Source organism: Castor canadensis, chromosome 6, assembly GCF_047511655.1.
Source record: "Castor canadensis chromosome 6, mCasCan1.hap1v2, whole genome shotgun sequence".
NCBI lineage: Eukaryota > Metazoa > Chordata > Mammalia > Rodentia > Castoridae > Castor > Castor canadensis.
The window spans coordinates 172352745-172415152 of NC_133391.1; the positions used below are offsets into that span (position 1 = coordinate 172352745).

A 62408-nucleotide genomic window follows, 5' to 3' on the forward strand; every position below is an offset into this window, starting at 1 on the left:
TGCTGTGGCACTGAACAGTGAGGACCCAGCTGCAAACAACAGACACTATGTCCTCACAGGGGCCTTTCAGTCCCCTTCTGCCTGCTCTGTGCCCCCAGCTCCCCCAACAGCCTTCAGAGCCCAGGCTGGGCTCTCCGCTGGGGAGACTGTGTGCGCCACACTCGGCTCATTGTGGCTAGATGCATTTTGTTACTGACATTCATGCCTGTGGTGCTATTTCCACTCTGGGAAGGAGCATGTTTTCCTTTCTAAGTAATTATTAGATCTGGTTAAATAGTTAGAGCAATGGAAACTTGCCCATGAGGACAGTGAAGGTTGTGGAAGGGACAAACCAGTGGCTGCAGGTTGGGATGCTGTCTCAAGCATCCCAGAGACACTAGGGACTTAAGGGGGTTGGGGGAACTGGTTGCATTTTCAAAAGACCACTCCTGGTGCTCTGTGGAGAAAGGGCTGGAGAACAGAGTACAAGCTGGGGGCAGGAGGGGTCCCCCAAGGGGCAGGAGGAAGATACAGAAGGAGGGTGGTGGGCCGAGAGCAGTGGCGTGCAGAGGGGTTGAAGATGTGCCATCTGCCCTCAGAGGAAAAGGTCGATGCCCAGCCTGACAGAGGCTCTCCCAAGAGGCAGGTGACTGCAGGGTGAAGGGAGGGACAGGTTTGCTTGGGGGCCCACTGAGCTGGAAGTCTGGAGACACCTGCATACAGACATCTAGTGGGTGGGCTTGAAAGACAGACCAGGCCGGATATGCTCATGGAGGATGCCACAGCTAGGAGCGCAGAGGAGAAAACACAAAGAGAAACATGCAAAAGAGGCCAAAAGAGGTGAGGGTTTGCAGTGGCTGAGCCTGCTGGGCACCAGAGACAGCAAAGCCTGTGCTGGACTTGGCAGGGGAGCAGTGAGAAGGTGGGAATAGGTGGAAGGTGGGCAAAGGTTGGAGAGGGAAGGAGAGAGGAAGGAGGCTTCCAGAGGGAAGAGACCTTTTGGAAGGGGATGAGATGGGAAACACTTGGTGGGTTCCAGGGCTGGTGGGGCAGAGGAAAAGGATGAATCCAACCCTAGCAAAGGTGTTCCCTGGACAGAAAACAGCCTTCTATGTTGTCTAATTTTGCTGGTGAGGGAGGAAGGTGGTCACGCTGGGGGAGGAGGTCACCTGCCACAGGGGAAGCAGGACATCACATGGCAGGGTAGTAGGGACATGGAGGCAAGAGCTGGACCAAGCAGAGGGCTCAAGCAGTCACTGGGAAGGGGGCAGGGCTGCCTGAGAGCATGAAAGGCCCAGGGGAGAAGGGTCCCCCTCCCTTCTGTTCCTTACCAGCGGGGCCATGGGCCCTCCATGCTCAGTCACTCATCTGCAGCACCCTGGCAGAACCCCGCAGCTCTCCCAGTCCTGGCACAGGGCTGAGGGGCTTGGCTCAGGGAACTCATGCTGGGTTTTGCTAGGAGTTTGGTGAGTAGGGGAGTCTACCACGCAGGCCCTCACGTCCACGAAGCAGGGCACAGCCACGTGAGAAAGGAGACGGTGTGGGAGGAAGTTAGGCCAGGACTGACCCAAGGCCTTGGAGGCATGGGGAAGAGAAGTGAGGAGTGAGCTACAAGCCCTGGGGTGTCATTGAACCATGATGTAACACATGAAAGCAAATGATCCCAGAAACTGTTCTTTTTCCCAGACAGGAGCGTCTTGCAAGTATAAACACTGGCATCATAACCAAGCCCAGCGGGAAACTGTCAGCATTTTTTGAGCCTGAGTAGTTTCTTCATAACCTTTTCAATGCTTCAACCCAGGCTACAGCTGGACTCACTTTTCACTGATAAGAAATCCATCACCAGGAAGCTGCACGGACAGCAAAGCCCGACATGGACCACGTTCTTAGAACCTGGCCAGCCTGACCCTAAAGTAAAGCAAAGCAATTTCTCTAGCTGCCGTGAAAGAAGGGGCCTTGGGCAGGGTCTGCTGAGCAGCAACATGGCTCTGATCTGCCCTTGAGAGGCTGCTTCAAGGTGCCAGGCCTCAGTTCCTCACCTAGAGCACTGAGCTGCTCTAGATGATCCCTAGGACTCTAGCTGCCCTGAGGACACTCTTGAGTTATGGGTGGGGATTTGTGTTGACTGAGGAGGCTTGGGATTGGCCACTGCCATATGTACCTATTGCCATGGAGCCCATTCTCGACTTGATGACATGTGAGCAGGAACAAGAGCAATCTACTTCTCACCCAAAATGTAAATGCCTCACACCTGCACCTTGTTATGGTCCTGTGCAATGGCACAGCTTAAAACATTCAATTCAGGGATCCAGATGAATGTGGTGGGTCTCCGCACTCGTGGTAAAAACAAACCCTGGAGGGCCTCTTGGTGAACTTGCCCACAGCCAGGGGCCCACTGAAGAGAGAACTCAGCCTCCTACTGACACCAGAGCACCTGCCCCTTCCCAGGGTTTCTTGATTTTGCTAGGAATTCACTGAGGCTTCTGATGTCATGAACTGGTCTTTAAGACTGAGTCATGCTGAGGGAGTCAAGATGTGTGATGTCACTCAGAGGTTATCATCTGGGCCCTTCAGATTCTGGGCCAGTGGGGACCAGTCCCTCCCCACAGGCCCCGGAAACCCAGGAAATGAACCATACCTTTAGCTGTTCTTAAGCAGTGAGTTCATCTGCCCACAGTGGATGGATAGTGGCAGCTGCTACCCATTTGAAATTGGCTTCCTTTGGTCATCAAAGGAAGATGGGCACTTCAGGCCAGGCTCTCTCGGTTACGCTATCCCAGATGGTCTGCGTCTCCATAAGGGCAGGGGTGTCTGGATCAAATGTCACCACACCCCATATGAGTCTTGGTGCCCAGAAGGCTGCAGGGAAGGCACCTCAGCCCACATGTACTTCCAGGTATTTCACGTGGGGATGAGGCTGGTGGTCCCATGGCAAGGCAAAGAGAAACCCTGGAACCTGGATAGAAAATGAGTTTACTTGCAACTGTAGGGCTGAAAACTAATGGGTCCCAAAATGGCGTGGCGATCCTGTCAGTTCCAAATGAAGGCTGGGCCACATGGCGAGGCCTGTCAGCTGGCGGGAACAAGAGCTTCCAGTGTGCGTAATACCTGTTCAATGTGCACAGGGTCCTGCTTGGACAGGACAGACTCCTCCGTCCCTTGGAAGCCCCTTACATGTGCTGGCCAATGTGCTGGCCAGGGCAATGACACCCACATTCTTTTCATCCCATTACACCTTGGTAACTGCAATGCCTGCCTCCCACAGGCAACCTGCCCCTCCTAGCTGCCCTGTGGTGGCCTCCTGTGGGTTTGCGCATGTGAAGAGATGGCACTGCTACTTGATAAAACCCAGCGGTCACCAACCCTCGTCTCTCACCCACCCAGTGCCATAGGTGGTCTCGAACCCCCATGTGGGCCCTAAGCGTGTAGCCTGGTCTTGTAGAAACACTACCAGGCTGTGAGCCCTCCCATCCCTGCCATATCCTCCACAGCATCAGCCTTTGCTATTTCACCCCAACTGGCCCCCGCAGATTGCTGCTGATATCTGATGGATTCACAGAGGATTCTGTGCCTCAGCTGCCAGGTCCCTTCTGGAGGCTTCGTTGCCTGAGAGGCCTTCCTGGACGGGCACCAGGCCGACTACCTGTCGTAGTTTGCTACCACCAGGAGGTATTTCTATTGCTTCCACACCTTATTGGAGCTAAGTGCCACAAGGATAGGTCTGTTCTCTGGGGAGCACCTGCTCAGAGTGCTTGCAAGAACTCTGTAGAAGGAGGGATGAGAGTCTTGCCCATGAAGCCACTGTGGCAACACACAAGGCACTATGGCAATGGTTCTAGAGCACACAACAAAGGGGGCTGTGTAGTCTGGAACACAAGAGTTCTGTCACTTACTGGCTGGTAAGACTTCTTACCAAACTTCCTTACACATTGGAGCTACATTTCAAGGTGCACTGGATTGTCTGATAGTTGGAAATATAATGGAAAGTTGACCTAGACAAAGGTTTCATAGCAACGTCTGAAGTCACAGCAACCTATGCAGGCTTGTCAGAAACTGCACAGAAGCATTGTCGCGGACCTTAAGAATCCCTGCCAGCATCAGCGTACAGGACAGAGGGCTTCCGCCACAGGCCCTGCAGTCTGGAGCTCTATGAAGGAAAAACCCACCACCACACCAGCCAACCATGCTCTAGACTGGCACCTGCCCTTTCGCAAATCCTACGCAAACCCAGCAACTGGCTAACTGACATAGAAGCCACCTTACCAGGGAAAGGGAAAGAACAGACTCAAACACAAAACTGGTTTCCAAAGTTTATTAAAAATCAAATAGAAAAACGTTACATAAAAATATGTCAATTTTAGCTTCCACATTGTTGTCCACACACAAAAAAATCGAAACATGATATCTTCTTGTTAAACCTGTAGTGCACGACCACGTTGGTAGCCAGGCCAATTCATTTGGTTCACCACAACAGGAATGGACATGGTACCGGTGTCTGTCTATGGATCGAGCTTTAAAATGCGCACCTAAGGGACGTGGTCCCCCCAGTGGTTTCCTTATGTAGGTTTACAGTCAATATTGCTAACGCGTAGATTAGTACAGGCCTACGGATCAGTGTTTATAAATATGCTTTATCAATAGGTTCACAATTTAAATATTTTTAAATATTTTGGGTGATTCCAATTGTCAAGAACTGCAGACCCTGTGTGCTGTTCTGCTCTGGAATGCCTCCTGGATGCCCACGGTCATAGTTGACAGCCCAGCAAAAGGGTGTGAAGACATGGGCCAGTCCTGCTTCAAGAGGCAGACCCAGACACGCAGAGCCCGTCCTGGCTGGGTGTCCATCCGATTCAGTCGTCGATCTAGAATTCCCACTGCTGCTCATCAGTCAGATGACACTGCAACTAGTTTGTCTCAACATTCTGCACTAGTGGCCTTCAAAGACCGACCTACCTGTAGTGTTTAGTGGGGCCAGAACACCCCATTTTAAAAACGGGAAGTCAGAGGGCCTACAAGATGCAACCAACTCCCAGAACTGTGGTGCTCTGAAAACTCAGGGTTAGGCAGGATGGATATATTCTTGTTCAAAAAAAGGTTACAAAGACAGTGGTTGTTGTGGCAGAATACACTTGCATAGTACACCTGTATGCTTCTGACGCCGGGCACCAGCTGCTTCTGGGCCCATGCTGGGCTGTGCTCTCCTGCAATACATTAAAATACCCCCCACATGCCCTGAGCAGCGGAGGTACTTCTCGGTATTTGCTCTTAACAGAACGAATGCATACTGCTATGCAGATTCCTCAATGGAATCAACGTAATTCCTTTCTCCACATTCCTAAAACTGGGTGCCATTGTCTGTAATGATACTCACCAGGCCCATCATTACAGGCCATGTCACGAAAGCGGACTGAAGCATTTCCACATTCACATTTGCTTAAAGATATTATAATGTGACAACCTTTTCTCCCCTTAGAAAGTTATACTTCTGGCACTTTAAATGCTGGATTTGTTGTCTAGTTTAAAAGAACCCAAACCAAAACGTTAGAACTCCTGGTCAGAACAGGACAGCCTGAGGCCCCACGGCAGGGCTTCCAGGGCACTCATCAGAGGCCCCAGAGCTGAACCCTACAAAAGCCATCAAGGCCACTCAGCTCCTTCACTTGCATCTGACCAAAAGAAAAGACAAAAATAAAACCCCAAACCCCTCATGTCATGGTGTTTGTAATGATGCTCATCAGACAACCAGCCAACACGATGAACCCAACTTAGAAAATGCAACTTGGGAAAGGCTCTAAGCTTTTTTAAAAAAAATTCCCTCCTCCTTTAAATATAACTTATGTGAAAATATGAAATTAAATAAAAAATATCTGAGTTATTGCACAAATCATAAGTTTTCAATATTTACATAGAAAAACAGTTCCAAGGTTTCAAACAAGACGTGAGGGCAGTAAAATGATGGCCTCCAACCCTCCCCACTAGGAAAGACGTGAGAACAGGGCCTGACTCCTCTGCTGCTGTGACAGACACAAAACAGAAGCTCTGAACCACCAAGGAGCAGGCATGGCTGCTGTAAAGCCACAAGAGCACATTCCCGTCCCTGTGCTCCCCAGCCCGCCCTGCTGGGGCGGATGGAGACTCTGGGCAGGTAGACACACGTCCATGTTTAGTAAGGCTTCACAGATGAGCACAAGGAGCTGTTCTGGAAGATGGACGCGACCACCACACAAAGGAACATGCAGAGTGATCAGCGGTGGGCGGGGCAGGCACTCCGGCCTGCAGCTGAGGTGCTGGATGCTGGTCTTGGTTCCCCTGAAGTGCCCAAGGCCACCGGGCAGTTGGGGGTGGGCGCAGCCAGGAGCCATTATCTGCTGAGACTCACAGGCAGGCTGTCCCTCGTGTGTGCGTGCTTTTTCCTCCTCCAGCCAGTACGGTTGTACTGATGGTGTCCCCGATTGCCCACGGGGGGGCGCACGCTTCCACTGCCCACAGAGTTGTAGCCCCCACCCTGGGCATGGCTGTGGGAGCCTTTCATGGATAGTTTCATGCCATTGTGCTGCTGGAGAGACAAAGAGGAAGAGCACTGTTAGAGCACAGCATACAGACCATGTGCCGGCACGATGCCTATGGAAGAATGGCCCTGCCAAGACTGCAGATACAAGGTCTTCAGGCAGCAAGCTCAAGTGGTTAAGAGCTGTATCCACCTCCACTGGTAAGAGGATGGGAACTACAGAAGAGAGAATGTGCAAACGACTAACGTGCAGCTATGTCCACACTGCCACGTCAGGCACATGTCTACATAATACTCTAGAGGCAAGAACAAGAGACACTTGAACTCTGACACTTCATGGACACAGAGCATCCTACCTGTTCAACGATCCACTTGGTAAGCACAGTGGGCCAGTGTCACATTACACAAGTTCACTAGACTCTCCCTTCTAACTTGCTATGTTTGCCCTTAGGAACAAGATGTTCCTTTGCCATTCCTTTCCCCCATCTGTGACCGGGAGCCACCCACGTGGGTCATGCATGCCCTATCTCTTGGGCCTGTGCGTCACTATATGCAGCAGCTGGGTTTGGGGTGCTTCCAAATCATGGACCTTGCACTGCAAAGCAGGCAAGAGAAAACACAATTTGGCTTCCAGAAGATTCAGAGCAAAACAAACAGCAGGAAGAGGTGAGAAGAAAGGAAAGCAGATCAGAAGCAACAAAGGCTGCTCTCTCCTGCAAAATTGTAACTTCATCCTGTTTCTGACAGGGTGGCACAGCAATGCAACAAAGGCACTACTGCTACAGGATTGTTAAACCTAAGGAGTGTTCTATTATGTAACTCTTAATAAAATAATCAGAAATTAATGATAAGGGGTTGAACCAACCCTCAGTAACAAAAAAGAATTTACAGACAAAATAGGATTAGGTAAGACAAAGAGGAACTGTCTGAAGCAAGAGTTGTGAACACTAACATAAGCACCCAGGTCTCATTGGATCCCAGGGAAAAATATCAGACCCTGTACAGGATTCCTGCTGGAAGACTTGAGTCACAATTCTCCAAGCAGTCGGGCATGTCAAGAGCAAAGGCACTTCGTGAGGACCTGTCTGATCAGTACAGATTTCTAATGCACTAGTTCTAGGTGGAGAGACGCCATGGGGCATGGTTCAAGCACTCCCAGGGTCCCACTGAGCGCTGAGAGCACACCAAACCAGGGCCTGGCCATGCACCCCTTCCCTTCACCCGGGCATAGCAGAAAGCTACTTGGTAAATACAGTACCATACACAGGTGTGGCAAGAGTGTAGCAAGATTTCTTGGTTTTATCCATTGCTTCCTGAACACTAAAGTATTTATAAAATGAACTTAAGTAAATGAGAAAACAAAGTAGTCTGTGTTTAGAACCCCACTTATTTCAAATTTCAGTTTTATGGTAATCAATTCAACAAAGAATTGAGTGATACTGCGTGGCAACAAAAATATATTACATTGTAAAGTAGTTTAAAGTTTTCTTTAGAAAGGAAAGAAAATGAACTTGAATGACCCCAAAATATCTTCCCTTTTAAAACAATTTCTGGGATTCTTCCCCTGGGGAAGAAAACATGACATGCTAGCCCACCTGGAGAAGTTGCAATGGTTACACATGGCAGGGTGGCACACACCTTGTGATACAGATGAGGACTGGACAGTGGGTTGGGGGATGCCGAGGGAATGGCTGGGGAAGACACATGACGGACAGCCTTCAAGGACGCACTTCCTTCCACACCAGCCTGTCTGCAAGGAACAGGGGCAACGCCAAGGGTCGGCGGAGGGATAGCAAACCTGGTCTAGGAGTAAAACAGAAACATTCATAGCTTCCTACAAAGTGACAGCACCAAGTCCAAGCCTATTCCAAAGAGTGGGGCTCTTTGTGAACACCCCATTTGTACATAGGCTCAATAAAACAGTTTGTATTTTACCATGATCTAATAATATATCCTTTCATTGGAAATCAAACAAATTATTACTAACAATTACAAAATGAAGTATGCCCAGTAAACCAATTCATAAAGTTCTAAAACTCACTGAAGACCAAATTCACTAAAAACCTACAGCCATAAGAACTACTGCTCCTCGAATCTATGGAAAGAGCCTCAGGGTAAACTCCCCACTCCAACCTGAGCTGAACACAGGGACCACAGAGAAAGGACAATGAGGACAGGTGGCAGCTCCTTCTTGCCTCCACTCTATTCCTGGGCTGTTCTATTTCTGCATCGCCCATTTCCAGAGGGATACTGGTGAAAGTCACTCCTTAGATTTGAGGTGATGCCCCAATCTCATCTAAGCATCATGTGTGTTTACCCCAAAGACCTCTTAGAGGGAGACTGCAGCTTCTGAGGGGAGTGGACGGAGAAGATGATACTCACAGGCAGGTCTTCAGGGGATGGAGAAAAGCAGCTGCAGGGACAGCAGAGCACAACCTCAATGCTTTGTTACACTTTACTAAAATCGTATAGTAGGGATCCCAGTCAAGGAGTCCAAGTTTCTGGTATCACCACAAAACCACACCTGGTCCTCTGCTCTGCAGGGCTTTGCTCCCCAGGGAACTGGGTTCCCAGGAAAGCAAGCTTAATTCCTCAGGGTCTCTTAACAATCTCCAATGTCATCCCTGTCAGACTTGGAAATCCTATCTTGAATGGGTGGCCACCATTTTGTCAGCAGCACAGGGATGCAGGTCATGTTTTAAGATGGCATTTTACTTAATTATTCCATTAGAAGTAAAATGAAAAAGTGGGCTCAGCCTTGTGCGACCATTCTACTGATGTGAATACTTTACCCTGGCTCATAGATAGCAGAGAACAGATTTTTAAATTTAAGTGACAAACTGGGCCACAACACCACTTTTCTTAGACACCATAAGGGCTCACATTCTTAAGACTATATGAGGACTGAGGTGTGGTACTGCATTTGGCTCTCAGAGGCATGGAGTTAAAGAAACACCTCTGTGATAGTCACATGGTCATATGTCAGGCCAGTGGCATGACCACTGGACACAAACAAGCTTATCTGAGCAAAATTTAATAGTTTAAACAATTGCCTCAGAATTTTACTTGTATGCAGTAGATAATGGTTTGTAACCTGGGCTGCACTTTTTTGGGCAAGGTGTGTCAAGTGCTCGCTAATGTTGTAACCATGAAGCTGTCTGCAGTGAGTATCTCAAGGCCTCAGGGTATCTCCATGAGAACAGCTCCCCAGCAGAGCCAAAGCACTCCAAGAGACCCATATGCTTGTTCCTAACTGCTTTAAACTCAACTCACAGTTCAAAGTTAAGTTTCACTTTCAAGTAAATTTATGTGTTGGGTTTATACAATATTCAACCAATGTATAATTGAGATACACATACAAAATTCAGTGTTGATAAAATTCTCTTTTAGACTTCTAATTTTAAAACAGAGGACATTTTCTAACACAAAAAGTCCCTAAATAGTACGTAATTAATAATACAAGAAAAGTCCAAGTTCATAGTGAAATGCTGAAAGCCTAAACATTGAGATTGTAAGAGGAGTGAGTGACTAGCATCAGAGTCCCTCTCCTCCGAGATGACCCAGGACAGGGGTCTCCTGCTGGACACTGAGGTAACGTACAGAAAGACAGTCAATTTGGTCCCTGTCAAAAAGCATTTCAATACTGAAGGACTAGTCTCCTCATTGCTAGCTTAAGACATTACAGCCTCCCTATCAATAGGGACAGAGACTATCTTTTGCACAACAAGAACTGCATTGTACCAACCAAAAAATGAGAAAGCTCCCATAGCGATAGAAAGGTTTTAGCCTATCAAAGACACAAAACTGCCATCATTCTCCTGTGATGCATTTCACAGCTCAAACGCTGTATCCGGGACCCATCCCCAGGAAGGGAACACTGTACCTGATTGTTGGTTGTCATAATCAGCGTTCTTGAAGTAGTGGGCTGAGGTTTGCCAGCGGGTATTGGCAAGGCAGCAGGTAAGCTGGCCATCAGAGCAGTTGGTGCTTGTAGGCTGAATTGGTAAACACTGGGTGTGGTGCACGGTGGTGTGTCCGAGTCCTGGAGTTCAACACAAACAACAAGGAGAGCTGTACACCACGGCGGTGCCTCTAAAGGATACAACAGAGTGCCTGCATGGAGGTTCGCCCTGAAAGGCCATTACAACCAGTCTAGCTTCTGAGCAATAGGCAGCCCAAGTCTATTCACAATGCCTTCAAGTCATTTCAAGACTAAAAGAGTCTATGTTAAATACAGGTGAGATGCTGGAGCTTAACTTTTCTTTTTAATCTCCAACTAGGTTTTTAAAAAACTATTCAAAAAGTCTGTGTTTCAACTGTGAGTGCCACTACTGCTCCTGACCAATGGGTCACATGAGCAACGAAGACCAAAGACCAGGGTTTTCATCTTGTGGCGGGGGGGGCAACCCAATACAGACTATGGGGTGTACCCACAGACAAACAGACACATACACATGGAAAGAAAGGGTGACTGAAATGGAGGGACAGGTTTTAAAACTATGCGACGATGAATACCAGGGATACAAAACACCCGACAGAAGCCCCAGAGGGCAAGGGCACACTCACAATGTCACTTCCAGAAAGTGAGGACACGGATGAAGCAGAAGAGCCTGAAGAGAGGAGTTGGGGGCTGGACAGGGACAAAGTAAGGCGCTGGCTGTAGGGCGAGCCAGGCTCTCGGTTCTGTGTCTGCTCCCCATTGCACGTGGTGACTCGCTCTTTGATCTTAATCCTGTTGTCTGGGATGAGAAGCAAGACCAGGTCACTGCACAGTCCAGATGCACTTCATGCCCTACGGCCACCATCAGGCACAGGCACTGTTGAGTCCTGCCATGCTGCCAGTGTGGCCGGCAAACTGAACTTGTAATTTTAATCTGTTTTATAAACTATTCGGTTAGATCCTGGAAAACATTAAACTGTGTTTGTAACAATATGGGTATGTGATTCATCTTCACCTGTAGCTTTTATGAAATCTAAATGCAAATCAGATATTTCTAATGAAAATTTAGCATCCTAAAAAGGATGTGTATTTCAAAGTACAGAAAAGAGATGTAACATGTCTCAGTAATTTCTTATGCTGATTACATGTTAAAATATTCGTGTCTTGAGTGGGAGTTATGCAGGATTAAAATTAATTTTCACATTTCTAATGCAGCTTTAGAAACTCTGTAACTCCATGGGTGGTGCACATTACTGTTCTATGGGACAGTGCTGGTCTAGAGCTTTCAGTTTCTAATTGAACTGCGTATCAGAAAACCCAGCTATTTTGTTAGTTTGAACAATCTACAAGGGAAGGACAAAGAGGTACTTCTCCATTAATTCAACAGATGGTTGAGATTCACATGGCTGAATCAGCTGCTCACCGAGGTCTGGCGACGGGTGGATTCTGCTGCCCCACTTCTCTTTGATCCACCTCCGATAGTCGATCACTTCCTGAGTTACTTTGATGATTCTTCCTAAAGTACTGTAAAGGGACAAAATTGGACCCCTCTAGAGTAGCCACTTGGTACAAGATTATGCCATCTTGTTAAAAAGCAGAAGTGAGCTATCTTTACAAAACACTTGTGAGTTCTGATGTTTAGCTCACACTCACTCTGAGACCACAGTGCAGGAAGTGGGTGCACTCACACAGAAGTCCTCACACCTATGTCCGTCTACACAAGACACCTGCTTCAATCCAGTTCGTGGCTAGGGGAACCCAGCCTTTCCACTCCCAATGACCACAACATTCTGATACTTTCATTTCCCAGTGCAAAGGTGAGAATGGAGAGACCCTGCCAAGAGACACTAAACGCCCATCACCAGGCCCAGGACTGACCCTGAAACACAGTATACAAGTATCGAATGTCACCCTGTAGCCTCTACCACCACCACTGTGGTTAGAGGTTGTCAAGACAGGCCTCCAAGTCTCTTTACTCCATGGTGCACCCCAGAACAGAAGTAAAGGCACTCCCAACTACCATCTCCACAATCCTGGTCTTCCTCTCCACTCCCATTTTCTCTCCCTTCCTCCCCACTACACCGCAGTAGCAGAATCTGGGGTCAGAAATAAATATTTCTAGCTCTCAAGAAAGTGGGTACTACAAAAAGGCTTTGAATATAGAATGAAGGACAATCGTACATGACGGAGAAGGGGCAGAGCTAAGACCTCAGATATGCTTTCATTCAGAAGCTGTCTGCACATCTGAAGGCTGTCTGGAGGAACAGCATCATTGAAAAGCTTGAACATCTCCCAATAGGAAATACCCTAAAGAAAATGTCACCTCTCCAAATAAATGCTCAACTCTCAACCACAGATGAACCAAATACAGCCATCCTGAATCCCTAAAAGGTCTTCCTTTATCAACATGTGCAAGTTCTACTAAAATATGACAGGGCAATTTCACAGAAGCAAGTGACACAGGAAAGGTTTAACTGCCATCCCACAGAAGAGGTGAGCCCAGAACACAGATGTAGGACCTCAGTTACCTTTCAGAATCCCTGTTGGGATAGGACCTGGCAAGCGGTGACACAGCGTGACTGAGTACAATGTAGGCATAGTCAAACACCTGCTTCACCTGCATGGCCCCATAGGAGCTCCGGCCAACGTCATTTCCTGCAACAGAAAGGCAGATGTCAGTCTTGGCCTCAGACCTGAAGCCTTTTTCTAAATGTTTTCATCTTTTTCATACAAGTTATTGTGAGTCAAGCCCTTACCACCAAATTGCTTCCAGACTGTAACAGCAAATCCAAGTCAGGCTAACACAATAGGAGTGCATGGAAATCAGCACCTGTGAATGCACTGCTAATCACTGTGCATGGCTCATGGCATGCACATGCATAGAGACTCAGTGTGCAGCAGACTGTGTGGCCACAGTCTACTATCAGCAATAGTGAAGCATCAGTCACTGGTGGAATGACTCCCCACATGGCAAAACACACAAGGAAACCAAAGCCCAATGCTGACCAGCAATGCCCAGTTGCCATGACTGATGACCCCAGAATTATAAGTCCTTCAAATGACCTCATAGCATCAAATACAGCTGTAGTTCACTGAGCACACTGCTATTCATGGAGCCTGCAGGACGCAGACCCTTTAGGATAGAATGTCCTAGATATGAACTCTCGGCTATTAAAACTGGATAGACAGTAATTGAAGTTACCAAATAAACAGTCAAAAGGAGCTTCATTTTTATAAGAAAGAGCAGTTTCAATTACTAATTTATATATAGCTCGTTCTTCGTAAGTCAGGTTGCGTACAGAATTTTTAAGGAGGTATTCTAAGAACTAAAATGTTATCTTTTCTAGGTTGAACTGTAACCCAGTGATAACACAGGCTTTTGTTTTTCAAGTGTAGTTAAGCAGACACTGATGATGACGATGGAAGTCTCCAGCGTGATAACACGGACACACGGATGGGGAGACACTGCCATTTGCTACCACGAAAAGCACTTTTCCAACACTACAGAATAAACTGTGTCGCTTAAAAACCACAACAAAACAGGACAGTACATTTTCTTTCAAAAGATTTTTAGGAAACAAATCTCACCCTAGAAGCCATAACACAAAATAAAACTAATTGCTGAATCTGATATTAAAACAAAAAATGTACAGAAGCAGAACAATAAAAATTACCAGCTCCACCAAACCAGAGGGGCAGGGAGTATGGTATGTGTAACAAGAATGATTCCCCAACATAAACAACCAGTAAGAGGACAGTTCAGCAGACAAATGGATGAAGTACACAAAGCTGCATCAGACAGAAATACAAAGGGGTGATGCACCTGGAACTGGCCTTCTCCACAACCTGTTCTGTCATCTGTCTGTCAGTGACTCTTACCACCAACAGTAAGAACGGTGTCTCACCTAATAGATACTCAATAAACATTTGTGGACTAGGTAAGTAGCAATGTGTCTAACGCCACTATCATTTTAAAAATGTAAGTTAGAATTTATATCACACAGTTTCTTCAGGTTGGCAAAGACTGTCGCCAAGAGTATGGAGACATAAGCCCTCTTAAATACCAGTGAGAATGAAGCTGGAACACAGAGCCCAGCCTTGGTATCTTGAACATGTCGACCCTCTCCTAGAAGGCATTCTATATACATGAGAAGGGAGGGAGGGTCAAGGATATATTGTTAAGTCAAAAAGCAAAGTGCAAATTTGTGCTGTGAGAAGACATTTCATCAGTAAGATGGCAATAGTAAGTATTAACATGCACATAGGAAGAATATGAAGAAATGCTCATCCAAGCAGGAGAATATGACATGACTTGCTTTCTCTAGTACATAACACTTCTCTCTGGGAAGTGACTGGCTCACGGTAACACTTTTGCAGCCTGAGAAAACTGAACTTTTTTTTCTTAATTCTGACTGGTTACACGAATGTGAACACTTTAAAAGACAACAAGCTAATTAGAAGAAGTAAATAGGAATTGTGAAAGTGTCATAAGGAAGGCTGTTGGCACAGGAGGAACTAGCACCTGGAGAGATGAACTGCCCTGGGGGGACCTGGGGCGGGGGGCAGAATCCCACTGGGTCCCTGAAGCCTCCTGGTCCCCAGCCATGGGAGTGAGGTGCCTTACCAGGCAGCAGGGGGTCCTCAATGCACAGCATCGACGGTCTGTACCCACTGGTCATGGCTTTCATGATCTCTTCTTTGGCGATATAGGCACCTCCTTCTTTTATTCTAATACCAGTTTTCAAGTAATTAAAATTTCTTCCATAGAGTTCAAAAAACTCTACAAGAAGCATTCCAAGGTTTTCATCAGCTCTCCGGGCATCAATTCTTGGATGCAACTGTAAAAGCAATGCAGCCACAGTCTGTATGGACTCAAGACTGAACCAACAATGACAACATACACGTCTAGCAGCCTCTGCAGGGAACCACCAGGAAGTCACACTCGCTTGTCAGCATGGGACAATGTATGAGTAGCAGCAAGGCCTCTGTCAATGAAGGGGACTCAAAAGAAAGAAGAGATCCAGATCTGAATGTTTTATTATACTTGAGGTCCTGAAACTGATAACCCATACAGTGCCTTCCTACAACCACAGACATCTGATTAGCTGCATGTTGCCAAACACTGATAAACTGACCATATTCTGCTCAATCTATTCATCTGGACACTGGATGTAATTTTATACATTCTATTCATCTTATTATTATTGCAAAATGTAACCAATAGGTGGCAGTATTAGATTAAATGTTACCACACATTACCACTTAAAAGCAGTGAAATGATTAATTTTAACTGTACATAGGTAATTAGTATTGTATCACAATATTTATAGCAAACTCATATCCTGTTTGTCATACAGATCAGCATGAGGCATGATTCAGTGCCACACTTTCTTCAAGCAAGCAATGGCCTTGTTCTGACCCTGAGCCACCATCCCCTAGCAACTCTGAATGTACCGACTGAACAGACTGCAGCTGTGGAACTATCACTATTTAAATGAAATCAAAGAACAGCTTGTCAGTCTCACTAGCCACACTTCCAGGAACTCAGTAGCTGCATGTGGCTTGTGGCCTTCCTGTTGGGCTCTGCAGATATAGAACTCTGTCCTCTGCACAGAAAGTCTACTGGACAGTGCCAACCTTGACAGCAATGGTCAAACATATCAGAAAGTCCTGACCAAGCAAAATGATTGAAAATGTGAAACACAGAGCACCAAGAGGAGACAAGTATTTTTAGGACTCAGAAGAATTTTAGCTTCTGAGGATTTGCTTATTTTCACCATACAAGCAGAGCCTTTTCATTTTTGCCTCAACTTTATTCCCTTCGCTATTCCTTGCCTTTAAATCAAATCAAATATACAAGAGTCAGCCCAGAGCAGGCTCTGGCCTTCTTCCCTGGATCAGCCAGGAAATCAACATGGGCACAACAGGCAAAGCACAGGGATCGGCAGATTATACTTCCTCTCCCCTCAGTGTGGCCCCGATGAGGTCCTACCCTGATGCAAGTACCCCACAAAGGAATACAACAGGAAGGAGGCTCTGGGCAGGTCCACATGTGGTACATGCAGGTTGTAAGTTAAGTCATAGTTGCCATTACTATGGTGCTACTTGAATGAGACCAAATCAGGAATCGATGAAGAACTAAGTGAAGAACAGAGGGTGTGTTTGATGCAAAGTAATATCCAAGCACTATGGAAAGTCTGTGAGGCCACATTACTGAGGGGAAGTGGAAGGCAGGCAAGATGATCCAATCAGGAAGGTGACAAACAACCTGGAGTATGCTGTGCTTTCACTAGTGGAAAACCCTGCAAACCCCAACAGGAACCTCAAGCTCACTTACAAGTTCTGTTTAAGAGATTACCAATGTATCAGGAAAATACCAAGTTCTAAACATAAAATCCTCACTAAGCGTGAAAACAAATACTGATCTAATGATAAAACACAGAGGAGTATTTTAAAAAGCACAAGCATCGCTAATGGATACCTTGCAGTGTTCAACACCTACACAGGTCTGCTACTGACAGATTTTCCACTATGTTACTCAACAAAATAAGGACCATAGATAATTTAAGACAAAATACTGATGATTCATGAATCTTAAAAGGCTTTCTTAAATTGTTCCCCATATCTAGCACCCAAGTTTATTGTGAAATTTTTTTCAGCATAAATCACAGGCAAGTGCGAGCAAACAGTTTTTTACTATCTATGAAGGAATGAAGACTTTCTCCATATCAAAAAAAAGGACTTCCCTGAGCTTAAACAGACATCACCTGACTCCTGGCACCAGCTGAGCACCTGCATGCACACAGGAAAGCCACTACCAATCCAAGCCAAGGAAGCAGCAGGAAAGCACATGGCCAGGACAACTCCATGACACAGGCAAAGAAACGAAGGCTCTGCCAAGCCAGGGCAGAACCAGAGAGGGGAGAGACAGTAAGGCCTGCTGTCGCCCAGGAAGCAACCACCCAGAGCATCAGGAGACTCCCACTTTCCACACCCCAGCTCAGACATTCCCGGGAGAGAACACATACATACCTGCAGGAAACTGATGGCCATTAAAATGAGGCTGTATGAGCTAATTCCACCTGTAAAAACTTCATTCAGGTCCCTCTGCAGAAGGAACTGTTTCAATACTAAAATCAAGTAAGGCAGCAATGAATATTTCTGCAAAATCCAAAAGAAAGATTTACCAGTTAGATAATATACTTTCTCTCGCCCACCTCGAGGCTCTGGGTCAGTCAGTGTCAGATTTTAGGGGCCTAAAGACACAGCTCTCTAAAATAAGACCCTGCTTTAGGAAATGGCTACTCAAGAAAATCAAACGAGAAAAACATCTATGGATTTTCAAATTATCCCTAGAAACCATATTGCTAGGATATCATTAGCGTGTACAGTCCACATTGTTAATGATGGCTACATTCAGCTAAAGCGCTCTAACATTTGTAAAAGAAATGGCACCCTACGTAAGGCCTCGATTCCTTGACTGTGTTGTGCAAACTTGCCAACAGTACCTTCATGTAATTCTTGATGAACTCTGCTGCCCGGACACCAGTCTCCATGTTAAAGCTGATGTCAACTTTAACTTCAGTCTCCTGATCAGTGAGTTTTATTATCGGTACCTATAAAGATTGAATTTAAAAAGTTGTGCTTTAATTTGCCACATCCTTCACAGCCAGGCATCAAATTATCTCCAAAGTTGTATAGGGGTTTTCATTTTCTTTCTTATTCAGGAAAGGGATTAAAACCCAGATTTTAAAAAGCAGGGGACATTGTGAGGAGTTAACCTCAGTGGTGCTTAGAAACCAAGATGATGGCCAGTGCTGTCCTCACAGCAGTGATCAGCCTCTGCCCACTCGTGTTGGCAGACTGCTGGAAAGCAAGGAGTAGACAGCCAAAGGGGACCAGTGCAGAGGGGCAGCAGGGAACGGGTGGGAAGGCCAATGAGAAGCCATATCACTTGTATCTACAGATGGTCCCCCACTTGTGCTTGGTACATTTTTTGAAAACCACACAGACACCCAAATTCTGGAAATGAATACTAACACTGCAGTATTTATTTGGGGGTGGTTGTTCCACACAGATCCCTCACTCTGGGCCCCTGAGCCCAAGATGGTATTATGGGAGGATGGGCAGCAGAGAAGAGAGTGCTACCCCTCAGCAGCTGACATGGCCCTCAGAGAAAAGGAAAAGCTACTCAGTGCCCAAGGTGCTATGCAAGCTGGGAGACTAAGCAGAGACTGCAGCACTACTCAAGTTATTGTCTGTCCTCCAGAATGTTCTGGAACTCAGGAAAATCAGGCCCCTCTTTACCTCCTCTACATCTAACTAATGAAACCTGGCAGAAATTCCCACCTGACTCACTGCTGTCCAGATGGCCCCATTTTCATAAACTGCACAAACATGAATGGACAAAAAAAGGAGAGAGCCAGAGGGACAGAGAGAGTGGATCCCTCCCTGAATGAGGATGAAAGAGGGAAAGGGACAAGGATATATGGCTTAGAGTCAACGGGCCACAGCAGAGGCCCTGAAACATGAATGCACTGCCTCTGGCTGGCTGTTCAACCCACCTTTGGCTAACTGCCTTGTTCTGCAAGGGCAATGACATGCCACCTTGGGCTAATTACATGCCTCAGTGTCCTTACCTATAAAATGTGAAGGACAACAGTCTGTCAGTGAGAGAGGCTGGTAGCACTAACTGCAATTCGGTCTTAACCATCTTACAAAGTGGCCAAAGCTCAGCTCCAAGCAGAGCTCAGGGGAGAACATGGTCTCACCTGGAAATGGGCCTGGAGGGAGGGAGCGCCTGGGTGCTAGCCTGCTCTGTGCATTCAGTCACAGGGGCAGTGATTCAGTGCATGCACTTTGTGAAGACGCAGAAAAATGTTCACCTCATTTTCAGAGTGCAGGTTTACAACTGAAACTCTCTCCCATCCCAGTTAAAAGCACCTGACTGAGAACAGGCACTGAAGAGTCTGTGGAGCAACTGTTCATTGGATCATGATGAGCAGATGAAACCCCCACCTTCACCTCTGACCATCTATCTGTTCAGACACTGCCGGATGTCATCACACATCAGACAAGCTGACACGCCAACTCAACACTGAGTCGATACTAGCCAACAGCCCAGCTAAGCTGGTAACTGCCACCTAGCAGGCAAGGGACTTATAAGTCTGTCTATCTCTATCTCTATCTATCTGAGGTACTGGAGTGTAAACTCAGGGCCTTACCACTTGAGCCAGCCTTCTTCAGTTATTTTTCAGATAGTGTCTCATGTATTTGTATAGGGAAGGTCTCAGACCTCAATCCTCCTACCTCTGTCTCCTGTGTAGCTGGGATTACAAATGTGCATGACTTGCCCAATTTATCTTTTGAGATAGAGTCTAACTCCCCCCTTTCACCAGGCCTCAAACCTCAATCCTCCTGTCTTCACCTCCCAAATACCCTGGAATTATAGCTCAGAGCCATAATGCCGAGCCCTAATTTTGAACTGTTATAAACATTAAGTTCACATCAGGCAATCTCTTACAGCTTCTCCACAAGATAAGAGCTTTTTCATATGCAGACACAGTTTTTGAGCAGCAAAGGGGGCAGGTAAGTTTTCATTGCTTGAAGATAACTTAGCAAAAGGTCATCTTTTTCCATATCATAACTGAAAATGCCATGCTCTGATCGCTTAGATACACACTCCAGAATGGGCAGTGCTAAATGCTGGCTTCTCCCCTCTTTAGATATTCCACTCCTTTCTTTAGTCCTCCTACACAAATGGACATATATATTTTAGAGCCAAGAGTAGTCTGAAGATCTCACAAATCTCAACATTTCAGATTGTCACTGAACACGTTCTCAGCCGGTTCTGATGAAAAGTAATAAGCATATTTACACCAAAAATGTAGCCAGTAACTGCCATCAGGCAGCATGAGCCAGTCATGCCAGCAGATCACAGGCTGCCTGTGAGGCACAGAGGCCTCCTGCATGGGTAGACGGGCACAGGCCCACACTCACTGTAGCTTTGTCAAGGACTTTGATGGAACACGGCTCAGCCACATTGTGCTTCCGCAGAGCTTGCTCCAACAACTGCAAAGGAGGACGCTCCCACTTCCCAAAGACCACCAGGTCTATGTCACTGAACAGAAAAGAAAGACACATCAGCGGGGGAAGGGGGGAGAAATGACCCAAACGTTGTATGCACATATGAATAAAATAAAATGAAATAAAAAGAAAGAAATGCACATCAGCACCATCAAGCGGCCAGTGTGGGAGGGCCAGCACTACAGAATGCTGCCTCCATCTCCCTCAGGTCCATGACACAACCCATCAAGCACTTCACCCTCGGGGATGGAACGCAATTTGTTTAAGGGCACCCCCACTGCAGCAGGCAACCCAGGAGTTAAGATGGAAATGCTGCTCTCAAAACCAAGCGGCAGCTCACAGCTCCAGGCGCCCACTCCTGTACTGTAAGCAGGGCTCATGCTTGCTGGCCAGGGATCCCTGAGTACCTTGAGTCTGTTCAATGACTAGTGTCCCTGCCAGTGCCAATCCCCAAATTCTAACGTCATAGCCATGTCAGCCTCCGAATGCTGACTAGCAGCAGGTTAACAGAGAATTTTGATGAAATGATACACAGGAAATTTATTTGGATAATATAAAGAATTCTTAGTAAGAAAACATTTTACAACGTGAATTTTGCATTTTTCTACTATATATAAATCTTCACAAAATAGTTTAAATAGAATTGTGCTTCAATCTCCATTAGAACTTTATAAAATCAATTTTTCCAAAACATTAGAACATTCTCTACTGCACTTCCTTCCCCCACTCTTGCTCTGATTGGAATATCTTCTCCAAACCTCACAGTGAAACGTGGCTGCTAACACAACAGCGCCGAGACAAGACACCTTTAAGAGGTTGTGGGGATTCCGCCTTCATGAAGGAATTAAAGCTGAGATGCAGGAGTAGGCTAGTCACAGGGGACTGTTTGCCATCCCCACCCCCAACTATTTGATGCCTTCCACCAGGTTACAATGCAGCAAGAAGGCCTCACCAGATAGTTCCCTCAATCTTAGACTTTAAAGCCTCCAGAACTGGGAGGCAAATAAGCTTCTATTGCTCCACAGTTCACCCAGTGTGTGGAATTCTGTTACAGTAGCAGAAAACAGACTAAGTTTCTCATCTGCCTTCCTGTTTCTAGTGCCCAGCATTACTGTACTCCAATAAATTAAGTACCAGAAGAAAAACACCAATCAGTTCATCATCATAATACTAAATTAAATTTTAAATTCCCTCTGTGCTCCCCAATCGTTTCCTGTAGCTGGCATTTCTAGCCTCAGACTTGATTACAAAAAACATTCATTTAGCCCTTAATGAGCACACAGGCACGGTCCACCCCAATAAGCATAGACACTTGCCCACACAGTGTGATCTGGTACTCACCTTGTTGGAAGATAGAGCCCTGTACTAAAGCTGCCAAATATCTGCACCTGAAAGCAAGCATGAGCATCTTAACACACAGCCCACAATTCAAGAAGGCATGCTTCCTTGCTTCTTCCTAATCCTTGGGTAACAAGTAAAAATTTTGGAAGTTAGAGAAAATGGGTAAAAATCCTGCAACCAATAATTAGAGAATGCCCTTCATCTCTTATTAAATACCAGCCTCACAAAGAAAAATTTCAAAAAACTCACAACTGAGATGACTCAAGGCTGAGCAATTTTCAGCCAGTTGCAAACCTTTCAGTAATTTCTCAAACACACAGGTAAGGTACTGGGGCAGGGCTTCCTCCTAAGCACTCAAGTTTAAAGCCAAACATGTACTTCATTTTCAAAGCAGAGGGGACACTGATAACACAAGGCCCTTCAGCACCAGGGACCAAAAGCTCCACATCACCCCTCAGGACCCAGTGGTCATGCGAGAGAAGAGTGGCATGGCGAGAACAGGAGCATCGGGCCAGCAACCTGGTCAGAGGGCCTGGGTCACACTGTCCACACCAAGCACCCCCAAATGCCCTGTACCCCACCTCAATGGATACTCACTCATTCATGTGAAAATGAGATGTAAGAAATACGTCCAAGTCTCACAAAATAACTGTTGTATGCCATCAGACGAGGTGATGGGAAGGGATAGGGATAAAATGTCTAACTTTAAGGTGAACTTAAAACAAGAACAATCACACCATAGGCCTGTGGTACTGGACATGAGTACATGCCAATGTGTTAACTACATGGCTGGGACACACCAGGGTTTGTGGTCCAGCAGGTACAAGGCAGGGAGATGAATTTCTAACAAGCTCCCTGGTGGCAATGCCTGTCCCAAGACCACACATGAAGAGCCACTGTCTCAGGCCAGGGAGGATGTGGGTTTGTGAGGACACAAGTAGCATGTGACAATCACAGGCATGTAAAGTGACTTGCATTGTGCTTTGTGGCACAGGAGATACCTACATCAGCTGTGGGCCAGAGGTCTTTAACCACAGTTTCAATCCGTTTCACCACCTCTCTTCTCATGGCTGCTTCTTCAGGACAAGGGGACATGAAGTTATAAAAGTCAATTATTTCCTCATGCAGTCTAGTGGATAAAAGAGATAAACAAGAGAGTTGCAATTAAACAGAACCCTACTTTCCATTGTGTTAGCAGATAAATATGACGTGAAAATATATTTCTAGTGACTTAAAATCCAGTTTCTTTTCTCCTCAAAAATGTATGAAGTGAAAACTCTGTAGTGGATCATATTAACACAATATGGTTTAGCACCAGAGATGAACACAAGTGAACTTTACCAATACCAAATATAAATAAATATACAATTGGCCTTTAAAGATGTATTCAAAACAATCATTTCAGCAACTTTACATTAGCAAAATCAGAGAAAAACCTCATCTGTGAGAGACCAAAAGATGTTTTCCAATGAATGCATAGAAGTACAGCAGATAGTCAAAGGTATTACCCTCAGACCTGATGCATTCTGAACCCCACTGGCACCTGCCTGGGTTCCTCCTGATAAGGAGCACTGAGAACCTGAGTCAAGACCAGTACATGCCCTCATGAGCCCAAAAGCTCACATCTCAGCCCCACAGTCTGCTGAAGGTCCTGCTGACAACCACTAAGTCCAGCATTCAATACACAAGTTTGTGACTGAAAAAACAGGGTCCCTGGAAGCGGGAAATTCCATCTAGCTCCACCCTCAAGCAAGCTACGTGCTCTGAGCACTCCACCAGGGAGGTGGATAATGGGGCAGGCATTAGTGCAGCCTCTCCCTCCCAGCAAAGCTCCCCGTTGGCAAGGATAGGTGAGAAAATGGAGACTGGGGGATTCATCAAGCCTCCACAGTGCTGCACTCCTGTCACACTACACACTTCACAAAGCTAGCCCTTGACCAGGATACCAGCCTGTAGAGTTAGGTCAAGACAGGGATCTGCACTGCAGATGGCAGGAAGACAGTACTGTCAACCCCTTTTACTTTCAGGGATTAAAGACAGACAGGCAAGTAATTAAATCCTAGGAATTATAACAAATCAAATCCACCTGCTTCCAATCTGAGTGTGAATAATAAAGCAAATAGTAAAAGATAAAAATAAAATATGGTCATCTCAATACCGGAACAACAGTTCATGTTATGGAAGGAATACTTTTTATCAGAACCTAACAAAGTTAAAAAGGTAAGTCATATTATTTCACAGTTTGGCTTTTGTTTCGGGTAAACTTCAACCGCCCCTCACATGAAGTATCACCCCTGCCCCTCAGGGAAAGTCATTTGGAGTGAGCACTCCAGTCTTTCCACGGAGGGCCTAAGGCTGGCCAAGCCCCTCCCAGCACACACAGGACTCGAGCAGTAGGAACTAAGTACTGAACACCCATGCTCACTGCATGCCCACAACCTGTAACAAGTTGCAAGCTGTAACTGGGACCTAATTCTATAAAACAACACTTAAGAATTAAAAATAAAACCTCACCCAAGATTATTCCTGGTCCAGACAGCCATGAGTTATTTTTCATAGATCCAAAAAGGTAGTAACTCATGCAACACTGCAGTGAAGCAGTTTTTCCAAAATACGTAACTGCAAGCCTTCAGGAGTAGCGCTTGCATCTTCTCAACAATTACCAAGCACCAACCACATACCACCGTTTGTCATCTCCATCATCCCTGCTGTCATGGTGAAGCTTGAGGTGTCATTAACTCCTACATTTAGCAATGCAGGCAGGGATGCTACACTGAGTTAGCAGGCCAATGTCCATACCATGGAGAGGTCACAGACAGCCCTTCTCATTAGCAAGTGTGATGGGTTGCTCTTAACTTTCAGTCACTGTCAATGTGGAGCCCAACTGGGAAGCAGAGATGGTCTCCCCCTGAGAACAGCATGTGCGAAGAAGCCTCAGCTCTGTGCTGAGGACAAGAGTAGAAGACTTTAGAGACATGCTAGTAAAGATGTAGGTTTAAACAAATAACTGGTCCCAGGTTCTGGAAGAGCACTAAAGCTGGTCCCCTACAATTTTATCCACATCACACAGATTTAACCCATTCAAACATCCTGTAAGGGTACTCCAATGGCCAAAATGTTACCACAGGTCTGCCTGCAGAGCAAAATGTCCTATAAAGCTCCTTTTAAGTTTTATCTGAAATAGTTCCATGTAAATAGTCCCCTGCCAGGCATTGTCCTGCAGGTGAAGCCCCTACCACAAGGACCTTTCCTGGCACTCCCAAGAGGAAAGCCATGAGGTGAACATACGCTGTCATCCACAGTAAATGCCCCACAACCAGTGTAATCAATGCCTGTCTGATCCGACATCTGCTTGCTTCCCTGCATAGGGCCAAGAGCTGGCAGCCTAGCATCCCTCCAGTACTAACAGGGCTGCAGCATGTCCAAGTGCCCAGAGCAAGAAGTGGCGCCAAGCAGAAGAGATTCCTGATTTCAACATTGTTCTAGCAGTAAGATAGGGTATCATTATACCTAGCTGACCTCTTAATAATGAGACTTAAGTGTTAGCAACTACTGTAACAACTAAGAATCAGATATTTGTACTTTGTGTTTTCAGAACAGAAAAGAACACTATTGAAAGAGAGTGCTACAGTCTCTTCTGGATGAGGGAGCAGGGAAAGAAGGCTCTGTCCACTCAACCATTATTCCTTCCTGAAGGCAAGCAGGGCTACCACGACACCACCCAACACACAACCAGCAAGGACCAGTGGGTATGACGACTGATGACAGCTATTGATGGAGGAGGGCACAGGAAAGTCTAACTATGTCTGGGCAGACCCAAAGAGCCTTGTTGCTGATTCTTGCTCCAGCTCTATGTAGAACGCTTGAAGGGTAAGGTGGAGGCCAACCAGTGGCCAGAGAAAAGCCATGGAAGAGGAGCAACCCAACAAAACATACAAGAGGCACAAGCTTCCATGTCATGCTCCCAGCACCCTTCTCAAGCTCCACCTCCTGACTGTGCATGTGACAGACTGGAGTCCACCTGTGCAGGGGAAGGAGCCCTCCAGTACGGTCACGCTCATGGCTCACTGTGCCATACACCACCGAAAGTGCTTGCTCACAGTGCATAGTCAGTCATGCACTTGGGATGAACCAACCACACGTTGCCCAACCCTGTCCTTGCTCATCTACATGCCCTATAACATGATGTCATGAATGAGCATTCTGAAAACTGTAAAATACACCTGCACTGAAAACAATCGAAATGGCCAAGTATCCTTTAATGAAAATGCAAACAGCACTAACTTAGGCATGCGATATTAGCCTTAGCAGTGGTTTTAACCACCTTAGGAAACTGCATGAAAACAGACATTTGTTCCTCAGGATCTGTGGACTGGGTCCAGCACTCCGTGCTTGCTCTAGTCCTTCATGTAAAATGGTGCAGTATATTCCCACATAACCTCCCCATCCTCACACATGCTTCACACCACCTCTAGATGACCATACTAGGCAAATAGCTGCCACAGTGTGTCAGATGGGGAATGCAAAGTCTGTAAGTGCTCAGTATAGGCATGTTTTTTTCCTGAATATGTTAGATCAACAAGTAGTTGAACCAAGGACCAACTGCTTTCACAGTTATGTGCTATCAGCCACATGCCTGTGACCAGTGCCAGGGTCAGCAGCAGCCCTTTCACTGGCCCATGACTCCAAGCACTGAATGTACCACACATTCAATTCTCTAATGGTTTTGCACAGAAATCAATGAGAAGTTTTAATCATTTCTACTCAGTAACAAAAAAGAGGAAATCAATGTGCTCTTCTCATGTTATCAAAACCTCCAGGGAATTTCACAGCTGGAAAGATGCCTGCGTGAAAAACACACTAAAGTCTCATCTGTAGACAAGTCAGTCAAGATCTCTTAGAGTGCAATTTCAGTTCAGTTCACTAATGTTAAGTCTTCAAATCAAGGACATTTCTATGCTTGAACCATCAAAGAAATAAATTCCACTGTGATGGGCCACAGAGGTAGCATCTTGGGGGCAGCAGAAAACAACAATGATCCTAGAGGAGGCCCAGGACACTGCTGCCCATCAGGTCTGCAGTCTCACTGTCCTAGTGAGAGAAGTCCAGAATGTATGGCAGCACTGCCAGCTAATGGACCATGCTGGACAGCTTCAGGTCACCAGTCTGTGGGAGCTGAGAGGATTTCTTCAGAAGGTGTCTTACAGAAGCAGAGCCTTGAACAGATGACTGGGGCTCCAGCATTGGGGACACCCAGGTAACCCAGAGAAAGGCAATCAGATGCACAGACAGGAAGGTGGACAAGAAGGTGAGCTAGACGGAACCCTGTATTCAGACCTCTGTTGTTACTGGCAGTGGAACCTCGTCTTGTTTGTTTGGTGGCACTGGGGTGTGAACTCAGGACTTCGTGCTTGCAAAGCAGGTAAGGTACCATTTAAGCCACACCTCTAGTCCTGGAACCTCCTCTTGGCACCCTGTGGCCTGTCATGCACAGGCCTGAGTGGTGTGGACGCTTGTGGACTACATGTGCCTCTGCCCTACGGTGCCCCAGTCACAGATGCTGTAGGGTCACAGACACAGCCCAGCAGCCCCAGGAGCAGAGCTCTCTACCACTTCACAGCACTGGCTTCCTGCCACATTTTCAGTTTTGCCCTCAACTTGGGTTTGCAGTTGGAGCTGCAAACCATAGGACCTAAGAAGCAGCAAGCCTCCGATGGCTTGCCTCTGAGAAGCAAAATCCCAGCACAAGGGACGGTGCCTGCCCACAGAACAGGTACAGGTCAGGACTCTCGTACAGATATACTAAGTGCAGCAAGTCTGAATGATTCACTGTCTGCTTATTCTAAGAAGGATGGAAATGGTGAGGCCAGTATTTTCACGAAAATACTGAAGAACAGACTACAAAAGCACTATGTTCTAGTGTACTTTTCTGCTAAAAATTAAAGTTCATTGAAAAGGTAGCTCTCATTTGTAATCACTGCCTTGAAAGTTCAAACGCATTCAAAAGGTAATGACTGATGGCCCACACTTTCGGTAAATTTCATAAATTTCTACCTTTAGTACACCAAATCAATACTGTCAATGTTTTAGTGAGGAACCCAAATCACCAAGCTATTTTAAGAATAAAAGACCAGAGTTACAGAACCAAACTAAACTAATTCATAGCTAAGGCAACTGCTGACAAATCCAGATGCCCCATCCCAGGAAGATGATTTTCAGCTTTAGAAGCTGAGAGTGGGATTAAGTGGTTCCCAAATGCCTAAATTTGAACCAAAGCCAGGGAGGACTGGCTAATTCTGAAGGTAGTGGGGTGGGGTGAGGCAGCCCTACTCTGTTCTGTGGTCTCTCTGACTACCTCTCCCCACTAGCAAATGGGCCCCTTTACCTCCCCTGGCCCCCATCCCTGCCAAGCACAATTGTGAGGTTCTTCAAAGTGACTTCAACCCAGGAAGGACAGGCAGCTGAGCTGCAGCAGGGTAAGAGACTACGAAGAAACACAAGGCACAGAGGCAAAGCCCAGAGCCCTGAAGCAAGGACACCTCAAAATAGCTGCAGAATGAACAGGGCACAAGAAATACCTCTAGCGGTAGATGATGTCAGTGTTCATGTGGGGAACACAAAGGCTTTGTGTGCCAGGCGGTTTCCCTAGATTTCAGATCCAGTGGTTTCTTCTAAACAAGTAAATGATCAAAAGTCAGATTTCATCCAGCATCTTCTTAAAGTAAAAGAAAGGCCAGAAAAGAGGAACACACCCTCCTTGAATTTGGCACAAGGTGTCTTGACATCTAAATTCCCTCATCAAGAGTGGCTGCAATCTGAAGGGCTGGCTTTGCCAATTTTCCCAATCTCAAAACTTCAGGACTCTCAGCACTTGGGTTCACAGTTCTGCCAACACTGCTAACCACCCACCTTGATTAACCTTTAAAACTCCCCGGATTAATCTTGTGAATTCCAAATGCCAGTGCAAAAGTGATTTTATGAACTATCTGCACCTTTGGTTCCCAGTCCTTCCCATTACAAGGTAAAACGCAATAGCAAATACTGGAAGCCATTCCCAACTGTTAATTCATTCTCTCCCTGTATCCCCATCTTTTTCTTCAAAAGCCTTAACACCAATGGTTTCTATGAAACCAGAGATCCCTCACTTCAACTCCACAACATTCACTATCTGCATTTTTTTCTAGAAAGCAATGCCTTAGTAAAAAATACCTGGAGTTAACTATCACAACATACTTTGATGCAATTACAATAAAAGAACTGATTCAGATTCCTATAGGTTGCAAAGCCAGGGTCTGCATGAGCATTTACCGCTTATGCTAAGTAGGCAGGGCTACTAAGCAAATGATAAGTAACCGCATCAGGAGACACTGACTGAATTGCTCCTATTCTGAGGGGCAGGCCACCCTCTTCAAAGCACCCCTCCATTGATCACCTTATCCATTTTTAATTATGTTACAAGGCAACTAGCAAAAAATGACTAGAAAACCTTGAATCAGGCCTCCAAACGTGACGGTTTTTAAACAAGTGGAAAGATGTGGCTAAACCGTAAAGGAGGATGGTTTCTGGAGCTCCCGAGAAGTGCTACTAGCATCTGCCTCAGCTCGTCTTTATGGGGCAGGGACCTCTCTGGCAGGTCTTTCCACACAGGGCTCTGAATGAAGTCAGAGGCACAGACACTTGGTTTTCAAATGTGAATGGAAAGTGGGTGAGGCCCTGGGAGTCAGCTATAGGGGGAGGGTTGATAACTCAGCTGCAGAGAAGAGTACAGCCCTGGGAGGAGCAGCAGGAACAGGGTGGAGAGGTGCAGACTGCTCCCTGGGGTAGCCAAGGGCAGCTCAAGTTAGAAAAGTGAAGACCAACTAGTGTACATGAAAAAACTAGGACAGAAGGACTCGGCAGATTTGAAACCAACAGGGGAACTCTGGTCCAAGCAAATTCACCCCCCAATAAAAGTGAGCCTTTTCTCCTCTTCCCTCCCAGATTCCTCCTGATCTAGTCACATGGACCCTGGAGCAAGTGGGTGTTCAACAGCCTTTCAGAACCTAACCTGAAGGTCAGCAGAGGTGCCTTTATACATGATGGGGACTCCACACTCTACCACCCTAGCCAAGCAAACTCAAGCACACTGCAGAAGCTAGAAAAAGGGGTTGGGGGGAGCCACTCAGAGGCTTCTTTCCCACAGAAAAGTGAGCACTTAAGCACCAAAAGCTTACAGCAGTTAACACATGCAAAAGTACTCAACATGGGAGTCTACAGTTCTGCTAACCAATACCTGTGGATATGGTCTCTACAAAGTGAACTCTGGTGAGACACTGGACCAGGATGAAGCCAGCATCTGCACGTCAGGAATTAATATGCCATCACTGGGGTCACCCTTCTCAGAACCATCACTAAGCTACATTACAAGCCGAGGTGCCATTCCATGTCACAAATGCCAATTGGGACAAACCCAAGGCCAGGCACCCCCCTTGCTTAGCATATCCTTAACCATATAGAAAAATACCTCAGGTATTTTAGGGGCTCAGTCTCCTAACACTGGCATCTGAAAGAACCCACAATGCAGTTGGGAAACTGAAGGCACTTTATAAGAGTTGCCAGCCAGGAAATAGACTGGCACTCCACAAGAGGCCGACAAGGCTCTTCACTGAGCCATACCTACTGACTCCCTGGCTGGCTGAGAGCCACCTGCCATCCAGCCTTGCAGTGCAGCCTCAGCACCATTACTGACTACTGCAGGCCACTTCTGGGGTTGAGGGAACAGCACTGCTGTGGAACCACAGAGCTACATCTGAAAGTCAGAGTCCCCAAGCCTTGCTAGCTCAAGTAGTCAGATAATTTTCTAAATTAAAATGGCCATATTTTCTGTTACCCCTCCACATGTCCTCACACTAGCTGGAAGATATGCCAGGGCCACTGTTGGGGTAACGAGAGGAAAGAGTCAGAGCATCTGGACTCCATGATACTACACAGAATTTAACAAGCCAGCATGTTCATTAGATATTCCCAAATAGTGTGTGAAACAAATGCCATTTTCCGCTTTTTTCACACGAGAACATTAAATGAGCATTCGCTAGACAGATGGTAACTAGCCTAAGACCACAAGGCCAGGTCTCAAGTCCTTTGTTGAGAGGTTCTTCAACCTGAGCTCTTATCGGGGCCACACTCAGGACACAGCACTAAGCAGTCAATGTAGTCCTTTCACAGAGAAGGAAAAGTTGCAGAGAACTGTAATTCTCCAATTTTTTGGAAAACTGTACAATTATACAATATTTAAAAACTGTTTAAAAGCGCTTTTCAATGGCAGGAGCAAAGGCTTGTCCAGAATTACATCAAAACAAATACAAAGTCATACATTTGCTACATAATTAAACCAGCATTAGAAATAATGGAAATGAATTATGCTCAAATGTTAACCAACAGTTGTAAAATAATATGTAGTTTCTTTTCTGCATTTTCCAAATTTTCTTCAGTGAGTACAATATTACTTTTATAATCATGACCCCCCCCCAAACTGCTATCATTTGAACTTTACCAATGCACACTAACCTTACCCCAAAGAGCAAGGAGCAGACAGCACTGTGCCTATCTCGAGTCTTCAAGAACCCCCCCACAGCCTCTATGTAAAGCCATGCAAGCATGGCAACCTTCCAACTCAACCACTGGTTCCACAGAACCTGACCATCAAGTGTCCTATTTTTGGACTCTGCACTCCACAACTGGTCAAGCAACATGAAAGCCCCTCAAGCTAAAGTTCTGGTGCCACACTGAGTCACCGGTGTAAGAAGTCACCCCAGATATAGCACATTCCCCCTCTCCCCGCCCACTGCCAAGACAGGGCCCCTAAAAGCTATCCCACAATCCCCAAAGCCTGTGCTGATGCTGAAGACAACAGCAGAGGAGACTTGAGGGAGCAAGGAGCACCGGCCACACCAAATCCTACAAGGCCCAGGGTCACAAGGCTGTACAGAGAAGAGCCAAGGCTGCATCCACTCATGCAAAAGAAGTCACCAGTGATGACTGGTGCCCAGTCACTATTCTGATCAGCTATTATCACCTGCTTGCTCTGTCCAGACACTCATTCATGACATGTGTCACTGAGCCCTACCATCATCTGTTCTGCACCCAGCTCAGAGGTTCAATAGCCATGCCAGCCATGCATTTGATGAGAGAGCAGGTGAAGTAGCAGCAGCCCTGCTCTCTTGGTACTCAAGTGCCTGAGGCCCACCAAGATGACAGAAGGAAATTCTAAGAAAAGACGCAACAAAACAGGCTGGAAAACTACAAGAAAGAAAAGGAAGAAGAACAGAGGGAATTGAGGATTCGGGTTTTGGTCACTACCCAAGCACAAAAAGCAGGTGTAATTCACTCCTCACATTACTCACCCTGGGCATACTGTCCTCACTGGTAATAGAGCAGTGGGCAAAATAAGACAACCTCTTATTAAGGAAGCTGCCCATAGCAAGGGGGAGATAAGTAAACAACAAAAGAAACCAAAAAAGTACTATGTAAAAATTCAAACTGTGGGAGGATACTCTAGGATGGGTGGTCAGGAAAGCCTCCTGAGGAGTTGGTGTTGAGGCTGAGGAGAGAAGAAGAAGCAATGGTCAAACAGGAAGAGCCCCTAGATGAGGATGAGGCTGAGGATGAGGATGAGGATTAGGATGAGGCTGAGGAAACAGCACTGCCTTCAGAGTAGCAGAGGCCTGAATGCTGGAGCCCAGGAATGCTCCATACCTGCATCCCCAGGAATCAACTACAAGAAGAGACACCACAAGACACTGGAGGAAACCCAGTGGCATACCAAGAGAACCAAGCCCTCAAAAGCCAAAATAATTCAGGGCACGTTCCAGGCCCCAACAAAGGTGGCTCAGTAACTCAGTCCACACCTTGGCTCCCCACCATCAAATGCCAGCAGACTCCAGAAAAAAGACAGCCAAACACAGTCAGACTTTCAGACCTACAGCCTGGGCCAAGAGAAAGTTCTGGGGTAAAGTTGAGGGGCTTCGGTTTCTACTCATGATATGTCCATATAAAGATGGCAACCAAGGTAAGTGCCTTAAGTGGGAGGGAGAAAGAGAAGTAGGGGAACCCAGTAAAAGAGGAAAACAATGAACCCAGCAGAGAAAAGCCTGAAAGTGAAGGATGGGGGGGAGGGGATCATTACAGTACCTGGTTCTACAGAAAGACTTGGGAGAATTTATTGTTAAAGCAGGGGGTTAAATACAAGTGCAGAATGAGAGGTGACAAGGAAGCCATGGCACTCCAGGCACTGTCAGAGAGCTAATGCAAACAGAGCCAGGGCAATGATGACAGCCATCCATCCAGGCACTCCCATCCTCAGGAAGATAAAACCACAAAGACAGTAGCAAAGACTCTGGGAGGACCTCTCCCTACACCAAAGGCTGACCTCGTCTCAGTGCTTGGGGTCCAGGAGGGTCAGAGCCACACACTGCAGAGGACCCCACGTGAACAGAGGGGTACTTTGGGCAGACGGGCAAACAGAATGGACTGCCTATCCAGATGGGACTCAGTGCTGCCTCAGACACTTCACCATAACACTGTAAGTGAGAAACTGAAGACTGCTCTATCTGAAACAGACAGAGGCCAGTGAACATCCACTCAGGCACACAGTGGGTTTCAGGGAGCACAGCTCTCTTCTTAGAAAACTTGGCCATTCAACACACGATACTTAGAGAGGCTCCTGGGCCAACAGGATGAAGAAGCGCAAGGTGACTGTCAGCCAAAGAAAGCAGACAAGGTCATGGCAGAGTAATGGGTGTCACAGCCAGAGAACACTAGGAAGCTTCATGGGGAAACACACAGTGGACCTGCAAAGCCGAGTAAGAGCACACAAAGGTGCAAGACCGCCCTCAGTCATCTCGTGTCCCCCTGCCCCACCACAGACTTGAACCTCCTCAGGACCTGGAAGCCTCAAGCAGCCCTAGGCAAGCCCTGGCAGACACAGACAAAGGTGTCAACTGCAGTCTGTTTCCTCAGCAGAGTGTCTTAGTCTCCTCATGAGTAAACCAGGACATCCCATTAGGAGGACTTAGCAAATCCACATAGATCAGTGACAGAAAAGAGGGCCTGGTACCCAGTGAGGGCTCAGTAAATGTTAGTTATTATAACTACAGAACAAAACACATAATGCGAAAATGCATGGCAGTGCCAAAATGACACAATGCAAACCAGGAGGTGGGAAGACACACAAAAGGACTGACTACTCCAACCTAAAGAGCAGCAAACAAATCAATGTTTCAACATTAGTTTCTGCACTCAGCCACTCAAGTTTTACATCATGTTCTGTGTTCTCAGTCCCAGCAGCATCTCTTAGAAATTAATACTTCCTTCTAAAATTACACATCTCTCCCTTGAAAACAAAGTAATCAACTAACAATTGTCAATAAAGATAGCATGATTTTCATGAATTTGTTTCTGATAATGGATCTGTGCATCCTACATGATTTAAACAGCAATAACTACCACTGCAGTAACCTAAATAGTCACACTTCAGTTATTTCTGGGTAGTGGGACTGAGTGACTTTAAAACTTGCACTTAAAAAAATATCAATTAGTTTCATAAAAACAATGTCATTATTTTAAAATAAGCATAAAGTAGTCTTAGAAATAATCTCTACCTTGAAAGCAATTAGCAATAAAAGAGGTAGTGTAAACAGTGTTGTGAAGAAGCCACACTCAGTCAGGTGTGGTGGTGCATACCTGTAATTCCTACATTCAGAAAGTAGAGACAGAAGAATCTCAAGTTTGAGACCAGCCTGGACTACACAGGGAGTTCCAAGCAGCCTGGGCTACAAAGTAAGACCCTGTCTTGAAAAACAAACAAAACGGCAGCCTGCTGTCTCTAGCCAGCAGGATACAGCACCAGGTCCTCCTGTTGGGTTTGTGAGAAGCTGTTCAGATCCTTTGGGGAAAACAGGGTACAGGTCCTCTACCATGGATGGACCTCACTCCTTCAGAAAGCAGGTAGGGCTTCAAGATAACATCTGCAATCTCTCATGAGGAGCCTGATGTCATTTCTCTGGACAGAGAGACTAGAATTCAGTGTCACTGCTTCCTTCCCATCATCGTCTCTCTTTGCACAGTTCCCTCTCCGCTCTCAGTGGTTAAAACGCTGGGCTGTGGAATCAGTTAGCCTAGGCTCCACAACCAGCTCTGCACCTTCCAGCTCTGGGACCCTAAGATAGCCAAGCCACTTCACTCAGTGCTAAGCCTCACTTGCGTTTTTCAAAGTGAGCACAAAGCCCCTCATCGGAGGGTCCTGGCAGGCTGGCAGAGGCACTGCATAAAAGGCCGGAGCAGGGCTTGGTCAGGTGTGGGTCAATAGGGCTAGTACTGATTACTGTAGCTAGTACTGGAAGTCCCTGCCAGGTGGGAACAAAGGAAAAGAGGTGGCTCCTGCCTGTAAAGGGAGGCTCTATGAACAGTGAGTCACCTTCCCAACCACAGGCCTTTCTATGGTCTTACTCTGAAACTAATCCTAAAAAGCCCTCTTTACTCTTTAACAATTCTACAACATGGGTTCATTCCGAGTCTTTACTTCCCCAGACAGAACTCAATTTCCCATTGTTTAGAGCAGGGTGGCCTCAGTTCTATGATCTTTCTATCCCTCCTGCTTGTACTTCAGTATATACATCAATCTCTCATGAGTCAGTCTGACAGAACCATGACCTCTAGATAGATCATTTGCTTTCTTCCATAGACTTGATAAATACTTCGGAATTCCTTTGCATTTCACTGGCCACACAAAGTACATATCTTTGGACATTTCATAGTTGTCATCCAATTTTCAAAAATCTATGTTGTTAAAGTTAGAGATGCCTATTCCCAGAATACTCTTTTACTGTGCCGGACCATGACTCCCAGCTCTGTCAGTTCACCAAGCTCTTGTTTCTGGCTCCTGACGCACATGCACCAGCTCCCACTCTAGAAGGCACTTGTGAAGTGCCAGTCAAGGCCTGGTGTTTGGGCCCCAGTTCTGTTATTTTCGAAGTGTCCTTGGGCATCTCCTGAGGACTAATTTTTCTCTCTTTAAATGAGCTACTCTCGAGAAAGACTTGGAGAGTTCAGGACAGCATTCAGCCGACAATGCCTGACTCCCAACAGCAGCACTGAGGTCACACCTTGCTCTTTCAATGGTGGTCAGATAAAACTCAACAAATGCTCTACTTTTCTCACCATGAAACTTCTATGAAAACTCCAGATGGTAGGAGTGCCCCCTGACACACACACACAACAGGCAGCCTCCCTCCAGACCAGCTTTGGAAAGCTCCAGCCCAGGGGCACTGCAGCAGAGCACCCTGCCTGCCTCCCTCCCCACCTGGGGTGAAACATGAGGAACCACACCAAGGCCTTTGAACCTGATCTCTCTCTTCAGGAAAAGAGTAGTGTCTCCCTCACTGCAGAGTCTGGAGTACCCAGGCACAAGTGCAGTACCCTTTGCCAGATCACGTCTGTGTAGGCTGGTTTTCCTCATTGCACGGCTATGCTCTGGGAACTCAAGGAGGAGAGTCCTCCAGATCACAGAGTGCCAAAGAGCCTTCACACGTGAGCCCTTAAGTGCTGGTGACAGAGGAAGCTGTGCAGACAGGGAAGAGACTGCCTGGATTACTACTGTCAGTAACTTGTGTGAGACATTCCATGCCTTAAAGGTTGTTCCATGCAACCTATGAACCTATTTTATATTTTATGTGTTATTAAAATAGCACCCTTTTGAAAAAAGATTTGCATTGGAAACAATTTTCCAGTGGTAACAGTTTTTACTGCTGTTTGAGTTTTAAATTATTTCAGCAACTGCTACTGAATCAAACACTTTCAAGTAGAACCTAAAGTTACACCAATTCAGCATTGTCCAAATGTATTTAAATTTTAATAAAAATTAAATAAAGGCTAGAAACTGTGCTCCTCAGTAGTACCTGTCTAGCATGCACACGGCCCTGGGCTCATTCCCCAACCCTGCCAAAGAAAATTAATGAATGAATTAAATTATAATTCAGTCCTTTCATTACACTAGTCACCCTGCAAGTGCTGGCTAGCACAGACACAGACTCCCCCTCTTCAGAGGATACTCTACAGGACAATGCTGTTCTAGCTATCCATTTATTGTTCCCCAGCTCTCCATTGTGTCTACTTGGGACACCACTAAACACTGCTTCATCTAAGCAACGCTTAATCTCCTCCACTCACTCCTTCTGCTATGAGCACAGAATGAACAATCATAACCACCTTAATTTATATACAGCAGCACATCTGATAAAGTACCTGAAGCTGGGAGATAAGATTATTTAAAAGCAGAAGAACATATATTACTAAGGCATTTTTAAAAATTTTTTAAAATACAAGAACATGTCTCACTGCAATGGGAGGAAGAATTTCTAAAATTCCCTCAGCATACACATTGGTCTCCAGCTGCTGTCCATGACACCTCCCTCCCACCAGGATTTGGAACTTTCCTTTCTCCAAGAGCAAAGTTTTGGCCCAAGAGAGAAAGCCACATTTTCAAAAACCAAGAGAAAGGCTTTTCCTGTTGGCAACAAGAACCTAACTTTTGGTTTCCATTTCCTTAGAGAGAGAAGGGAAGGAGCAGCCTTTTCAGCCCCTCACGTGACACCTCACAAAGTGCTTCCAAGTCCTCTTTGTTTGAGCTGCTGTGAGGTGGATATCACAGGCTCTGCTTCTCATGTGGGGAAACTGAGGTTCAGAAGTTTGAAACAAGCAGAAACCAGGGCTAACAGAGAGCTCTCAAGGCTAAGCACGTGCTTCCCAATGTAGGAAATGGGTTTAAAGCAAAGACACAGAAACAACTTACTTTTCATTTCCTTTAAACTACCATTCCCTCAGATGCCTAGGATTGCAGAAAAGTTACAATAGTCAGAAGCCTTTGACACATGGAAACCTTCACACACAGGCTCTCACTAAGGAAATCAAGGCCAATCTTAAAACCACACAGAGCTAAGTGCTGTGCAAAACAGACTGGGGAAAGAAAAAGAGCACAAGCCCACAACAGAGGGTGCTGCTAACAATCATGGGCACTCCCTGCCAAAGGGACGCTCAGGGTGCTGCCACCCAGTCCTATCAGCTGAGGACAGGCGAACCTCTGCACAGAGATCCACACACTGTGCCCAGGTGCAGCCCAGTCTGCTGGCTGCCAACGAATGGGTACTCACCACCAAAGCCAGGACGCTCACCAGGTGGCCCAATGAGTCGTCATACTTTCCAGGTTTTCACATTTTTCTTCTGGCATTTATAACAAGAAAAAAGTTACATGCCTTTCTAATACAGTATAGAACTTTTCCAAATGTTTCTGCTTTTGCACTCTATATTGCAAAGTAGAAAACTGGTTTAACCACACCAAAGAAGGCATGCAGATAATTGCAATAGACTATTCTGTATTTAAATCACTTGAAAATTAACAATCAAATCCTTAAACATCCAATACAAATAACAAAAGTTTCCTGTACTTCTCAGTACCACCCCCTCACCTGCTTGCCTGAGCTGACAGGTCATTTGTCTTTCATTGACACCAATGCAGTGGCTAGCATGCACCTGGCACTGGGAATGCAGGCTAAGAGGTAGTCCCTCCTTCCTTGGGAGGACTCAGAACAGTAATCTGTTTGCTAAGAGAGGTTCCCAGCACCACAACAGCCAAACGCTTGGATGGGGGCCAAGGAAGGGCAAGGAAAAGAACTGTGAGGAGTCTTCATGCTCCTCCTGAGGGAGGCACAGTGCCCTAAAGCTGAGGTCCTGAGCTAGCCGCCATTCCCATGAGCCTGGGCTTGCAGGGCAAAGAGGGACTGCTGCTGTGTGCTCAGAACTGGATTTCCAAGGCAACTTGAGGGAGTTGCCAACCCCTACCTGCACAGAAAGACAGCTTTCCTAAACTGACCAATGCAGGACAGCTCACGAATGGGACTTTTCAATCATTGTATTTTCATGCAGTCACACAGCTTTCCTGTAAACTTTTCTTAAGTAACATATTTTAAAGACCAGTCCAACTGTGAGAAAAAGGAAAAGTTCTCATTGCTCTCATGGTCTGTCAGGTAGCCCAATTTCAGTGGTGACAATCAAAAGTCAGGACAAGACATGGCAACAGGCTGAGGTCAAGTCAGAGGAGACAAGTGTTGGACAAGACACCCACCACCTCCTCACCACTTGTTCCACAGCAGGGGCATCTCTCCATGGAATCCCTACATCTATGGCAGAAACCACTCTCGTGCCAAAACCTGTGGCTGTGATGAGACCGCTACACCAGGTCATGTGGCATTACTACGTGACCTTCAGTAGACAGGCTGGGTAGGCCTGAACCAATCCAGTGACACCTTAGAAGCAGAGGGCTTCCTCCAACTAGCAGGGGACATCACAGAGATTCAAAGCACCTGCTGGCTTGAAGATGGAGGGGACCATGAGCCAAGGAAAACAGGAGTTCCTGAAAAAGCTGAGTGAGGCTTGCACATGGCAGTCAACAAGGAAGTGCGGTCTTAGTCCCACAACTGCAAGGAAACAAATTGTGCCAATAGCAGAAATATGACTGTGAGTGGACCCTGGAACAGATGAGAACACAACCAGCTGACACCCTCACTCAGTCTTTCAGGACTCTGGACCATCTCTGATGTGACCCAAGGAAAGTGCCAGATGGAGTGTTATTCTAAGCCCCAATGTTAAGTTGCTACACGGCGACAGAAAACTAGCATAGCACAAAACCCTCAAGAATAAGATGCTGAGTTAGTCAATGTGCATCCCAAACGCTTGGGGAGAAAGCACAGGTCCCTGTTCACTGACCACTGCCCGTCTCTGCTCAGGGACCTCGCACCCAGCAGTCTCTGAGAGGGTACAGCTTCCCACCCAACTCTGCTGATCAGCATGAGCCTGATGAGCTGGTCACAGTCTCAGGACCGGGCCGCCCCAGAGTAAGCCAGCCCATGGCAAATTCCACTGACACCGTGGATATCCTGAGAAGCAGGAAGGTTGGTTCTATAACCCCACCCTTTAGCCTGAATTTTGGCTGCACCATCAAAATTAAGTTTCCATACTTGAATATGTTAGGTTATTTTTTAAGCTACAACCCTTTTTTATTCCACAACTAGAAATCCCACAGAAAGTCCTTATTGTCCAAGATTAACTATAATCCCTCCTCTCACAGACCACTTACATTAATCCATTTAAGATGGGGACCAAAATATTGTGTTGGTGACCAAAAACAGATTTGGGACTTTACCTTGAAGCAGAAATCTTAAACAATGTTTTTTTTTTTTCTTTAAAATGTTTACTTAAAAACTGCTTTTAGGGCTGAGTGTGGTGGTGCATACCTATAATTTCAGCTACTTGCGAGGTGGAGATGTAGAGGATAGTGGTTCAAGGCCAGCATGAGCAAGTTTAGCAAGCACCCATCTCAACAAACAAGCCAGGTATGGTGGTGCGTGCCTACAATTCCAACCTATGCTGGAGGAAGGCATAGATAGGAAGATCAAGGTCTAAAGCTAGTCCCAAGCAAAATGTGAAATCCTATCTAAAAATAAGTAAAGCAGTGGGTGGCGTGGCTCAAGCGGTAGAGTACCTACTTAGCAAGCACAAGACCCTGAGTACTGCCAAAAAAATTTTAAGTGGCTTTTAAAAAATTGTCACAACTGCCTGTTAGCTCTGAGATGAAATCAGCATTGCTTTTCCATCAAAGGCTCACAGATGCAAGATGGATGAAATCTGCTCCAATTTCCACAGCATGAGCACTCAGCCATTTCATTGGAAAAACTTAGATCTCTCATTTCTCCTAAGGACCATGCCAGCCTGTCTGATATTCTATGCCTTCTTTTCCATGTCTTCCCAGGCATGTCCTTGTCCAGCATCAGCTGTCCTAACTGTGCAGGTCCTGGTGATCAGCGACTGGACACAAGCCTCAAGCAGGTCTCCAGGACTTTCCTTGCTCTTCACCACAGCCAGCATTTTGCACTAGGCTTTCCAATTCACTGTGTGGTACCACGGCAGGAAAGAGCGATGCTGTTCTTTAATGGGAGGAGTGCTTGGGTTGGAGCTAAACCACTAAGTGGTCAGTGCAGCAGAAAATACTTGTGTAGTGTAATTGTTCTGTCTTCCCCCTCCAGTGTTCTACAGCTAGGGTCTTAGAGAATGAAACCCAGGAAGCAAGATCCACCTGTGCCACCATCACCATTGAGGCAGGTCTCACAAACCACCACCTCTCCCACTTGGAAGGACAGAAAGGTACCTGGAGTGATCACACCTGGGCTCTGCAGCACATCCTGCCCTGTGGGCCTTTACCTGGGCCCTCTCACTTGGGCCTGCCAAGACCATTCTCCGGGAAGGCCCTGGCTCTACTACAGTTCTGTTAGGTCAGGCTGGAGCTATGGAGGCAAAGGAGAGTCTGCTTGCTCAGTAAAGCTCTGACTCCCTCACAAGAAGGGAGTGAAGACATCATGCATCGAGTTGGGAACAACTCATACGAGGGTCGCCACTGACCAAGTCCTACAAATGCTGACCTCTCAACAGACTTCAGATTGGAACCAGAAGCTCCACTGGGGACAAAGAAGACAACAAAAGGTTAACTATTGCCAAGGGACCTGCAGAGGAAGCTGCCCACTGCTGCACACCACAGGCACACCTGAGCTGGTACGACCTTCACAATGCCAAATTCCAAACTGGAGCTGGTCAGGGCACTGTACTGCAGATGTCTGCCAGAGCTGGGGGGGACTCCCCATGTCCAACTGCATGCTTCCTGGGGCTTTGCAACAACCAGTAAGGATGAGGCCAATCTGTGATGGCCACCCTCCCACTCTCTCTTATACAGGCTTTTCCTTACCTTTAACCTGAAGAGGTTTTCCTAATTCTACTAGGACTGATATGGACAAGTGAACTGCACTGCTGGGTCAGTGGCTCAGAAAGGGAAAGATGTACAGAGCCAGGAAGCCTGTCCAAACACCTGCACATATCTCTAGTCAGAAGCCCATACAGAGAGCATGTCTCACACTCTGCACACCATTTCCAAAGCAAAGGTTCTTGAGACTTCAAATAAAATGGAGTAGTAATCAATGACAGTTCCCAAACAAGGATTTCACTTTCTCCACTCTAAAAGTTCTTGCTTGAATCCCTCTCCTTTGACCTGCTTTTTCTTCATCCTACTCCAGGTTGAAAGCAACCTGAAAGTCTCACAAACTCAGGCCCCCCAAGCCAAATTTCCAAGGACAGAAAACTCCCCAGCAGAATGGCACAGCTTGCTATTCAGGCAGCTAGACTAAGACCACTGGGTTCGGCAGGAGCTCCTCAGACTCCCACACCAGGTGATGGCTCACCTTTCTTGAGGACAACAGACACTGTCTTCAGAACTGCACATCCTGGGACCATCAGGAACTATCAGCAGGTTCTTCACTCACCTCACCTCAGTGAAGGCGCACAGAAGGTTTGGCCCAGCACTCTGGGCGAGCTGGGAGATGAGACAACTTTTACACAGACCTCTCTCCTGACACCAAAAGGTTACTTCCCATAAGACCAACAGGCCGCACGAGAACAATTGTTAGGGCCGCCACCTGTTCTCCAATCACAGGCGCTGCTCCACCACTGCTGGCTTACTACTTCCTCCCTGTCCCCTCTGAAAGGGTAGGGAGCCAGGAAGAGGTCACCCCAACCTCTGCCCCGCCCCCCCCCCAGGCACCTGGCAGGCAATGGTGTTGGCTCCTTCTCTAGGCAGTGATAGCAGGAAGCAGATTCACTTCAGACACCCCTAACAGGGCTGTGGCACATGCCACCTGAGACAGACAGGAAGGGTCACCAGGCAAAGGAAAGAGACAGGTTCAAAGAGCAGGAGAGCATCATCTCCCTCTTAGGTAAGAAGCAAACCAGACTTCCTAGCTGGCTTCAGAGTTCATTTTTAAACCTTCCACCATATACTGCCTCTAAGCTGGGTTTCAAGAGGGGAATAGAAGCAGGGTCCAGCAAGCAAAGCCGCAGAGCCCTGGAACATCACTGAGTTTCAGACACTGGTCTTTAACCTGGTGGGGGAGTAGAGGGGTGTCATCAGAGGGGGCTGGAAGGAGACAGAACCTGATCAAACCCACTGGAGGCCCTAGGAAAGCGCTGAGCTGGGTCAGAATGCACAGACGACATCAGCAGAGGTGACTATAGCTGCCTTGAGAATAAGAATGAGGTGTGAAGAAACACAGACCAAATGGACATCTCACTGATGACGGACTTAGAGGACTGACAGGAGCACTGGACAGCCAGTGAACTAATGAATAAAAGCCACAGAGCCACACACTGGAGCTGCCTAGAAGCCTATGGGTTAGGTGAGGAAACCTCAAAACCTGAGGGACACACACAAGGAAATACGGCTGCCACAGCTTAGGTGGGACAGAAGTACAACTCTGGACTGTCAGAGCACAGACCACATCTTCTGATTTTTTCCTACTGCAAAGACAGCATCCATTCCAGTTATGTAACAGGCTGGCAACCTGAAGGTCCTCCCAAGGGATCCCTTAGGTTCACGGCCACGCATCTAGAAGAAGCTCCCTACCACCGGCCTCAGAAAGTTCTACAAGTAAGAACTGGAGGGAGAGAGGGCCAAGGAGACTGATGCTCAGGCTTCAGGAAGACTGAGAAAGTAGCTTCTAACTCAAACCAGGTGAAACAAGTTGCAGGGTGTGCTGCTACCATGTAGCAAACACACTTTAAAGTAGTATCAACTTTAAGTGTTTCCAACACACTTCAAATAAGACGTAACAAGAGCTTTTTTGTAAGAACAAAAAATTACCTTTATGAGGGAATCCAAAGACCTAGCAATCGGGGTTTGTAGAACTAAACTGCAACAACCCTAATTCCCTGGGAAATCCTTCACTGCATTTTAAATCACCGAGAAACTATGCAAAGCTCTCACATGCTGACATACATCCAAAACAGTTTGTCTGCAGAAGCAAAAATCAGCAAAGGGACCAGGTAAATGGCACCACACCAGAGCAGCCTCACCTGGGATAATCCCAGACCACACCCCTCGCTGTTGTGTTTCCTTTCAGTCCTTGCTGACGTTGGGTGCGTTCAACTTGCAATGAACTTCTAAGGCCCTCTAGGCTATGTGGAAATACTTAAAATGAACATGACACTTCCAAAGAATTAGTATGTAATTAATAAATGGGATTTTTTTTTAGTGCTATCAGGAAATTTGTAAAAGCCCCAAATGATGCTCTTTAAACTACCGTCTGCCTTGCTCGAATTAAAACATAATGGGCAACCCCACACAAATCACTTCTAAATTCACTAAACGGCATCACTTCCCCAACACCCTACTCCTCTCTTACAGGGACTTTCTCAAAAGGAAGAAGGAAAAGTCAATCGCTACCTTCAACCTGAGTCGTGCTCCTGACAATGCTAAAACAGTACCCAGCTTGGCAGGAATCGCTACACGTGTTTGCACCCCTTTCACCAGGAGTCCCCCCTTTCCTGGTGCGGAAGGAGGAATGAGAACAGTCAGCTTCCCTTTGCGGCGCCCGGAGCGGGATTCAGGGCCCCGCACTGTCAGTTCCGGGACCTGGGCAGCACGCCTGCGAGAGCGTGGAGCAGGGCCTGGGCCTTCCACGTCCATCGGGGCCCGCGGCGGCGCGCACTCACCCCTGGATGCCCGGGCTGTAGGCGCGGCTCTTCCACGGCGTGCCGGGCCGCGGCTCCTGGGCCCCGGGGCCGCCCGCGCCGCTCAGCGTGGCCGCGCGGCTGCCGGACAGCAGGTAGTTGAGGCCGTAGGTGCTGGCCTTGTTCTCGCGTTTCCGCCGGCCCGGGTGGAACTGGTGCTGCGGCGGGGAGCCGGCGGGCGCGGGGCCGCGAGGCCCGGGGTGCCCGTTGGCCGCGCCCGGGCCGCTGGGCGCGCCGTCGGCGAAGCTGAAGAAGGCGCCGCCCGGCCGGCCGAGCGAGGCGCTGCTGGAGGACGATGACGAGCAGCCGGGGCTCTCGGTGCCCGACTCGGCGTTGGACGAGGACGACGACGAGGACGACAGCGACGGTGACTTGTGCAGGCGCCGGGCGCCCTCGGCCGCCGGCCCGAGCGCCGTCAGCAGCGCGGGGGGCAGCGCGGCGGGGCCCGGCGCGGGTGGCGGGGGTGACGCGGCGGGCAGCGCGGAGCCCAGGCCGCCGCCCCGCCCGGCCACCCCCGCCGCGACCGCTGTGTCCAGCGCCGGCGAGTTGAGGCAGAAGTAGGACGCGAAGCCGGAGCCGCCGCGGCCCACGCCCTGCGAGGTCTCCCAGATCTGCATCCACAGGGCATTGGCCGGCCCCTTCTGCTCCGGCTGGATCCAGGCCACGCGCGGATCCATCCACGCGCCGCCCCCGCGGGGCCCGCGCCTCCCGCCGCGGCCCCGCCCCCGCCGCGCCCCGGGTCGGCCGCGCGCACGGGCGGACGGACGGACGGACGGACGGGCCTGGGCCGTGCGGCGCCCGGCTCGGCTGGCGCTCCCGTCGGTGCGGGCGGCTGGCCGGGACAGGCCGCGGCGCGGCTCGGCGCTCGGCACGGCCCGCGGGCGGCTCCGACTCCGGTACGGCTCACGCGGCGCGGGGCGGGCGCGGGGGCCGCGGCGGCGGCGGCGGCGGCGGCGTTGCACTCGGGCCGCGGGGAGAGGCCATCGGAGGGGCGGCGACGGGGCCGAGGGGGCGGGCCCAGGGACCCGCGGAGGCGCCGCCGCCCGAGTGCCGGGTCCTCAGTCACGCTCGCACCGCGCGCTCCGTGCTCCTGCAGCGGCGGCGGCGGCGAAAAGACACCCTCGGCGGCGACAGGGCGCGGGGGAAGGAGGGGGCCGCCGCCTCCGCTCCAATGAGGGGCGGGGAGGCAGCGGGCGGGGGCGGGGAGGAGGAGGCGCGGCCTCCCGCGCGGCCCGCGACGCAGTGCGCACGCGCGGCGATTTCAAATCCTCTATAGACAGCGCCGCCTTGGTTACCGCGCTTGCGCACTGAGCGCCCTCGGCCTCGGCGGGGAGGGCGGTGTCGGAAGGCTACGCGACTGGGAGGGGCTGAGGGGAAGCGGCGGCGGGGACCCTTCCAGACCAGACAGGGCTGGGCCTGGGGGTTGGAAGTGGGGGGTGGGGGTGGAGTGTCGTCGGGCGTGCGGACATGCGCGTTGTGGGGCGGGGTGGGGGGGTAGAGGGGGTGGGCCCTGACCTCGGCCCGGGCCGCGCCGCGCGTGCGCAGGACCGCCTGGCCGCCGGGTGGAAGTTTCCGCGCATCCCGGGGCGGGTGTTGGATGCTGATGAGCTTGGGAAGGGGCCGGTCTCCTAGGAAAACCTTTCCGACCTGTCCGGTCTTTCATTATTGGGCTGCGCGGCGGGTCCGATCCTGCTGCGGTCACTCGCGTCCGCACGCCTGCCCGCCCACGTGCTGCCCGCAGCCAGACAGGTCGCCGGCTGCGGGAGGCGCCGCGGCGGAGCCCCGGGAGCCCACTCTCCGGGGGGTGGCGTGCCAGGATCCTCCTTGCTGGCCCGTGTGCCCCACACGTTTTGTTGCCTTTTACACGTGATTCTCCGTGCAGAGTTGACTCCCCAGGGCGACTCCCCCAGACGAAACAGGCAGTGCTCAGCACCGGACCAGCAGCCTTGTGCGGGGTGGCTGCCCCCGACTGACCGCCGCAGGGGGCGCGGGGAGGAGCGGGGAAGGACAGCAGGACTCTCCCGGAATTGTTCCTGTCCGCGGTCTGCAGTGCCAGTCTCCAGAGTGCGACGGAAGCGGGTTGACCGTAGCGTGGCTCGGAATGCAGCGCCAACCTGAGGTCTGCGCAGCTCATGCTGAGCTGCCAGGTGCGTTTGCTGTGCCGCGTGAGCCCCGCGGCTGCCACAGCGCCCTCCTCAGAGGGAGCCCCGCAAATACACGCGCGGGCCCCGACCCTCAGCTCCTGAATGGAGTCCAGCTCCTGGGCTCCATTGTTTTTAAGCCTCGTGGGACAAGGCCTTTTCAATAGCGTGTTTTTTAAGCTCTCCTGGCCTGCATCCCTGAGCAGCCTCCCTTACTCGGTGCTTGACACTTCAGGTATTGCCCGGACAGAAAAGGTCCTCGTATTGCATTCCAAGGCCTTCGGACAAGTGGTGTTATTAACAAATATGAATGCTTCACTTCAGAAGTTTTTTATTGTACATGTGGAAATTATGACCAAGGATTAGAACATGTGAGTTAAATAAACTACAGAAACTCATAAACAAGTCGAACAGTCTATTTTGGAATTCCTTGCTTTCAGTGGCTCAAGCCAAAATCCTTGAAATCATACCTGGCTCCTTTCTCTCTGTCTGTCTCTGTCTCTCTGCCCTCATGGTCATCTTGGCTCTACTGACAGAAGCATCAAAACCAAACTGCTACCCCTTTCCCTCCCCTTTCCAACTACCACTATTTCTGACCTGATTTATAACCTTGCCTCCCAGAGGGTTTCCTACAAACCATTCTTAACCCCTTCCACATTTTCCCCACACAGGACCTTGGGTGAGCCTTTAAAAAAATTTTAAGATGTTATATTTTAAAAATCAGGTAATCCAGGTGTTCTGCTCAAAGCCCTCCAGTAGCTTTCTTACTCAGCAAAATATAACAACCTTGCTATGACCTGCAAACCCTACCTCATTGTCTTTCTTCCTCAACCTCCCCCCTTCTCTCACAGCTCTTCCCCTACCTGACCCAGCCTGTATCACCCACAGGTTGGCACAGTGCAGTCCCTGGGCCTTTGCATTGGTTGTTCTAGTTGCCTGGCATGCTTTTCTTCCATGCATCCACATGGTGTCCTTCCTACCCTCTCTCACACCTTAGTGGCTTCCAAGTAGCCCTACTTGAGCTGCAGACTTCATCCTCAACATCCCCTATCGCCCTTCCCATTAGTTTTCTATGCCTACATAAGTCACCAATTGGGTGACTTAAAAGAACTCACATTTCTGGAGTCCAAAAGTCTAAAATCAAGGCCTAAGCAAGGCCATACTTGCTCACTCGCTCCCTCTGAAGGTTCTCAGGGAGACTGGTTCATGCATTCCTCTAAGTTCCTGGTGTTCTTGGCATTCCTTGTTTGGTAGATTCATCTGCCTCCGTCATCACGTGGCACTTTCCTGTATCTGTGTCTCTGCTTGTAAGACGCCAGTTGTCTTGGATTAGGGCAAACCCGATGACTTCATCTTAACCTGATAACAGTGGCAAAGACAGCTACATCCATGGTAAAGACCTGGACATTATCTGGGGAGACACACTTATTTCCACCATCTAATACATATCTTATTTATCTGACTCATCTGCATTTGTCTACCCCACTCAGATATAAGGTCCACAAGGAGAACCATGTGTGTCCTTTGCTGTGCACCAGCTCCAGGACTCAGTGACATGTGGTCAGGTCCTCAGCTGAATGACCAGTAGGCGTGAACATGGCGGTGCCCGTGCCAACTTTCAGGACCTACCCAGGTCATCCTCGTTTGTTTCTCCAGCACTTGAGTTTTTTCCTGATTGCCTCAAGCTCTGTCTTTGTAGTTGGCCTTTAGCTAATCCCTCTTCATTTGATTCATCAGCCATCAAACAACTTTTTAAAATTAGAACAAGGGCTTGGATATTTATATATTTTATCATAAATCTTCTACATAAATTAAAAGCAATATATCTCTTAATGCAAACCAAGAACCAATACTTAGTATAAAATGCAGTGAGACCCTGAGCAAGGGAGGTCTTGCTCTTTGCTTATCAGTTTCCACAGAGAAGCCCAGCACTTTCCCTTTGGGGTTCAAACATACTCCTCTCTCTCTCCTGATACTGGGGAAGGAGCAATGGTAGACATTATACTATGGTTTTAGTGATTTGTTCCCATGAAAAAAGTTTATCCCATGAACTGCCAGGCCAGAATCAGCAATGCTGGTCAAAATGCACACATGGAATTTATGTAAGGCCCATCCTGCTTCTTTAGGAGTATGCCCAGGAATCTCTATTTTAAACAAACTCCCTGAATTTTTTTTTTCTGGACAGGGGAGTTGAACTCAGAGCCTCACACTTGCTAGACAGGTGCTCTACCACTTGAGCCACTCTTCCAGCCCTTTTTGTGTTGGTTATTTTTGAGATAGAATCTCACTTTATACCTGGGCTGGCCTGGACTGCAGTCCTGTTTGTGGTCCCCTGCATAGCTGAGATGACAGGTGCGCCACTGCACCTGGCCATCAGTTAAGGAAGGGTCTTCCTAACTTTTTGCCCATGTTGGCCTTGAACTGTGATCATCCCAATTTTTGCCTCTCAAGTAACTAGGATTATAGGCTGGAACCGCTCAGTTTGCTCTCTGAGTAATTGTTAAGTGCTGTGAAATTTTAAAACCTCCGCCAAGACTGGATTTCCCAAACCCAATTGCTCACAAGTGCTGAATAGGTAATATAAGTAACTAAAAAAAAAAAAAAATCAAGGCATCGGTATATTAGTCAGTTACTGCTGAATAACAAACTACTCTCAAACAAATATACCCCAGTGCCGCCTCCCCGACAAAATTAAAATAAGTGTTGAATATTTCTCAAAGTCTCTTAGCTCAGTGGTTCTCCTGCTCAGTACTGAGGCTTGAACTCAGGGCCTCACACTTGCTAAGCAGGTGCTGTGCCAGTTGAGACACTCTTCCAGCCCAATTTTTGTGTTGGGTTTTTTTGAGATAGGGTCTTGCAAACTATTTGCCCAAGCTGGCTTCAAACTGTGCTCCTCCTGATCTCAGTGTCCCAAATAGCTAGGATTACAGGTGTGAGCCACCGGTGCCTAGCTCATCTCCTCTTTTTATAAGGATACCAGTCATTGAATTTAAGGCCCATCCTAAATCAAGGACAATTTCATATAAGAGCCTTAGCTAATTACTTCTGGAAAGACTCTCTAAATAAGGTCCTAGCTTGAGGTGCTCTGTGGATGTGAACTGGGAGAGGACACTGTGCAAGCTACTTGAGAAGCTCAAACAAAAAAGGAGGGTTATTCGGCTCACATTGCAAGGGATCCAGAGACAGACAGCCATTGGCATGATAGGCCAGTGCCCAAGAATGTCAAAGCTCACCTGTGTGTAATTCCTCTGGCCTTAGCCGACCCCAGCCCTCATGTCATGCTTAAGGCAGGAAGGAGAAAGGAGCGAGCATGTGACCCTTTTACCAGAAAAGCACAAATTCTCAAAGAAGCCCCCCACACTCCATTCTCTTGTTGATTAGAGCTGGCCGCAAGGCCACCCTATCACAGAAGTGGGAAATTGAGCACAAACCAGTCATGAGCCATAGCTTGGGCTGAATTCATGCCTATGGCCCTGTCCACAAAAGTAGATCTGTTAGCAAAGATCCAAGATTACTACCCCAATCTTCTGAATTTGGTCCATTCGAGTCTTTCTGAGAGCCTGTTCTGACAAAACCCGGATTTCAGGTCAACCTTGAACAAGGTGATCCCATGGGATATGGCCACCCTCTGATTTTTTGTCAGGGTGGCCAGATAGACTCCTCCCCCACCTCGCTGCATAGCACAGTTGTCAGCTCAGGTTAATTTTGTCTCCATGGGGGCAGGTGGCAATGTCTGGAGGCATTTTGATCATCAACCAGGGAATGGATTAGTCATACACAGATGACCAACAGTCTCTGTGTGAGGGCCCAATGAGGCTTTCAGTGGAAAAAACACAGAGATGTGCCTGGGTGCATACATGGACTCATGACAGGGGACACAGGAAGGGAATCAGGAGGTGTCACCATACTGAACCAAGAAGATGCAGAAAACTCACCTAACATAGGAAGAACATTCCAGGTGGAGGCATGGCAAGAGAAAGGAGGACAGAAATGCCCCTGATTCTCAGTGACTGGGGCCCAGATGAGGTAGCAGAAAACTAATGAGGTGGGCAGTGGCCAGGCATGGGAAGACCCGGGGGTCACTGTGAAGCCCTTTGGCTGCATTTGGGGACCCCATTTAAAGATTTATACCAGGGTTGGTATGCTCTGGCTGTTTTAGGAATCCCAGTGTTTCTTAACAGCTGGGATTGGGAGAGATGGGGATGAGGGAGAAGGCACGTCCTTTTGGCAGAAGTAGAAAATCAGCAGTAGGCACAATGTTAGGTGTGGAGAGGATTCAGGAGAAGATAAACTCAAGCCAGTACCTGCAGTTGCTGTGGGAAACAACCATATTGTAATGGTGACACAGCTTGATTGTTATTCCCACCCTAGTCACTGCAGATCAGAGATGGGGCCAGGAGTTGTGGGGAGGAGGGCTCCACCCAGTCATTCAATTTTTGTGCCATTCCCCAGGGCCTGGGAGTTCTCTTCAAGCTCTCTGCAAAGAGCCAAGAGGGAAGGAAAGAAATACGATGAGGGATCCTGCAGGAAACCTAAGGACCAGACCTGGGGTGACAGCACATCCTTTGCACATAGAACTCAGGCATTTGTCCCACCCAGGGTGAGGAAGGTCTGGAAAATGAAGTCCAGCTAAGAGTCCAGAGCAAAAGGAACTGGGTCTGGCACACATACAGCACTGACTCTGCCATGAAATGTTTAGGAGATAAAGTCATCCATCAGGATTCTATAATTGATTCAACATGGAGATGAGAGAGAGGGAGGCCTGAGAGCTCATGTTCCCACCCAGGGCACTGGGGCAGGATGGCTCATGTACCAGTACAGGAGCAAGACCACACGTGGTCGGTCACAAAGCACCATGGAGCATGTGACATTGACTGCCAGTTTTATCGTGTGACCAGCACTTCATTTATAACAGAAATAAATTTAAGGAAGAGAAATGCTTCTTATATTTATTTGTTAAAAGTGTGTATAATCTACAATGTAAAAGGACAAATAACTTGAGAGTAAAACAGGATCTTCATTTTTCAGTACTTTTTCCTCTTCTCCTAAAGACCCTTCCTTCTTTGTCTCTCCTGGTTCTCTGGCTTTGGTCTGAGGTGACAGCTGACAACCAGAAGCAATGTCTGAATGCTGATGTTATATGCCAGCTCTGTAGGCATACCAATCCCAGACACTTCCTGCAGCTAAGTCACCCATGTCTCAGTGACAATCTAGTGCCCACCTCCCTGCACAGGCTCCAGGAGTGAGTGAACTGTGGCTGACCTCACAGATAGGCAGACCTAGGTGAGTAAACCCAGCTTGTCCAGCTTCAGGAAATTTGCAGAACCCTTCCTCTGTTTTCAGAGTCCATAAATAGGGCATACAGCCCATTCCCAACCTCAGATCTCTTTCTATTAAGAGCAAGAGCTGTGTAGCCAGTTGACCTGCCTGAAATCCCAGTGCCACTTCGCGGCTGTGTGGCCTTGGGCAACCTCTCTGGCCCACTTTCCTCATCTGCAGGACAGGGATGACTCTTGTAACTCATCCTGGATTGTGTGAAGATTAAAAGAATTCCATCATGGAGTGCTTACAAGAGGGACTTCTCATAGTACCTGACCTCTTGGTGTTTTAGAGACAGTTATTTCTCTACAGTTCTTTAGGAAGCTGGAATTCCCTTCCAGCCTTCTATACTTCTCGTCTCTTCCTCTATGTGCGTCAGAAAGGCAGTCAATGGATCTGTTCCCTGCTTTCTGCTTGGTTGAGTCTCCTGCTTCTCCATTAATGGAAGAGAATAGCTCTCTGCTCCCAACTGTAAGGAATGAATTAATTTTTCTATCTCTCCAACTGTTCTGTATTCCCTGCCCAACCCTTTGGGTGCCTGTTCTATTGTTCAAGCCAGGACTTTGGGGGATACACTTTAAGCACCTTAATTTCTAGTCATTGCTAAACTGGCACTTGAGTTATTAACTTCTATACATGGAATTTAACAACCAGATGCAAGAGCAGCCTCACAAGACTCCAGAGCAGAGGAGAGCTGCCCTTGAGTGTCTGCATCACAGCCCAGGCCTTCTCAACTGCACAGTAAGAGGCAAAGACCTGGAGGGTTTTAGGCCCGGCAGTTGAGATCCAATTTGTGTTTTCTAGAGGGTCTGCATGCTATGTGGAAAGGAATGGGGGGTGGGGGGTGACAGTACTCAGAAGCATCATAGCATTTGAAGGAGAGCCATCAGGACTCATGGATGGGAGAATGAGGCAGGAAGAAGAGCCAAAGTTCTACCCATGCCTGTGGCCTGAGCAATGGATAGAACACTTATTTCCTAATTTAGGGGACACAGGGTGAAGCAGGAGGCATCTCCTTAGGAAATGTTAGGTATGAGGTATCCTTTGGGCATCCCTGGGGAGATAGCCAGGAGGCAGCTGACACACAAAGCTGCATTTAGGAGAGCACTGGGCCTGGACAGGCCCCACAGGGAGCACACACTTCCCCGGGTGAGTTAACAGGCAGAGCTTGGTGAACTGAGCACAGGGAAGGTGTGGATCAGAGCAGCAGAAGAGCCCGTGGGACCAGGCTGAGAGTCCGAGAGGGCAGAGGGAGTTTTTTGTTTTTTTTTTTTTTTTTTTGGGGGGGTGCTAATCATTGGTCTTTGTGTCTCAGCTGCATGATATTTTCAACCTGCTTAAATTTCTAAGTAAGTTTGAGACATATGTTATAATTACTCAATAAAATATATGGGTATTACTGCACTCGGGAACTGGCTCAAGTCCACTGAGGCCTAAAAATAGCAAGTTTACAGACCTGCAGATTCTTTCCTTATGACAGCAAGGACTTGTACACCCGCCGGCAGCCCAGAGGCCAAGGCCCCACTTCAAGACACAGACAGAAGAAGGCTGGGCTTGGAGCCTGGCTGGCCCAGACATTTCCAGGGAATCATGGGCTGCCAGAGGCAGGCAATGACCAGTGCTCTCAACATCCACCAATAGCCCATTCTTGTGAGCAGGGCTCCTTCCTTCTGGACTGTTCCTTCTGAATTTCACTTTTTTTCTGAGTTTTAGTCATTTCACAGATGGTGACCAGAGCCACACATCATAAAGGGTGGCATCAATGACAAGTGGAGAACACAGGATGACCACGCTAAACATGATGGCACCTGGAAAATGAGTGAGTAATGGAAGAATTCCATTTCTGAGGACTTGAGTCTTATTGAGGAGCCTCGGGGTCTCCCTTACAGACCACTCGCTGCAATAATGGCACTTGAGCACCAGCAGAAAAATGCCAGGAGGATGTTAGGAAAGCACCATATGAGAGGACAGTGTTGGTCACTGGTGTCCTCTCATACTTCCTTGAGTTGGAGGAGTGTTTGATTTTGCCTGTGATGGGCCTCCATGTGGCTCCAGAGCCTGGAGATTCTGTGGGAGAAGTTTGAGGGCCCTGACTCTGGATCTGGACTGTAATCTGCAATTGTACCCCACTATCTTGGAATTCTAGAGAGGGAGCCAAGAAGACAGAGTCTCCTCACATGGGACCTAAAGGAGGTCCGTGGCTGCTGGGGCCTCCCTGTGTTCCACTGGTCTTTCCTTGCACACAGGCCTTGAAGCGGGACATGGCCTTCTTTGGTGTGGCCTTGAGATCGCCCACCTACCATCACAGGACATCACAGTAGTGCTTCTGGAGCAGGGAAAGTGGTCAGGATGTTTGACTAACACCCCTGGCCCAAGGCATTCTTTGTTAAGTCCACACTATGTTACTTAAACATTCTAAGTAAAAATCACTTTGCAAGTTAGCTTTTGCTCATTTGTGCTGCCGGGATGATGTCAGTGGCTGACAGGAGTGACATGGTACATGTTGTTAGCGGCTTTTCTCCCTGGCACTGCTTCCCATCCTTTCATTCCAGATCCAGGCTGGCAGGGCAGCCCACCTGTCACACAGCAGGGGAAACCATGTACCAGCACTCCAGACTCAGCTGGGATGTGGCAATGTCACATCAAACCCCATCTCATCAGTGGCCTCAGTGGCAGGGCACCGCACTGAAGTCATGCAGTAGTAGAATGTGTGGTCCTCTGACAGCAACGGAGGGGGAATAACTGAGAAGCTCTAGTAGCATCTTCCGCAATTCCTCTGGGCAAAAGAGTGCTGCTCCCCCACCTGACTGCACAGCTCACCACTGACCCAATCCATAAGTACCGGCTCAAGTTGGCACTTGAGGTTTTGGCCCTTGAGCTAATAAGTGCAGCACTGAATCTTGCCTCTGTCTGGCTAACTTTAAAAACAGCCATTAAGAAATTGATTATTTTTTTATTGTAAAAAGATTGGTGGCTATTCTGACTTCAGGATAGCTAGAAACAAGAAAAAAAATTATCTTGTGGTCAATTCCCTCTGTTCTTATATGGATAAATTCATCCATCCATGTAGCTATTATACACTCAACAAATCTACATAGAGTTCCTTCCATGTGGGGGGTGCAGGATGCCCTGTGGTGAAGGGCAGGGATACTCCACCCCCTTGTGGAACTTTCCATCAGAAGTCAGCCTGAGGCTCAGGTCAGACCCAGGTGGTGGTCCCCAGCACCATGCCTATGTGCTTCAGAGCATGTGTTAAATGTTGTGTGTGGTCAGTTGCAGTGGTGCTCACACCAGGAGCAATGAATAGAAGGTCAGCCAACTCAGAGGGACATGAACTTCGTGTTCTCCATCAATTGTTCTGCAGTGAAAGAGTTTCTAAGGAACAGAAATAACAGAGAAGGAGCACCCTTGGCACAAATCATCATTGCATTGTGTAAACATGTGGTGTTCTTTCAGGGTAAGCGTGTGTTCCAGAGTCCCTTCCTCATTGTCCGTGATCCAGCATCTGGCTGCATCCCTTGTTGGATCTCTTGGTCCCACTTCCTCCCTTTCTTCCCTTGCCTCCCTATCCATGCTGTGCCCTTGCCACCACCTCTCTGGCATGCTACCCCTCCGAGCCCCTTCAGACCTGTGACTGCATCCTGCTTCCACACTGAGGGCTAAGCACTGGCCTCCTGTCTGCAAGCTGTTTACTTCCCTTGCTCCCACTTGATCCTTGAATCTGTCTCAGCTGTCCTCTGGGAAGCCCTGTTCTTTGTCGCTGGTCCTTTGCACAAGGCTGGTTTTATTGTGGGTTTGCTCATATTTCTGCATTAACTATATACCTGGGGACAGGTACAGCACCAACCCTGTCCATTTGTATTTTTTTGCGATAAGGTCTCACTATGTAGCCCAGGACAATCTTGAATTCACTATGTAGCTAAGGCTGGCTTCAAACTTTGATCCTCCTGCTAGGATTACAAGTGTAAGCCACCATGCCCAGCTTCCCTGTCCACTCTTCTATAATCAAGCTCAGCAGAGGACCTGTCAGAGAGCTATGTCCATGTGTAGCTATTGACTGAATAAAAGAACTGGCATTTGCATTCCTCCCAACTTGGATGTCAAGCTCCATGCCAGCCTTATTTCAACCACTTACCCACTTGATAAAGCCTAAAATCTAAATCTCACTATCCGAGAGATAGGCTGGCATGTAAGTTCAGGGGCCCCCAATTTCTGGAAGCTTCCCTCAACTTTATCTTTGCTTCTTTCAGTACAGCTGGAGCTTTCCAGACTCAAGTCCAGCTCAAGCCTTTGGAAAGCTTTCCTGGCCACATCCTTCTGCTGTGATTGAATTAGGAGGTAGAGATTTGTAGTCATTGTGACAATTACTGCCATGATTTTGAAAATGAGTGATAGAGCTTCTCCTTATTGCCTCAAATTATATTAACTTATTCTCATTGCTTTGAATAAATGAATACTATAGTTAAGTAACTGCAATATTTAATGCTTGACTCTCTGGCTAAATGTCCCAGGTGAATTTCAGACTTGGTCACAGCAGGAGCCTGGCCTCTGGGAGTGTAAACCCTTGCTGGCCCCAGCTCTCCTGGCCTTCACTCAATTAATCCAGGCTCGTGTGGTTTGGATTTGCCCAATTCTCTACTCAACTTTGTCATTTGTGGGTGGGTGAGACCAAGTCTTCTTGGGATTGTAGCAGGATCCCCAGCTCCCCAGAGCACAGAGTTTCCTAACAGCAATGAGATCTTTGGAAAAACAAAAACAGACAAAAAACTAAGAGAAAGTACCAAACTAGAAAGAGAGAGGCATTATTCAGTTGCAAATGCTCCAAACAGCAGAGGGCTGAGACAGGACCACAAAAGCACTCAAGTCTGTAAATACTTAAGGAGTTCTCAGCCAAGGGTGCCAGGCCCTGAACCTGCCCACTTTCAGATAGAGGTGAGCCAAGAAGATGAGAGGCACAGGTGCTCACACCCAGCTGAGATGGTAAGCAGTTATTAAGCAAAACTCTGAAGCTTGAGCTTGCTTTCTCACAGGAAACTGAGAGCAAAAGGAGGAATGTTCCATCTGCAACCTTGGTTTCATTGAGGTCATTCATTTCATTCCTTTTGCAGTGGAACATGTGCATTTCAACTGGGATGCTATTTTTTATCAAGATACAGAGTGAGCAGGGCTAAGTTTCTTCCAGAGAAGCTGGACTCTTCAGGGGATGCTCTGGACATACTTTAGAGACAAGGGTCATAGCACATGTCTTCCAGAAGGCAGAGGCTATGACAGGGAAAGAGGACAACTCTCATCTCTTTGTTTTACCATTAATTTCCAAGGAGGAGCTAGTGAAGTCTGGAGTGTTACAAGAAATATATACATAAAATGCTGTGACAATGCTATTCATTAATGAATGTTTGATGAGTGACAGACAGATGCATCTGTTTCCAGTCTAAACAATAAAATGACAAACCATGGATGGTTCTCAAATTATTTCAGGGAGGAGATAGAAAGTTCTATTCCAAAGCACCACATTTGCACAATGTCCAAAGGAAACAGTACATGCTGCCCAGGGAAAGGCATTTCCAGAATTCAGGTTTTTAAAATAACTGTGAACAATTACTGCCAACACCAGCAAGTTATTTATGTTCTGCTAGTTAATGTTTTTAAAGCTAGTTTCATTCGAATGACAACCTCTCAGGGCCTAAAGTTTTTTGATGTTTCAAATGTGACATAAAAATGGCATTTATGATCAATTTAAGCCCATTACCGGAAAAATCCTCTAAATGTGTAAGGGTTTTTGTACATGTATGTGAGAGAGTGGGTTTGAGGGCAAAACATGCATACCATTTCTAAGTGATGGCTGTGAACATAAAACAGTGCTTCAGTGGTTAGTATTGTCAAATTGAATCATGAGCAGAGAGAGATCCTCCACAAATGAGTTAAAGTTTATTCTGGAGTCCCATGGTAAAGAGACAGCACAAATCAAAGAGGCTGAAACAAGGGGAAGCCTTTCAAGAAAAATAAGGACGGTACAAAATATTTTGAAACAATGATCTTTGGCTGCAAGGATCAATCGCACAGGCTGTGTCAGCCTGAGGTGAAACAGACAGGCAGGCAGAAGTATTCTCTGTGTAAGTGGCCATTGTCCAGGGTCGTGCATTTCACAGAGACTTTTGTGATAGATACTGTCAGACAGCCATAAAGAACACTTCACAACCCTCCAGCTTTGTTTATTTATTTTTTGTTGGGGTTGACACAAGAGACTCCATTTTGATGCTGGCACAGATCATCCAAAATGGAGGGAAGAACTAGTGATAGAATACTTATTTCTGATTTTGAGTCATGCTTAGAATTTCCTCACCCAATCAAATACATACATTCATTTCCCATATCCCCTTTATATTTTATATTTAAGACTAATGCATTTCAGATTTATTTTTGTGAAAGACATGAAGTAGAAAATCTATTATTTATTTATTTATTTTACAGTACTGGGGCTTGAACTCAGGGCCTACACCTTGAGCACTCTACCAGCACTTTTTTGTGATGAGTTTTTTCGAGATAGGGTCTCAAAAACTATTTTGCCAGGGCTGGCCTCAAACTGCGATCCTCCTGATCTCTGCCTCCTGAGTAGCTAGGATTACAGGTGTGATTAGTCATTCATTCCAGTATACTATTTTTCCAATGATAAGATTATGACATAATAAATTCTTGCAAACACTTAAGTATTTTTCTAAAGTTTCTATTCTGTTCAAGTGATTCACTCTTTGACCAGAAAAATACATTTTAATTATTATTTAATTATTGCATTTAATTTTAGATTATAAATCACTATGTTTAATATCTGGCAAGATACCCTTCTCCAAAAATTGAATGTTATTTTTTAATTATGTGGTCCAGGAAATGTATTATGCAAGGTAAATGTTGGAATTACTTTGGTTAAGTTCAAAAACAAAACTACAATGGAGTTGCATAAATTTAAATGTGTTGAATTACATGACATCTGTAGTTCCTATAAATCAATTTTATGAAATTGTATCTAAGTATATATAAGAATTAGCAAAGTCTCTTACCCAAATGAGTACTGTCTTCACTTATTCAAAAGTTTTGTCTTAAACTGAAGTATTAATTACTTTGCTGTGACTTTGTACATTCTTCCTCAGCTCATTACCAGCATCTGTGTACTTTCAATCGCAAATGTGTGCATGATGTTTTCAGGTTTTGTTTATTATCATTACTGTTGTACTGGGGTACATGTGACATTTACAGAAGAGCTTACAATATATCATAGTTGACTCACCCCCTTGTGCATGATTTTTTTAACTTTATTAGTTATTGCTGTTACCTTAGAAATTTACTAATTTCTATGTGTTGGATTAGTAAACAGTCACACAACTGGAGGTTGTTGTTAAAGTAGTTTTAATTAGTTGACTTTCTTGTGTTTTATAGGTAGATAATCAAATTGCCTGTGCAAACAGGGAATATTGTCTCCTACTTTGTACCACACAGCTTCACATTTTTCCTTTCTTATACCATCATCTAAAACTTTCAACTCAATGGCGAGTCAGGGCAGCGATAGGAGATATTTTCTTTTCTTGATTTTGATGGGTGTATCCCTGCTTCTTATTGCTAAACATACTTTGATTACTGAGAAAATTACATTATTTCCAGTTCTAGAAGCTTTTTTAATATTCAGAAATAAATGTTATGAAATACCTGTTTCATGTTTATCAAATTATCCTACAGTCTTTCTCCCTTGACCTATTTATTCATTCAAGAACTATAGAACAAGCTGGGGATAGAGCTCAGTGGTAGAATACTTGCCTAGTATGCACAAAGTCCTGGGTTTGATTCCCACCCATGAAGGAAGGGAGGGGCGAGGGAGGGTTATACAGTCATTGCATTTATGGCAAATTATCCTCGCTCTCCAGCAATACTATCTACTTAGGCCTGGTACATTATTCCTGTAATATGCTACTAATCAGTAAATATACATCAGTAGTTTATTAACATTTTCACATCTGTAATAATTTTATGTAATTTAAATAGTGGTAGTTATTCCTTAAAGATTTCATGACAATGGGGGACTGGAGGAATGGTTCAGTGGTAGAGTGCTTGCTTAGCATGTGGGAGGCCCTGACTTCTATCCCCAGCACTACAAAAATTATGTGTATTAGTGCAATTGTAATATGTATTACATTTGTATACATATTATATGTATCATGATGATGATTTATACAATTATCTGGTCACAGAAACATTGAAGACAGATTTTTGATAAATGGTAAATGCTCTTTCTGGTACTGCATTTCTTATCAAATCCATCTGAGTTATTTGCATCTTTCTAAAAAAAACATCCATTTCATCAGGGTTCTAAAGTTTACATAGCATAAACTTCTGTTTCTTCCAATTTTCTTCACATATCTAAATCATTTTTGCCTTTTAAAATGTTCTTTTTTGGTGACTAGAGATTCGTTACAATTGTGTATTAATTCTGAACTGTAAAATTTAATAACATAAAATGTCCTTCTGTGCTCTATTCAATTCCCTTAGCCTCATATATGTATCACAATTGTATCAGAAACATGAAATTCTATTAGTACTATGGAATAACAGTGCTTATTCAGATGTGGGAGTCACTCAGAGGGTGAAGGTCTGGAAAAAAGAGATGGAGAGTCAGAGAAGTGATCCTTCACCTGCTCACTTGGAGCACGAAAGCTGGTGGACATGTGAAAATCTGCTGTCTAGCCAGAGAGCTGGGTTCACAAGGGGCAAGCGCATGGTGTGGTCTGGGAAAACTACTGCCTCTGAGAGGTGGTGCTTCTGAGTAATTGCTGCCTGTGCCAGTCCATAGCCATGCACCCGCTGTGCACTGGAGGCATGGGTGGTCAATAGAGCCAGCAGTAAGTGCGGTGAATCAAATCCTGAGCAGGAGAGAGTGAAGACAAGCTAGGGTCTACCAGTTATCTCTACATTTGTCTGTAACTATATCTGACCACGGCAACCTTCTAAGGTGGGTGATATGTCCTTTCTAAGGTTAATGGCTTCCACCTCATGAATCACAAGATTTTGAAGTCCACAAGCACTTCTTTGTTAGTCTGCTCTAACCAGAGCCATACAGAGCAGGTAGCTCCTAGGAAACAGTCCTCAGCTGTCACTAAGCATATAGCACAAACCAACCCACATTGAATAATAATTTGTCTGATACTAATTTATAATTACTGCTTTCATTTTGATACCTGTATATGTTTTTCCTGATCTTATAATGAGAAATATTTAATAAAAACATAAGTGCTCTAGATAACTACTGTAAGAATAGCAGAAGTATATTTAACCTAAATGTTAGTATAATGAAAACAAAATAATAAGTATACTGAAATAAGTCATAAGAAGTCATGAAAACAGAAAAAAGTACACAGAGCAAATGGATCAAATAGCAAGCAAATAGTAATGTGATGGATATAAACACAAGTATATCAGTAATTACATTAAATATAAATGCTCTAAATGCCCTGAGAAAAATATTAGGACTGTCAGTTGATGCTTTGAAAGTCTAATTATACACTGCTCACAAGAGACAGACTTTAATTTATCAGTACACAGAAAAATGGAATGGAAAAAGATATGCCAGGAACATCAAAGCAAAAGGAAACTGTAGTGGTGTTAGACAGAGTTAACCTAAGGCAAGAAAAGTTACTACACATAGTAACATTTAAAAACAAGGGGTGGGGCATGGCTCTCCAGTGCTGGAGTACTGGTCTAGCAAGCTGAGTTCAAATCCCGGTATCTCAAAAAAAAAAAAAAAAAACTCAGTGGGCCAAGTGTGGCTCAGTAGTAGAGCCCTTGATTAGCATGCAGAAGGCCCTAGGTGAGATCCCCAGCCCTGCAAAAACAAAATAAAAGTGACAAGGGATCAGTGCACCAAGAGGATATCATAAATCATAATCCATATGCATCTAATAGCAGAACTTCAAAGCACATAAAAAGCAAAATTGGCAAAGCCTGAAGGATAAGTAGGTGAATCCACACTCATAACAGAAGATTCTAACTATTTTTTTCCAAGCAGACATAAAAGGCAGGTAATTTTATCACAGTTAGCCAATTTGGCCTAACATATACAGAATATTACACTCTAAACTCCCAGAATACACATTCTTTTTACCTGCATGTGAAGGATTTACCAAAACTGATCATGGTGGGCAACAAAACAAGCCTTAAAATGTTCAAAAAATTAAAATAATAAAAAATTCTCTGACCACAGTGGAAGGAAGTGGGGGAAAAAAGAAACTGAACTTCTATAGTTCTAAATAACCATGGGGAAAGAAGAAATCAGGAAATCATCAGAGAATATTTAAAACTAAATGACTGTGATGATAATGTAACATATTTAATAGAAAAATTTATAGCCTGAAATTCATGTTACAATGGAAGAAAGGTCGACAATCTAAGTTTTCATCATAATCTCAAAAAACTG

General features: G+C 46.8%; 1 protein-coding gene across 2 annotated transcripts; it reads right to left on the reverse strand.

Annotated features, from left to right (window-relative positions):
- Positions 1 to 4276: 4276 nt before the first annotated feature.
- Tent4a (terminal nucleotidyltransferase 4A) lies at positions 4277 to 45201 on the reverse strand. Of its 2 annotated transcripts, XM_020175381.2 has the most exons (13): positions 44475 to 45201; positions 22860 to 22983; positions 21855 to 21901; positions 20427 to 20547; positions 17936 to 18043; positions 17460 to 17588; positions 15052 to 15265; positions 12956 to 13082; positions 11851 to 11951; positions 11054 to 11226; positions 10371 to 10529; positions 8126 to 8290; positions 6208 to 6535 (listed from the first exon to the last, which is right to left on the reverse strand). In XM_020175381.2, exons 1-13 carry the CDS (start codon positions 45167 to 45169, stop codon positions 6341 to 6343), a joined length of 2358 nt encoding a protein of 785 aa, XP_020030970.2. In that variant the 5' UTR covers positions 45170 to 45201; the 3' UTR covers positions 6208 to 6340. The 2 variants fall into 2 exon arrangements, with proteins under 2 accessions (XP_073933859.1, XP_020030970.2); XM_074077758.1 differs by lacking the exon at positions 44475 to 45201 and having other exon boundaries at positions 4277 to 6535; positions 8126 to 8237; positions 22860 to 31377.
- Positions 45202 to 62408: the final 17207 nt, after the last annotated feature.

What these genes read in the sequence shown, in the direction of transcription:
- Tent4a (XM_020175381.2), bottom strand. Translation starts at nt 45,169, where the DNA reads ATGGATCCGCGCGTGGCCTGGATCCAGCCGGAGCAGAAGGGGCCGGCC. An exon ending in AAGTCCTTGACAAAGCTACA is followed by an intron (nt 18,044 to 20,426) that starts GTGAGTGTGGGC and finishes CAATCTTTATAG; the next exon opens with GTACCGATAATAAAACTCAC. An exon ending in TTATGACAACCAACAATCAG is followed by an intron (nt 8,291 to 10,370) that starts GTACAGTGTTCC and finishes TTTTACTCCTAG; the next exon opens with ACCAGGTTTGCTATCCCTCC.